Below are 69720 nucleotides of genomic sequence, written 5' to 3'. Positions count from 1 at the left end.
AGATAGGATGATCTAAAACCTTTATGCATGTTTACAATATACATTAGAAATAAAATGTTTAAATAAGAAAGAATTGATAGAAAGCCCAAATGGCCTATTTGATCTTGAATTTCCACTCTGCAAGCGTTGGTTGTTTGATTGTTTCTGTTCAAATGTTCAATCAAGCGTTTTGTTATCTTATCCTTTTTTGACGTGGCTTGGCTAGAGGTGCCTCTTATTCTATATTGGCTACTTTTAATTTGTTCTGGATTGCCCACATGTGACATGCCTGTTACGTGGTACATTTAGCAGATCAATCTTGTAATTTTATCCGTCCATGTTCTGAAACCATGCCCAATTCTGTTTCTGATATCGCAAAATAATTGTTGTTGAAACGTGGAGGAAGAGAAGATTTCCAAATTTACCTTAATCTTGTCGCCGGGGTCGTCTTGGTCTTGGATTTCATGTGTAGTTGTGTACCGAGTCTACTGACTATTGAAGCGCCTTGTTTTCATTGGTAGTACGCGGTAGCAAGTTAAAGCTTAGTTTGGATTGAACCAGACATCCATTTTGTGACCATAAATGTGGATGTATGCCTTTTAGGCGTGATAATAGACTAATAGTATAATACTAGTAAATATTCCATATCAATCAGGAGAGAAACAACAAATATTTTCCCGTCTCTGTTAATGGCTATGGCTTGTTTTGCTTGTGTTAAATTTCAATGGGAACAGCATAAATAGGTCTAGAAATGCCATATACAAGGGCCCTGAACATATTTGTATTTGTAATGAATATATTTTTACTATTTTTAAAGTTTGGAAAGAGTATAAATACAAATATATAGATTACAAAGCCTTATATTTTGTATTACTTTTTATGTACAGTGCAAATACATTAAAAATAATACAAAATACATGGTTTTGTACTATTTGTCTTTTCTTCCAAACTTAGCCTTAAGTTAAATCGGTTTTGTGTTGTATAGCTTTTGCTTTAAACATGGTAGTTGTTGGAGACCAAAACACTGAATTGATTTGTCATTGCCGGCATTACTTTCACGTTGGCCACGGTGGAAATGGATGAGAGTGAGCAACGATCAAACTTCATTTTAACGAATTCTTTTAGACAACAAGAGAAATCATGATTATGGACACAGGAACGAAATGTCATTCAGTTGATTGATTCCTTGTACCAACCTTTACTTGTGTACCGATTGGTTTGGTCTTACTTCTTCTCCCCCTGTACAATCATCTAATTACTACTAGTAGAAAAGGTACTGAAGCTTCATCCTTCCTCGTCGTGCCTCTGAGCTAATGTTTTAAAATGTGTTTGAGCAATCCATCTGGAGTATTTGTCCAGAAATATGAAATATGCAGTATCTCTATCGTTCCAGTGTACACACTGAAGTGTGAACTACTACAAATCTACAATGCCGCTGAGAACAATTTTGCGTCGCTAACAAGAGTGGGTCGTGCCGTCCGTATCTTGCTGTTTGCGACAACCTTCCTGTCGTAATTCTTCAAATGCATGCCTGGTCTCCACATCGAAACCCCCAGCAAACTGGAAACACTTATTGTTAGTAAAGAAACGGTGAGAGGGGAGGAGTAAAACTGTAATAGATGGAGAAAGAAAGGAGATGGGCATTATCACGAACCTGGTGCACTCGGAAAGCAAATCGAGCAGCCTGGAGCATGAGGTCCTCTCGTGAGGCTTCACTGATTTTCATTTCATTAGTAACCCGTTTCATGTATTCCTTGGCTAGCCGCAGCGAGCAAAGTTTGAGCTTTGAAGTTTGATCAAAGACAATAAAATAAGCATCATATAATCCTTATATAATTTTCCTCACTCTAAAATTTTGATATTTGAAGCACATGTACATCCATTGGGAGGATGGGAGGAAGCTAAATAAGGGGGGGGGGGTGTATTTTCAGGGTCTGGATGGACAAATTTAAAGCATCAATATAAAATATGACTAAATTGAACAAACGTCGATTTAAAGATTGAATTGGGGCTCTCGTTAGATCCTCGACATGAGCTGCATTACATACATCAGATGCTGCGACGATGGCTTCTCCCCATCCAGCCGCATCATTCTCTTCAGTGTTTAACATATAGCTTATTGGCCAGCACCACCAGCAGGTTGAGATATGTGATTGTATCATGACAAACTTGTAGATGGCAAATTTCCAATCTTGATAAATTATATAGCTACTCTACCTAAGCTAATATAAATCGACCATGAAGCCTACCTGACGAATCATGCCATCGTCTAGCATCCAGTCCCAGGGGATCTGGAACTCCCGATATTTCTTGCTTGTGCTTTCTCTTATCCTCCCAATGTTGTGAACACTTCCTTCCAGTCTGCAATTATAAAACTCATCATGTGAGGTGCATGTCTAATTCATTTTTCATGCTTCTGTTCTGTGTGCCATGGTGGTGATGCAGCTGGTTAATTTTGGGGGATGGTGCGTGGGTGGGGATCGATGTTCAATCAGGATATATCGAGTTATATACTTCAGTTTGATCTATATCATATCCCTACCTGTCTTGCAACGCTTGTATCCTTTTAAGGGTGAGAGTAATGGCCTGTTTATGGCTATTCAGGAAGGATAATACCTCCGATTCGAGGTTCTTCAGGTCTCTGTAGCTGAATGCAGCTTCCCGCATTGCGTCTGCTTTTCGCTCTGGCCACTGGGGGAAATGCTTGAGCACGGCCCTCTCATCAACCAGGTAGGATAGTTCCTCGTCTAGCCATTTAACAAACTCTTCCAAATCAGATATCTTTGTATATACTGCATTCTCCACCTCCCTTGTCAAGAACATGATGAACTCCATTTGTGTTTCCACATCAGATTTTATCTGCCGCCCACATGTATATGTGCTTTACGGTTAGGAGATAATCGACTATTAGAAGTGGATCAATAAACCTAATATTTGGTAATGGAGGAAGATTGATACCCTAGAGAATTATCACTTTATAGCTACAGCACTTACAGCTAAGAGATATGCCGACCGATTCTCTATTTCTCCGATCATTTTCTTAGCATTTACAGCTTCTTGGATCCCTGCTACGTTGCCTCTGTTGTCGGTCCTTGCATCGCTCCTTGTAAGGGAGCGGTAGAATTCCATGACTTCCGGTACTCTCCGCAGTGCGGTGGTTGACCTAGATAACAACTTCGAATTCGATGATGGTGGCGGCGGTGGTGGTGGTGGAGGGGGTGGCGCTTTGTTTCCATGTACTCCGTCTGGTAGAAGTGTAGTAGTACAAGTGGGCCTTGGAGGTGGCTTCGGAACTCTCGGCTGTCTCTCCTTCCTACCAATAGATTCTAGAGAAACTCGCCCTGAACACAGATTTTCCGTTGTTGGGTTCTCACCCAAGTCGATAAGAACTTTTGACTTATGTTGCATTGCATCTGTATTATTGCTGCCGCCATTGACAACAGAGATCTGTAGCTTACTCCAGAGTGCAGATCTAGTACTATCTGAATTTCGTGCTTTAATGGAATTGAGTTGGGTTTTGAGGTGGACCAACTCCTGTTTCAGTTGCTCGTTCTCCTTTTCTAGCGAACGGTTCTTCTCCAGGGAGGATCTGAGTTCTTCCTCAAGGATGGCCAGCCGTGGATCGTCGGCTACTTCTTTTTGCATTCTTCCTTTCCGGTTCTACCTATAATAAAAAATGGATGATAACTGGGATGGGAGGAGCTACAGTTATAATTTGCAACCTCTCTCTGATCAGAGCTTCTCTCTCTCTCTCTCTCTCTCTCTCTCTCTTTCTCCTTTTGGAAAAAAAATTCCAGTTCTAATATACGCGCGGCCTAACTTCTGAAGCAAGGCAGTAGTTGCACGTAAGAGCCATGGTTTGATGTTAAGTTCGTGCCATTGGATGTCTATGATGCTGGTATGGGGTACGTAGGTAGGACTTAGGAGTGTATGATATCTTCTGGGTCTGGGGAAGGCGAGGCGAGAAAGCTTTAATTTTGCTCATCAGACTCAGGCCCATCTTTATCTTTATGTGGCTTTGCAATTGTAGGTGAGACTGATGAGACTTTGAGAGCTTGCCTAGCTAGCATAAAAGCTGCTGCTAGCGTGAGGGAGGCAGCTGTCCCAGTAAAAGCCCAAGTTAGGTACCTCTCTCCTCCATAGGCCGGTCAAAAATTTCTTTAGACGCTTGCTAATTCTGATTCCTTCCCCTTTCTTTTCTTTTCTGCTCTGCTCTCATGTGCACTTTCAAAGTTGGAACTACGTGAATGATAAGGAGAGGACATTTGTACAAGCAATAGCTTGGCTACCTTCTGCCTGCCTGGGGCCCCATCCTCATTTCCATGTGTGTTAACAGTAGCCTAATCAGATTTATGATCATCTACTACTACTACTAGTAGTACCTACCTACCTATATATATATATATATATCCTCGCCCCAAAACCCAAATTTCGGTTTCGGTTTCATTAGAGCCGAAACCAAAATTTAGGACCATCTGAGTTCTGACCATGATGATCATTACAGGTGGCAACTGGCAAGATTATTGTCATTCTGTCGGGATGTTTTATTAGTTTCTATCATTACAGTTCTAAGTTCTAACACGAGCGAGTCGATCGCTTGCTTTGTTGTTACTTGTTACGTATCTAATAAACTCCTTTATCGATCGGGATTCGGGACTCGGTAGAACAAGGCCGAGTTGTTTTATGTTGTTCATTTTCTGTAAATATGGAGGAGCTATGGAGTTTGATTTGGTGGCCTGTTTGCGTCGTATAAACATGGTATCCGTGAGACTGGAGTGCAAGTTAAGCGTACCTGGTGTTCCCGTGTCGGTGCATCCACATCCAGTGCTTTAGTATTTTAAACATGTACACAAATCTAATCTGTGATGTAATTAACTGGGGCTTTAATTCAAAATTCAAATTTAAACATAGCCTCTCTCAAAAAGTGAAAACAGCTAGTCGCGTTATATTGATGATGAGCTCCAAAAGCAAATGACATTTGATTGATTGCAAACTTCCAACTTCCCAGAGGAGCAGATTAAAAGCTTTTTATATTAATTTGGGACTTTGTTTTTTTGTAATTAATCTTATTTTTGCTGGTTTTGAACTTTTGGGTGGACGAGTTAATTGGTAGGTAGAACTGTCAATGGGTCTGGTCTGGGACCTGTTACATTATAATTGGGACACAAAATTTAGAACCAGAACCGAACTAATTATTAATCGAAATAATTGGATTGTCTATAATTATATGATAACTTAGAATTTCATTTTTGATAATATAAAAATTGTAAACTGTTATATGTTTATATGCTGATAAAAATAAGTATTTTTAACCGAAATTATCTTATATACTTATATGAAATATACCCTTTTAGACATAAAACATAATATATTTACAAGAAAAAAATCATGACACCTTCATATGGCAATATATCTATTAACCGGAAATACATGATATTAGAAGAGTTTTAACCGATCAAACCCCATCCATGAATTTTGATAAATACAACTCGATTGGCTATCCGGTATCATAGCCAAACCCCCTTTATATATTATATTAATAATATAATCAGTTTGGGTCTTAATTGGTTTAACAAAGCAAAAACTAGTCCCAACCTAATTATAAACAAGACACAAAATTCAGCCTATCAGACCTGATATAATCAGTTCAGTTTGGTTCGGTTCTATCAGGTAGATCCGGGCATTTGACAACACTATTGGTAGGTCAAATGTAAAAGTTCTAATTGGATGGAACTTGAAAGCATGTGATGCAACTTATTCCTTGAGAAGCGACGCTAGAAGAAAAATAAAGAACTTGGAATATGAGGAACAGTGAAGGATGCTTGGTTGTGATTAGCAAAAGAATGATGCTTGGTGATGGTGGTTATGAATTAAAACCCATATCAATTTGAAAGAAAAAAAAAGGGAAGTTAAAGTGGAGATGTATAAACTGTACTCCTGCTTAATTAAAATGGGGAACCCATTCGAGAAGCAACCAATTAGGGTTAAGTATGAGGATTAAGGATGCTCGGTGTTTGGGTATATATTACTCCTTTACATATCTCTTGGGTACATTTGTCACAGAAGTAACCAATTAGGGTTAAGTATGAAGATTATTAGGGATGTGCTGAGTTCGATCCCACAACTTCCACATTTAGGTGGATATGGTGATATTCTGTGATGGATTTGGTTTATCTTCTGGATTTTCTTCACGCTGAAAATTAGTGTGAAGGGCCAAGGCTTTTCAATTGCCACAACAAATCTTGACAATGAATAAGAAGAGTTTCTCCTATTTTTGAGTCCTTATTTTATGATTCCTTTCAATGACAGGGACCATATATATGACTATGGTTAGGCGTGCAATTTGGACGGGTTAGAGTTGAAATTTTATCAAAATTTGAATGGGCCCAACTTAAAGCTTGAATCAAAAGCAATGTAAAATGTTAACTTGGGCGAATCCGAATTGCACCCCTAACTTTAGTGTTGAATGGGAGATGGATATCTCCTCCCAATAAAACATATTCAGACTTTCAGTCTCCTATCAAACTTTTATCACCTTCACCAAAGCAAAGGCATGTATCGGCTTTATAATAGTATAGGTATTACATAGTATGATGTAGTTTTAGGTAGATTTCACAAAAAAAAAAAAGGATTTGTAAATAGAAATGATCAGAGCGGGGTGGAGAAAATTCAGAGATGGGACTGGGATTGAGATTTCTAATCCCATTAGAGTATGGAGTAGGGCATTTGAATTCAGGATCAAGGACTTAATTGAAACATGCAAAACCTGACCCTTCTCTGCGCCATTGCCATACCTAAAATTGTAACAAACAAGCACAGAGCAATCGTCTAACAACCGGTGTTAATTGTCTGAATTGGGATCTCCTTCCAACAAAATTTGTTCCAATACAATTCCAACATAATCTGTATCCACACAAATAGAATGCACTATAAAATTGAGATCCCCCATGCATGAGATGTGTAGACACTTAACAAATGAAACATTTTTCTGATGGAGGAGATCTGGATCCGACTCTAATTGTTCAACGTTTCAACCACTACATAGGCTATTGGGAACGTTTTATTAACATTTCCACACCCAAAGGTTTCGCATTCACATGTTGGGTTATTTCGTAAATTGAGGCTCATTTGACCTTCGGTTAATAAACCAATTTGTTTTGGCTGTCAAAAACAACATTAATTAATTTTTTTTCGGGTCCCATTATGATCTGAAAAACTTCTGACCAATCAATTAGAATAATAAAAGTGATAGCAAATCAGATGTTATTTATTAAAATTCATGAATGAACTCTTCTTATATCATATTTTTTCTGCATTATAGATTTTCTCATTTTTTATTTATTTAAACAAATATTATTAAAAATATTAAAAGCGTTAAAAATTGAAATCGGTTGGCCAAGAGCTATGATGGCATTTTTAGGCATTAGATAGATCATAGATGTAAAGCTTGGACCAACCCGTGGATTGACCCAAAATCCTAGAAGTGGGCCATTACTTATTGAGAATTTGTTTTTACAAAAAATAAAAAAAAAGCTTGAGAGTTGTTCTTTACCAAAAAAAAAAATCCATAATAACTTGAAAACTTCTTCCAACTATCTGTGTTTTCTAAATTTTCTCTATTTACCTAGCTTTTATTTTCCTTTTAAAAAATGCAGTTTTTTATTATTTGATGAAAGGCTTGAAAATGATAAAATCTACATCTTTCTTGCTCAAAGAAGAATCTTAAAATTTTTAAATTAAAAATGGCAAAGAGCGATCTGAACTTGGGAATCTTAACTTTTTACCACCTTTAACCAAAGGTAATAAAAAAAGATAAAAAAACTAAATAAAACATTTTGAAACTTAGCATTTACTTTTGATCAAATTGTTACAAATTTAAAAGTCCATTATTCTAGTTGGTATTTGGTGTAAAGAGCATTTACTTTTCAATATTTAATATATTCTCTATTTCTTTTCTAAGAAGGGAAGAGATGTACCAAATAACAATACCAAATGACCAAATCAATGAATATTTCGGATTGATTACCATGACAATCGAAACCGACCAAAAGAGAGATTAAACCGACTTATAATAAAACTATCGGATGGTCAGTTTGTTCGGTTTCAATCGCGCCGAGACATCTTGTCTTTTATTGGATTTGCACCCAAAGCCCAAGAAACTTTCTCTCTTCTTGGTCATACCTAAATTTATATTGAAAAATTCACAGTATATCAGTCATTGCGAATACAATTCGAAGAAAAAATATACTTTTTAGGCAGGGTTAGAGGTAGGGAAGCCATGCCCCCCTCCCTATGGTTAAAAAATCTTCACTTATAATATATTATTTTATATAAATTTCGGAAGAATACAGACAGGTCTAATGTAGATTTCTGAATTTTACTGCAGACCTATAAGCATTCAAAATGTCAAATATTTCCACTTTATGCATCATTGTCCACCTATGAATCAGCATCAATTTTGAGCTGTCACCTACCCTAACTGTACTTTGGGCCTAAAAATTCTGATCCTGAGTTGAATCTGTCATTCTCTCTTCCCCCATTCCCCACCCCAATGACCATCCATATTTATCTCCCTCCCCTCTCCCTCTCCCAATCCACCTTAGGTTTTGGCCCTCCTTATGAAAACTTCTTAGCTCTGCCCCTGTTTTTAGGTACAACTGTACGAGAAAAATTACTTAAGTTATTGTTCAAACACATTAATGGAAGAAAAACTAATAAAAGAATATATATTAATTAATAGACTCAACTTATTGGGTTATTATCATCTTACATACTTGGACTTTGTACCATGCCTTAAGGCTAGGGCCTAAGTTTCACACACTCTCAAGAATAAGAAAGAAATCTTACTTAGTATATATTTGATTCTGTGGATGTTTATTGAAAAAATGCCACTACATTCGTGCCACATAGGCGTTAGTGTTTATTGCATATAAAACTATTGTTTGGTTTCATTGTTTATCAAATAAACACTAAAAAACTGAAACACTTAGATTTATGTGCATGAAACATTTGGGGAAGCGTCAAATTCATGTTTCCCCATCATTTCTTAAAATGAAATGCTGATGTGGTGCAATTTATCTAAGTTAGAAAGCAATTTTATGGGGTATTACTTGAAAAACCCATAAAAAGTTCAATCAAATAAAAGAACAAAAAATATTTAAAGTAACATTTTTCAAATAAACATTTATTTAAGTAAACGCCTTACACTAAATTCCCACGAAACCGAACATACGTTTATTGTATTATCACGAATAAGTAAGCTTCCTTTCTTTCACATTCTTCTATATTAGGTTATAAAAGATTAAAAAGACTTTTGGGGTTTTCCACTAGCATATTGCATTATTAATAACCAAGAAATTCCCACTAAAATGTAATATTAGCTTTCTTGGGATCAGAGGAAATTGGGACATTAATTGGAGAGAGAGAATTCATTTTAGTGGGTTTTCCACTAGCATATTACATTATGGTCTGAAGGGTTGTTTTTACTTACAACCTCATAACCCGCAACTGAATCGATTAGTCGGATTATATATTTTTAAATCAAAACAGACCAAATTAAGTTAAAAATTAATCACATCTGATTAAGCTGGTCGGTTTTTAACATTCTGTGAACAATCCTAATCACTTCTAACAATAATTAGTAGCTATGCGTACAACATTAATTAATATAGTAGGAAAAACATTTACATGCAATTTCCAAGCCTTATTGCAATTATATGGGGTCAGCGTTAGCTACATGAATCCTGTTTCTATGAAAAGACACTTCACAATCTATAACCATTAGAGTTCGCAAGGTTTTAATGTCGGTTGTCAGCCTGGTCCTGGTGAACCCACCGCCTTTATTCAGGCTAAAGACGGGTGGTGCTACACAAGTTTAGTTTATAATGGTTGAGTAAACTAAAAATGAAGAATATTACCAAAGAATTGGTCAGATAAACATTACACACACAAAAAAAAAAGGCCATGATAAGTTATAATTTGATATAGTGGTGAAAATTTTGGGATATTGTATATGAAAATATAAATAAATGTATGACATATTTAATATATCCATGGGATAATATAAATATGTCATGTTAAAAATTAAAATTTCCAAACTTTTGATTCCACATTAGTCATGAATTAGTACATTTTCCTGAATTATTAGCAACTTATTTTGTATTTCTAAAAGCATGTAATTTGGGTGTGTTTTCTTATAAAAACATGATGAGGGCGGATTTGGCTCTCTAGTGAAATTGTGACACTTGGCACCTCATGCCAATTAAGTGCAGCCTCTTGACAACTGGGCAGCCTAGTAGAGTTTGCCACAGACAACTTGCCACTTATGGACAGTTCGGCGCAGCTCGCCACAGGCAGCTCGACAGAGCTTGCCACACCTAGCTTGCCACTTACAGACAGCTCCGCGTAGCTCGCCACTTATAGACAGCTCGGCAGAGCTCGCCACAGCTCGCCACAGGCAGCTCGGCATAGCTCACCACAGGCAGCTTGGTATAGCTCTCCCCCAGACAGCTCGCCATAGGCAGCTCGCCACTTGCAGGGTAGCTCGGTACAAGGTAGCTCGCGGAAGAGCAGTTCGGCATATCGCAGGAAGATCTCCTACCTGACAACCGTACCTGATAGATCCAGAGACCTGCGCCCATGTCTCTCGCTAGGGGGCGTCGTGCCTGTCAGCCCTGAGAGCTGTCCCTTGCCTGGTAGAGCCGTACTCTGCAACAGCTGCCTGCACCTGCTACCTCAGCTTTGGCAGTAACGGCTGCGGCAGAGAGACAAAGGTGGTTATGCCTGACTTGACAGAGGCGGTTACGCCTGATTTGACTGGACACCGCTATATAAGGACTCCAACCCCCAAAGACAAAGAAGAAGAAGAAAAATGGAGGTAATCCCTGCTCTCTAGCTCTCTCATTTCTCTAATATCATCTTCAAGCTCTCTACAAATCAGGGTGCTAACTTAAGCATCGGAGAGTCCCCGTTGGGTAAATACCCCCGGGTCCCCTGATTTAGTTCTCGCAGGTCCCTTAGCTCCCACCGCCTACAAAGAGGAGGAAAAGGTGGAGTTCTCGTAGGTTCCTCAGCTCCCGCCGCCTACAAAGGAGGGAAGATCACCTCATGTAGAGGGCAGTTGGGTTGCGCTACACCAGGGAGCTCCACCATTCTTTGAGTCACAGGCCGCCTAGGAGCAGGTCAAATGACGAGTCCACCAAGGTAGCTCACCATCAGGGAGCTTGGCATAGCTCTCCCCCAGGCAGTTCGCCACCAGGGAGCTCGGCATAGCTCTCCCCCAGGCAATTCGTCACCAGGAAGCGCCACCATCCTCTAAGTCACAGGTCACCTAGGAGCAGGTCAAATAACGAAATACTTAGCCAAAAAATAAAAAAATTAGTACGTGACTATAAACGGTTACATCAAAACATATAATAGAGTCTATACTGATACAGACCTTATGGAGAAAATAAACTCCTATATCTATTTCTATTTCTTTGTGCAAATCAAAAAGATTAAATAACCAAATAGCAAATAACCAAATAGCAAATATACAATAGTAGAGACAAATTATCAAACAAAAATGAGCAATAAGAGAGCATTAAGATTTATGTGGAGAACGAAAAGCCCTCAATGTGTGGGTGGGTAAAAACTATAGGACTAAAGCCCACTATGTAGATATAATTCTTTCACCACTCAACCATATCAGAATTGCTGAGATGTGGGTTAAGAACTCTTGTACCAAAAATCACGCATAGTCGCATATTGGGTAGGCCTGAACCAAACCATTGACAGCTCTATCAAGATTTGCAGTATATGCCTTGAATTTGTGCCAAGTGTTTAGTACAAATATCCATACACATGAGTGTATATATGTGATGGGACACCTGTTATAGACTGAATTTGCAGCTCTATCAAAAATTCAAAAGCGGTTTTTCTCCGCCGCCCCACCTCTTCCTCCCCCTCTCTTGCTGCAAGCAAATTGGAATAATATAATAGTATTGAAGCTGAACTAATCAAGACGGCACATTGACTCTCTTCCGCTAGTTACATTTGTCTATGGGTTAACCATTAAAATTTATCCTACGTTCAATCTTCATCAGAAAATCTTTCACTAAGAAAAGCTTTTTGTTTCAATTTTTAGTGGCTACTCACTCACTTGAGATTTTGTAAGACGTCCATATTCAAAACTGCATCAAATCTGAGCTACCATCTTTTGACACGCTAGTTCGGTTTATGATGCCTGGTTTACCTATTCTTCTAATCGGGTATCCTTTCTTAATTTTTACCATCAAGATTCAACAAATAATAGTGGGGCCGTCTCCTTTCATCTTCCCACTTTACCAGTTTCTTTTCTCGGTTTCTCTCAATTTAGTTTTTCAATTAGATTTTTTTTTCTCTCTCCGTGATAAAGAGTTTGGGTTCTGTTTCATTTCCTTCGGAAAAAAAGATGTTAAACAATGTGTTTTATTTTTAAAGATAATTTTAGTATTTTCAAAAATCTGAAATCACAAATATAATCACGTAATATACATAATTGATAATCCTTAACGATAGATACTATATTTTTTTGTCTAAAAAATTTGGATATTAAATTATCCCATTTGATAATTTGGAGGCCAAACTATCACTGGAGCCGTGCTAATCGAAAATTTTCTCTTAAGAATATCAATACAGCACAACCAATGTATCGCTGAATTAATGTGGTTAGCAGATTCGGACTCCAGGTTTCTTTCAACGAATTCAAATCTGTGCCCCACAAACGCCTCACATGCCAAGCGTCTGCCATCTGTCCCTTTGCACGCAATTAGCTTGTCCCGCGTGCGGGGCTAACAGGACGGCCGTTAACTCATCCCGTTAGCCCCAAAACTAGCCCAAAACCGAGTCAAACATTCCCGTGTGCTTGGGCTGCGGTCCCCTGACCCCGTTCTTCTCCCCTCACCCAAGTTCTCCTTCTCCGGCACCGGCGACCGCTCCGGTCAGTTCACCTTGACCAGGTATTCTCCAACGTTATTCTTATGTGTATGATATTTGGCTACACTTCATTCAGTTACCCAACAGATCCTGGGTGATGCCTAGGCATTTGACCGATTGAAGTTTATGTTATTTGCCATTTTCTGGAGCCTTTGGATTGAGAGGAAAGCAATATTTGACAGAAAAATCAAATCCAGGGAGAAGATAATTGCTAAAACAAAGATTTCTGGGATCATCAGGCGCAGATTGTTTTTGATTCAGGCATTTGATTTCTATTGGCCTTTTGCATAAGCTTCCTTCATTATTCATTGTTTTCCTGGAAATTATATTTTTGTTATGGGCAGGGCAAAAAGATAACATGTGCACTGTGCTCTTCTGGTTTTGATTATTCAAAGAATTAAAAAAAAAAAAATCCACCAAAGCGTTGGATCTCTTTCTTCTTTTCTTTTTTATCCAATCGACGAGACCACGATCACTGAAACTTGGTTTTAGTGTACTATCAGGTGCAGCTGGTATTGGAGGTGTAAAGATGGCACCGAGACCACGACCACTGAAACGTCCATACCCAAGTTCAAAATGGCGAAGTTTCGACATTTTATCAGCTATCAAACGTTCAAACCCAAGTTCTTGTCCACAGATGACTGGGTGAATCCAATATAGGTAAGACTTAAGAGAAATAATGGCATAGAGGAATGTCTTGTGGAAGTGTGGTTTCTATGAGAGTTGGAGAGTACCTGTGACAGTGAAATGGCCGGATGGTCGCTAGTGCCGGAGGAAAAACCACTGTTGCCGATGGTTTTTCTGATTTCTGAAAAACCAAAATATCAGAAAAAAAAAGAAAATGTGTGAAAGAGTGATAATATGAGAGTTGGATAGTACCTGTGACAGTGAAATGGCCGGTGGTTTCTCTGATTTGAAATGAAAAAAAAATATCAGAGAACAGGGGTTTTTCTAATTTGAAATGAAAAAAGAAAATATCATTGTGTTTCAACAAAATAGTGTTGGAGAATACCTGGTAAAGGTGAACTGATCAAAACGGTCGCCGGTGCCGAAGAAGGAGAACTCGGGTGAGGGAAGAAGAACGGGGTCAGGGGACTGGCAGCTCAAGCACGCGGGAATGTTTGACTCGGTTTTAGGCTTAGTTTTGGGACTAACAGGACGAGTTAACGGCTGTCCCGTTAGCCCCGCACGCGGGACAAGTTAATTGCGTGCGAAGGGACAGATGGCGGACGCTCGACGTGTGAGGCGTTTGTGGGGGTGAGAGGTGGTGGGGCGCAGATTTGAACTATCCTTCAACGAGTCGTTTGATCCAATCGTAGAACCGATGGTAGGGAACCAGCCATCCATCTGGTTGAACCTCCGGCTTAGTTCTGATTACTACGCTTGCATTGAAGTATCAAGTAGCATTGGCAAAAGAAAGCACAGGAGATTCTGAAAGCAGAGCAATATGGAGGTCGACTGCCAGAACAAGTCGAGAGGTACATTTACGAGTGTTTCCTGTCTAAGGGTTTCTTCATGGCTTATCCGTGATCATATATCCCATTTATTGATTCATTTTTTTTTATTTTCCCATTTTTATAACCCTAATAAAGATGAGAACAGGAAGGATATTGTAGTGATATTGGTTGGTGCACCTGGTAGTGGCAAGTCTACCTTCTGCGAAGACGTCATGAGAACTGCACACCGTCCCTGGGTTCGAATCTGCCAGGTTTCTCTCTCTCTCTCTCTCTAATTTCCGTTTGTCTGTTGGATGAATCGTATTAAGTAACGATGTTCTTTCATGAATCATAAAGAGTGGCCGTGGATATCTGAAATATTAATCTCACGTCGTGGAAATGTTTTCCTCGGGAATAATTCATGTGCTTCGTTGTGCCCTTTTCATCTTTTCTTTTGACAAACACTAGCTGAATGCACTTTATCTTACTTAAATTTTTACTGATTCCAGAGTGCCCCTTCATGTTTAAACGGAGGTCAACCTGTATATGGTTAATGTTGCCGGGAAATGACGGCATTAAAAATGTTTTTTTTTTCATAATCTCCTTTGTAACACATAGACTGAAAACCTAAGTTAACTCGATATTAATCATCTTATGCTGAAATTTGGAATTATATCTGAAGGGGATAGAGACACTGGTATCATGGTGTTTGCAAATGTTTTAACCATGAAAAACGGCCAAGATTTGGCTAACACCCTTTTCAGCTTAGTTGGTAAAATTTTTCCTTATTTTTGTAGGACACCATTGCAAATGGCAAAGCTGGAACAAAATCCCAGTGCTTAAAGAGTGCAGCTGATGCATTGCGTAATGGAAAAAGTGTATTTATTGATAGATGCAATTTAGAAAGAGAACAGCGTTCTGACTTTGTGAAGCTTGGTGGGCCCCAAGTGGATGTACATGCTGTAGTGCTTGATCTTCCTGCTAAGCTTTGTATATCTCGGTCAGTAAAACGCTCTGGACATGAAGGAAACCTGCAAGGTGGAAAAGCTGCTGCAGTTGTAAATAGAATGTTACAGAAGAAAGAATTACCCAAGCTGGGTGAAGGTTTCTCTAGAATCACATTTTGTCAGAATGAAGGTGATGTACAAAATGTTGTTAATACATATAGTGCACTTGGTCCCTCAGATACCCTTCCTTCGGGCTGTTTTGGTCAGAAAAATCCTGATGCAAAAATCCAACTTGGCATAATGAAGTTTCTAAAGAAAGTAGATGCCCCCGATACTGTTGGACCTGATGTGCAGACTTGTGTTTCAAAACAAGATACAAGTGAAAAACTTCCCTCCCAAAAAGAAACTGAAAATGTTAAGTTATCATCATGTAAGGCCAGTGAAGTAACAGAAGGTGGAGATTTTCCCAGGAAGGCATCTGATGTTCCTACTTTAGCATTTCCATCTATTTCAACCTCAGATTTTCAATTCAATCATGAGAAGGCATCTGATATCATTGTTGAGAAAGTTAAGGGGTTCTTGGATGAGGTTGGTAATGTCAGGCTAGTACTTGTAGATCTGTCTCATGGTTCAAAGATTTTATCATTGGTTAGGAACAAAGCTGCACAGAAGAATATTGATTCCAACAAATTCTTCACGGTCGTAGGAGATATAACTCGACTTTATACAGGAGCAGGTTTACGCTGCAATGTGATTGCTAATGCTGCCAACTGGTAAGGTTACAGATTTGGATATGTTTCCTTAGCCTTGAACTGCTATTTTCCCTAGGCACTTGACTGTAATATGTACTTTCAGAAAAACATATTTTGGGCTCTAGGTATATCTAATATTCTTAATTAGAGTATGCCTCTATTTGCTTATCAAGGTCTAATATTAGGAGTTGGCTCAGTGCTAAGTGCTAACCTTTGAGGTTCTCATACTGGAAAGAATGATATATTATAATTTTAATACCTCTAGCAAGCTATATCATCCATGCTCTAGTTAATAGTTGAGTCTACGCTGCTACTAAGTTACTGCTAATGGATACTGCTAGTTAATGATGAGTTTGCAATGATGCTCAGAATAGAATAGATACAGTGCAACTGCAATATTGTGGAATTTTCTTCCCGAACCAATACTGTACACATATTTCTCCATGCCTCATTTATGTGAAATACATACTTTACTCCGACGTCTCTGACCAGAATTTTATCTTAAATATTTTTTCCTCATTTTCGTTTATTTTCTTGATAGGCTGTGTTTTGGTTGGGCAGAGAGGGAAAAGAAGGGTGAAAACAAAGATACAGATTCATTATAAAGGTGCAATTTGGGCAGGCTGGGCCAGGTTTAAGGCCCAACCCTAATATGTAGGCCCAGGCCTGAGCCTGGAGGCCCTGGACCTAGCTCAAGGTCAAGCCAATCTGCCCAATCCAGGCCTTGCACAAACTAAAATTTGATACATTCGGGCGGGCTGGGATCATGTTGGTCAGTCCGGCATAGGTGGGCCTATTGAATGGTTAGAAAATGAATGCATTTTCTTTTGATATTATCATAGTGAATATCATTAATATTCCATCAGAGAAAACACCATTTGTACTCTCCAAGTTCTTGGAGGAATAGGACAGAATGTGCACCACAATCAAAGACTAACTATCACACTAGTACATGCATATATCAGCTATGTTTACAAATTTACACATATTCCAGGCAATCCCCATTCTAATTCGTTATTGTTAACACCTAATTGTGCAAGAATATCTGCTTAACTGTTAAGCAGACTTGGGAATCCATCTAAATGAACAATTTGGATTGGAATCTAATACAAGTACTTCTCTAGTTATATATCTGAAGCCCTAAGTCCTTCAGACCTTGACAGCGGCAAACTTACAACCACCTGACAGTCACTTTCTACCATAAATCCACTCCATCCATTGCTGTATGCTAACTTCAACTTATATAGAAGTGCTAACAGTTCATCTCTTAAAGAGTTACCAAAACCAGGTAGCCCTGAGTAGCTCATTAAAATGCTCAAATCATGATCTCTAATCACGTTGCATGAATGCATATGCCTTTAAACCCTCCGAGTACAAGTAATATTTAGCGTCTGTTTGGCATCGATGCCATTGCTCCAGAAAACGGTGACACATCAGCGCCATGTCGGAAAAAATGGTGCTCCAGGAAACGCTAATATGTTTGGAACCATTTTTCCATAAAAAACAGTGCTCCAAGCCACACATTGGAAATCGAGAAGGCGTGTTTTGGAGCAATAAATAAACTTAGCATTACATCAGTAATACAATTACTTTGTTGAAACATTAAATAACATGCATAAATTCATAAACCTTTGGCATTTTCTTGAACAAAGCAGCTGCACTTAGATGCAAAACTGCAATATCATGCTTGTCAGCACAAGATTTACCACTGCACCAATCAATGGCCCCTAAATCCATGGCATATATGATATATTTAAGTAAATCACTTTGAGACCAGGGAGGCCTATCCAAACTAAAAGTTCAGGCCAATGCCACAAACTGCTGAAAGTGGATCCAAGACTGGCCTCAGACCTGTCCAAGTCAAGTTGCAACTTAACAGGTCTCTCTAGTACATGCATTGATTGGGATCTCAGCGGGCAATCAATAACAACCAGTCACCTGGTAGCATCTCATATAATGCTGACAGTACAGAAAACAGAGCATTCATCTGACTCCCATTTGTTCCAGGTCAAAACCACACCCTCACCCACCACAGCCTGATTAAAGTGGAGGCCAGACTGGCCTCAGACCTGTCCAAGTCAAGTTGCAATTTACCACGTTTCTGTAATGCATGCATTGGGATCTTAGTGGGCAATCAGTAACAAGCAGCCACCAAGTAGCATTGCATGTTATGCTGAAGGTACAGAAAGCAATGCAGTCTTCTAACTCCCATTTTTATAAAATAAGTATATGTTTGGCAACGATGCTGCAAATACAGCACCGTTTTTTTCAGAAAACGGTGCTGCTGATGTGTGGGTTGGAAGCACCGTTTTCTGAGAAAATGGTGTCTTTTTTTTGTTTGGAAATGTTGCTGCCAAGTAGGACGTTTCCTGGAGCAACAGCAACACTTTCTGTTTTGTACCAGTGCTCCATATCTGTTTTCGGCACTGGTACCCATTATAGGAAATCCATGTCACTGCCACATCACGTCCTCGTTGGCAGCAACGAGCTGCAATCTGAGAAAACGTCAATTATATATCCTATTATTTAAATAGGAGAGACAGTGGATTGGCCATGACCTGGAGTCCTAGACACAATCTGAATAGGCCAGGTTTGAGTCCTTTATAGTATATCCATTCATAATTGGTTTGGATTTAAGTCCTAGAGTAAATATGCAACCTGATTGAATTCAGATATGCCTGACCTTATCATATCCATATCCGATCCATGTATAGTCCTACACCCAAATATAACAAAGAAACTGTTGGAGATGGCATGTAACCAGAGTTTATTCCAAAATGGAAGCATCCAACATGGATTAGAATCTAATTTAAAGCATCTGTGCAGCATATAATACTTTACTGGATATAGTTGTGACATGTTTAATTAGAGGAAACAATCCTTAAAACAACCATAAAACACAATTACCATGAACATCTTTAAATGCCAAAATGCCTTGAACGTCTTTAAACACAAAATAGTAAAAACTTCACAAGATCCCATTTTGAGCACTTGGCCTCTGCATCACTGTGAATTTCCTTGCACATCCCTAGTGGTCTGTGGATACTGAAATCCATAATTTAGAACTGCAAATTGCCTAGAACCAACTCACCCTAAGTCTACTAGTGTTGGTTTATTACCATCTCCAGCCCTAAGTCTACTAGTGTTGGTTTATTACCATCTCCAGAAGGTCCTCCAATTCCTAATACTTGTAGGTTCACCTTCCATGCCAAGAAATTTCACTGAAAGATAGCCAAATACATCAATGCAGGAGATTGAAGCCTGGAGGTGGAGGAGTGAATGCAGCCATATTCAGTGCAGCAGGTCCAGACCTAGAAATTGCAACCAAGGATCGAGCTGGATCTATTAGCCCTGGGAGTGCTGTGGTTGTCCCTCTTCCTTCAACTTCTCCTTTGTATAAAAGAGAAGGGGTGACCCATGTCATACATGTTCTTGGACCTAACATGAATCCACAAAGACCAAATTGTTTAGGCAATGACTACATCAAGGGCTGCAAGATTCTCAGCGAGGCTTATTCATCACTTTTTGAAGGTTTTGCATCAATTGTGAGGAACCAAACAAAAACAGTGGTGAGTGACAAAAAATTTAGGTCAACTTCCTCAGAGTTGCATGAGAATCTCCTTGAGAGAAGCCTTACTGATCATTATAATATTGATCAAAAGGTTAAACGAGGGGGTAATTATGGATCTGAAAGCAACAAGAAGTGCAAAGGACTTCGAGAAGAACCTTTAGTACATATGATGTCAGAATTGGATGAAAAAGCAATCCTGTCTGTTTCAACAGATACTATGGAGAAGGAAGGGCTGGAGCATGACAAAGTTGGTGGGAACAAGGTTTGGGGTACATGGGCTCAAGCTCTTTACCATATTGCCATGCATCCTGAAAAGCACAAAAATGATTTGATTGAGATATCTGATGATGTTGTTGTGCTGAATGACCTTTATCCCAAGGTAGTGGAAGTTGCTATTTTGCTTCAGTTCATAGTTTATAGTTGAGATAACTAGATTACTTAACTTAGTTCCATTATGCAGGCACAAAAGCACCTTCTGGTGTTAGCGAGATTGGATGGTCTTGATCGTCTGGCAGATGTACAGAAAGAACACCTTTCTTTATTAAGAACAATGCATTCTGTGGGTATCAAGTGGGCCAAGAAATTTTTATCTGATGATGCTTCATTGATCTTCCGGCTTGGATACCATTCGGTATGCACACATTTATTCAGAATGTTCTCCAATTTATTTCCTTCTCATTTCTCTGATCTTAGGACAAATGTGATGTCTCATCTGGTTAGTGTCAGATGAAGAGACTTCTGCTGGACATGGGCCTTCATAATTGTCCAATCTGCTGACATGTTCGCATGGGTTTTATTATTGAAGAAACATGTGTCAAGATTTAGTTTTAAGAATTACAAAATAAATCTATTTCTAAACGAATTAAATAGGTTAGTGATGTTTTATTAGCCAAGTAATTATGTGTTGCTGTTCTAAATTTAGGTAATTTCCTAGTTTTTATTATTGCCTGTGTTTTTCATTGAGCAAATAATGGAAAAACCTTGGGCCAGAATTAGGTAAGTTCTGAGTTGATACCTGAACTGGTAATAGATACCTGTAGCATCAGGACCACCATTGAAGGGGTCCCACCTTAAAGATCATCTGGGGAAAAGTTCAACTTGATTAGATAATTGTAGCTGAGTAGTTTATTGTACTCATTGTCATTTGGAGTAGTAGCAAAATAATCTATTACAACTATATGCTCTCTCCACAAGTCAGTTACTTAAAATAATCTAACCATGCAGGTCTTTGATAGACATGTCAAATGGTTGATCTTGTTTATGTATCACATTCCACTGGCTCAATGCTTTTGGCAACATTCCTCTTGTAGCTTTGTCCAATAGGCTGTGTTTGGAAACGATGCAAATGGAGCGTAAATCCCGGTTCAGGGTAAATTTGCACTCTGGTTCACTTTTGCATGTGTTTGACAACATTACATTTTTGCATTGACAAATAACAGACCAGTGCATATTTATATTGATAATAAGATGTAAAAGTACATCAATAAAAAATAAACAAATTTGCATTCAAGTGGGCTTTTGATAAAAAAAAAAGCATATGCTTTACTGGAATTAGTGTTTGCATTCATTACAGCTAAAAGTCTGTTTGGTAAGAAGGTAAATTTGTCAATGCAAAACTAAACCAATTTTGCAATTTATATGTTTTACACTTTACATATTTGCATCGTTTCCAAACACAGCCATAATGTTAATTGATTTCTTCCCTTACCATTTTACTAAGATCGATAAGTTTATAATTATATCCATGTTTAAAAGCTCATTGGACTCTTTGCAGGCACCATCAATGCGACAGCTGCACCTTCATGTTATTAGCCAGGATTTTAATTCAATACACCTAAAGAACAAGAAGCATTGGAATTCATTTAACACTGCTTTCTTTCGTGATTCTGTTGATGTAATTGAGGAAATTGATGAACATGGGAAAGCAACATTAAATGATGAGAGAATGTTGTCAATGGAGTTACGTTGCCATAGATGCAGGAGTGCACATCCTAACATACCTCGCCTCAAATCACATATCAGTAATTGTCAAGCCAACTTTCCTATCACCCTGCTCCAAAATGATCGCCTTGTAATTGCACCTAATGGAGCTGTCAATGAAGCGTAAGTATGTACAGGTTATTCGCCAAACATTTTGCTGCATATATGTTGATTGAAACTGGTTTCAGTACTTGAACAAAGTTAATCCTCTATTTGGGCCTTTGCTTGCATTCTTTTGTTTATCGTATGAGTTTATTTTCGGATTTGCTTACAAGTAATTGGGAAACTAGCTCAAGACAAGGCTGTGATGCCCTTAGTTGCCATTGTCCTCCGTTGAACTACAGATGCATGGTGGAATTCACACAATGCGGTTGTGTTGGCAAAAAGATCGAATTCCAACTGGGGGATGTGATGGTTCATTAAAAAAGTATTCTCAAATGGTGTAGAGGTAGAGCAGGGCATCCGACCTGTAAGATCCAAATTTGATTCGTTTATGTTGGGATTTGGATTGAATCTCCATGGGTTTATGTTATTGGATTGAATTGCATTAATAACATAACTATAAATCAACAAAATACAACTATTATTAAATAAAATAAGATGAAAATGATGGTATTCTAGATCATGAACAAAATATATTGAAAATTACTTGTATAAAATTCGAACCAATGACTCTTTGGCTAAAAATTAAAACACAATATTTATATACACTAGTGTAAAGGGCACGTGATATCACATGTTCAAATAAAGGGTAAATAGCATTATAAAATCAAGGGAAATTGTCTAAAACTCAGTTTTCAACATTTCTCTTAAACTCACCATAACTTTTCAAAACGTTTAAAACTCACCATGTCAATAAGTTTTTATTTTCCAAAACTCACCTTCCGTTAGTGTACCGTTAATGTTTCTTAATAAAATGTTCATATCAGCATAAATAACACTTTTTATGACCAAATCACCCTTGAATGGCGAGTTAGAGGAAAAAAGAGTCTTTTTCATTTTCATTTTTTACATTTTCAGTGTTTTGGTATAACTTCTAATGTTTTTTTTTTTATAATTTCTGTTTTCTTTACATTTTCTATATTCTACCATCTATAAAATTTCCTGTATTTTTTGTTATTTATTTGCAATTTCTGTGTTTCTCTATAATTTTTGGTGTTTTTTCTACAATTTTTATTTTCTGATTTTGTTTTTCAATTTTTGTAGTTTCTATAATTTGAAAATAATTTTTTACTTTGTGTGCAATTTCTATAATTTTTTTATATTTTTTGTAATTTCTGTGCTTTTAATTATATTTGAAAATATTTTTGAACTTTTTCCTTTTTTTTTTTCATGTCTAAATATTAAAATATATGTATATATTTTGTATTTTTCTATGAAAGTTAAAATGGTAATATATTAATAGCCAATAGTCTCTTTAACATCAAGTTAGTGACATGATGAGTTTTAGACATTTTGAAAAGTTGTGAGTTTAAGAGAAATGTTGAAAACTCACAGTGAGTTTTTGACAATTTCCCTAAAATCAAATTTAAATTTTATCACTTTCTCCAAAATCAAGGCAAGTATAAACTGAATTCAATAGAGATAGAAGATCCTGAAACTATGGACTACTTATTTTTTTACTGTCCTATGGTTCAACCAATTTGGTTTGCCTCATCCATGGTGATGAGGGCGGATTTGGCCCTCCAATGACATTGTGACACTTGGCACTTCTAGACAGCCCGCCACTTCACAGGCAGCTCGCCACTTACAGGCAACTCGTCATAAGCAGCTCACTACTTATAGGCAGCTCGTCATAAGCAGTTCGACACTTACAGGCAGCTCGTCATAAGCAGGTCGGCACTTACAGGCAGCTCGCCACCAAGCAGCTCTGCACCTCACAGGCAGCCCGCCACTAGGCAGCTCGCCACCAAGTAGCCTGGCACTCATAGACAGCTCGCTTCCAAGTTAGACCGACCATCGCTTGACAACCCCGAGGAGCTCACCACCGTACCCCGCATTTTACGGGATTATGACTTGTAACGGCTATATTAGCTCACCCATTCCCTGATTTAGGCGGAAATGGGCAACCTTATCGGTTGGTGGCTTTATCCCCATCTAACACGAAAACAGGTCCCATCACAGCGGGAATCTAGGAATCGCTCCACCAAACCCATGAGGACTCCAGTATATAAAGGCCTCCCCTCCCCCCCCCCCCCCCCCCCCAAGGGGCGAGGAGAGGAGAAAATATGATGAAAGAGGAAAGTAGTCTTTGCCCTCTAGCTCTCCCATTCTCTAATATCATCTTCAGCCCACAACTAAGTGTTGACTTAGCCATCGGAGTGACCTCGCCCGGTAAATACCACCAGGTTCTCTGATTCAGTTCTTGTAGATCAACCAGGTCCGCCGTCTACAAAGATGAGCAAATCATCTCCTGCAGGGAGCAGCCGGGTTGCGCTACACCAGGGAGCTCCACTTCAACCTCTGAGTCATCGGCCACCTGGGAGCAGACCAAATGACGAGGTACTTAGCAAATAAAAATGATACGTGACTAGAATCCATTACATCATTTGGTGCTGTCTGTGGAAAATGCTACAAAAAGCTAAGTTCTCATCCTACAAAATGCTAAGTCCTCTTCTCCCAGAAAGCTAAGTCCTCACTTTTTAGAAACTGAAGCTCTCGCTTTATAGTTCCCATTTTTTATGAGCTCAAAGACTATGCAGGGAGTTAACAGACTAAGCAGCTCTACCAACTTTACTTTCAATTCAGATAAAACCTAAAGTTAGTAGTGCCGCCCCCGAAGGTCAAGCTCCTAATAGCTTCTTGTAGGAGTGGGTGACTGGCATTATGAGGCTGATGCAGCGCAATCATAGCTCTAAGGCGTGACCTACGCACGGCCTGGCGTGGCCTGACGACCTGCGCACAGCCTGACGCGTCCTGGTGGCTTGGTAGCCTGGCACATGCGCCGACCTGGCGGCCTGGCCCAGGCGCGAACTGACGAACTGATAAAAGACTTCCTCATCACTTAAGACCCAGTCGCCTCTTCGGCATGGGCGAGCTAAGTCCCAGTCGCCTCTTCGGCATGGGCGAGCTAAGTCCCAGTCGCCTCTTCGGCATGGGCACCTAGGACCCAGTCGCCTCTTCGGCATGGGTGAGCTAGTCCTAGTCGCCTCCTCGGCATGGGCACTTAAGATCAAGTCGCCTCTTTGGCATGGGTGAACTAGTCCCAGTCGCCTCCTCGGCATGGGCACTTAAGATCCAGTCGCCTCTTCAGCATGGGCGAGCTAAGTCCCAGTCGCCTCTTCGGCATGGGCACCTAAGACCCAATCGCCTCTTCGGCATGGGCAAGCTAAGTCCCAGTCGCCTCTTCGGCATGGGCACTTAAGACCCAGTCGCCTCTTCGGCATGGGCGAGCAAGTCCTAGTCGCCTGCTTGGCATGGACACTTAAGACCCAGCCGCCTCTTCGGCATGGGCGAGTAAGTCCCAATCGCCTCCTTGGCATGGACACTTAAGACCCAGTCGCCTCTTCGGCATGGGCGAGCTAGTCCTAGTCGCACCCTTGGCATGGACACTTAAGACACAACCACCTCTTCGGCATGGACAAAATCAACAAAAGTAGACTATAAGTTGCCCCCAGAGCCTAAGGGCTACGGTACCGAACTGGCAGAGAACTCGGCACCTTACGGGCAGCTCGCTTCCAAGCAGCTCCCAGAGCCTAAGAAACTGAATCAGTGCTTACGAGCACGTCGAATTACGGGCCAAAAGGAGAAATTTACTCCCTTTGCCAAGTTACTTTCAGCTCGGGAGTGGGGGGCAAATGATGAGAGCGGATTTGGCCCTCCAATGACATTGTGACACCTGACACTTCCAGACAGCCCGCCACTTCACAGGCAGCTTGCCACAGGTAGCTCGCCACTTATAGGTAGCTCGTCATAGGCAGCTCGCAACAGGCAGCTCGACACTTACATGCAGCTCGCCACCCAAACAACTCAGCACTTACAGACAACTCGCCACTAAGCAGCTCGCCACCATGTAGCACTTACAGGTAGCTCGCCACTAGGCAGCTCGCCACCAAGCAGCTCGGCTCCTCACAAGCAGCTCGCCACCAGGCAGCTCTCTACCAAGCAGCTCGGCACCTCACATGCAGCCCGCCACTAGGCAGCTCGCCACCAAGCAGCTTGGCACTCACAGACAGCTCGCTTCCAAGTCAGACCGACCACCGCTTGACAACCCCGAGGAGCTCACCACCGTACCCCGCATTTTACGGGATTATGACTTGTAACGGCTATATTAGCTCACCCATTCCCTGATTTAGGCGGAAATGGGCAACTTTATCGGTTGGTGGCTTTATCCCCACCTAACACGAAAACATGTCCCATAACAGCGGGAATCTAGGAATTGCTCCACCAAACCCACGAGGACTCCAGTAAATAAAGGCCTCACCCCCCAGGGGTGAGGAGAGGAGAAAAAAATGATGAAAGAGGAAAGTAGTCTCTGCCCTCTAGCTCTCCTATTCTCTAATATCATCTTCAACCCACAACTAAGTGCTGACTTAGCCATCGGAGTGACCTCGCCGGGTAAACACCCCCGGGTTCTCTGGTTCAGTTCTTGTAGATCAACCAACCGTCTACAAAGATGAGCAGATCATCTCCTGCAGGGAGCAGCTGGGTTGTGCTACACCAGGGAGCTCCACTTCAGCCTCTGAGTCATCGGTCACCTGGGAGCAGACCAAATGACAAGGTACTTAGCCAAAAAAAAATGATACGTGACCAGAAACGGGTACATCACATGGGATTGCAAATTAACAATTGTAACGATGAAGGTATTTATTTCTGGTTAGAGGAATGTAAGAGAATTGATAACATTGTTGAAGAGGGGTCTGATCTCTCCTTATTAGCTAGAGGCACTATTCTAATGTGATATATTTGGAAGGCTAGATGTCAAACCTATTTTAATGGGAAGTCATTCACTCTTTTTGTTGTTCTTATTCCCTATAATGCCCATCATGGAGACATTACAAATTTGTGTGGAAGAAGTTGGATAACCCAGTCAGGAAACTTGGGCTTTGCATCTCATTCATCTCTTCAAACTACCTCAACAGTTTGGATCAAGCCTCCTCATCTACACATCAAAATCAATACAGATGGTACATGGACTCCCTCAAAAGCTGCAGTTGATGTTATTGCTGGAGATGAATTTGGATCTTTACTAGTAGCTAGAGCCTTGATGGTGACATGTTCTTCTCCTGATGAATATGAATTCAGAGCAATTCTAGAGGGTCTCCATGAACCAGATTATCATAGAGAGTGATGCAGAGATTGCTATCCATGTTCTCTCTTCAGATCTGGAATCCCTCTGGAGATTTTGTTAATTGCCCTGGATTACAAATCTCTTTGAAGAAATGATGATGAATATTGCATTTGGAATACTAAAATGCCCTCAAAGGTCTTGGGAATTCGGGGAGTAGATCAGTCATTGGATCAGCATTCAACTCAATTAATGATTTCAAGGAAAAACATAGCAACAGGGTAGGGCAAACCAAGTGTAAACATTATTGCAAGGAACAGAACTAGCTAGAATAATAGAAAAAGGGGATCTTGTATATGGTGATGGGGTTGTTGGAGACGACCAGTAGACAGTAGTTGTCACATCCCATCCATGAGGCAAATTTCAGCTCGAGAGATCCTGCCACATGGCAAAAGAAAGTTTTTTATTTCTTAAGTTTACCTGGAGAAGTCCAACACCTATGTGTAGAGATGATGTGGACTGGCCACTGGGCACTCAAGACATGGCCAATCTAGAGGCTTCATGTTTGGTACTACCATCGATGCTTTATTGTATTTCCTCTCTCCCAAATGCTTTATTGTATATTTGTTGGTTTGATGCTTGGGGTAGAGTTACCCCGTCCTGTGTAGCAGCAGCTCCTCTTATCTTTACCACAAAATGGACAAATTTAAGAAAAACGAATCATAGACTAATGATGGCTTTTATCAAATTAACGTTAAACTCAGTAATATTTGGGCCAATAGGTCATCTGAAAACCGAAGTGGATATAATAACTGAATTGGCGTCTCTTAGGGCCCATTTGGTATATGGGAACGTTTTTTTTGGTGAAAAGAGATATTCATTAGTCGCAATAAAACAGAAGCAGAAACAGAATACAACCAAAGAACTAAGTCCGATAAGTCCCAGAGCAACAATTCAGAAAGAGCTAAAGGAACAGCACAACTAGAAGTAAAAGTAAACGAAAAACCACACTTAGCCGCTTCATGGGCTACCCTATTCATTTCTCTTGAGCAAAACTGAAAGGAAAAGTTTCTTCTTGCAGTCGCTTCCAAATCGGAATGGCCAATCGTTTGATTGGGTGGAACCAGAATCCCATTTCCGATGGAATGACATTTTCCATTCGAAGGAATGACCACCTCTATTGGGAATCAGAGAATAAGATCCCATTTTAGCTGATTCCAATTTTGAGATTCTCATTTGAGCCAAATGACCATTCAGATTTCGACTTAAAAGGGATTTCCATTTCGATTCCGATTCCAATTTCAGCTGCAAAGCAAATGGACCCTTGGCGTCGAACATGTGGTGATAGCAAAACTGGAGAGTATGGAGGCCCTCTCACTCGGTAATATCTTTCATTCGCATGCAAAGTTTTGCCGGAAAGCCCTCTCCGGATTCCCTTCGCCTAGTTATATTGTTCATGTTTTTTTTCGGGTAAAATACAAAAGCCTCCCCTCAATTTTCTGACAATCATAAAAACCTCTCCTATAATTTCATTATAACAACTCTCCCCTCTATTTTTGAAAAATTTGATAAATACCTCCCTTCTGTCAATAATCAACACAAAAAACGTCAAAGCGATGATTACCGATTCTCTATTTGTACTAAAATACCCCTATCTTAGCAATTTCATAATCTGCTCGAACTGTTCATCTTCTTCCTCAATGGCGTGCACTCCCCCTCCAACCTTCCCTCTTCTTTAATTTCCTCTCTCTCTTAATTAATCTTTTCCCTTCCTCCTCATCTCCCATCGTTTGACTTTCTTCTGTCACTGCAAACACCCCCCTTGATTACCGATTTCATCTATTCGAACGACAGTAGTGGCTGAGCTACTGTGACCACCCCATACCACTACTGCAACTATGGTCCCCATTTTTCTCAATCATTCTCTCTCTTCTTCTTCTTCTTCTTCCCTCAATTCCTTTCATTTGTAACATGAAGCGACCGCCTCTTTGCTTCTACCAATCAATCCTCTGTTTTTATCCATCGACTAGGTCTAAATCTCTAGACTCCCTCTTACCTTTTCCTTCCATTACATTTCCTTTTTTTCATCTTCTCCTCTCTAGCATTTTTTTTCTTTTAGTTTATTCCCATACCTCTCCACCATGCTTCCTCTTGTAATGAATGAGAAATTAGAGTACAGTTCCCATTGCTGAAGGAAATTCCTAGTATCATCGTTGGACGGGTACTGGGAATCGGTAAGCATCGACATCGGATGTTTTAGTGGACTAGACAATTAAGCTGTATATAAGCACCATTTTCCCATCTATGTAGTGAAACTTTGGATCGATGACCATTGATGGGTCTGTCTCGGTTGGCCATCCATACAACTGTCTTGTCCATTAAGTTGGTATACCAGATTGAGAAGTTGTATGGTTTGTGCTCATCGGGTATAATCCACAGATGAACCATTTGTTAGGGGAGATATGAACGTTTGAAGCAAAATCTTCGATTGATAGAGAGGAACATCTGTTCAAATAACTCCTTGGGGTTGAAAATGCAAAAGAAGAGTAAAAGAAGAAGACACTGAACATAAGAGAAAAAAGGAATTGGGTGTCCCATGTTGGAGAAAAGATAAATTGATCTTAGAATTCGTTTGAAATATTTTTGGAAAATTTGGGGTTCCGCCCTGATTTCTGGTTTCTGTGGACAAGCATCGAGTTAATGCTTTTACCAAGGAGGACACTCAAATTTTCAACGATAATAACGTAAAGGCCATGAATGAAAGAGAACATAAAGAATAGTCATCGGCTAATCGTCGCTAGAGGCTCATCTCTTTTTCTCTTCAAGGTTCGCTGAATTCATTTTCATTGGAAGCAATCAGTGTTCGACGGAACCTGTAGTTTGGTAGGAAAGTTAATCAAACTTCACCGAAATTGGCTATTACCGTCAATTTTTTAAAGCCACATGTGTAAAAGTTCTGGAGGTAGTTCCGACAGTTCGTGACAGAAAACTCTTACAATTGCACATCTTCGCAAGTTTTGGAGGCAGTTCCGATAATTCGTGGCAGAAAACTCTTACAGTTGCACATCTTCACAAGTTCCAGCTAACAGAAATTGTTTAGAGTCGGTGAAGGCCAAGCTGGAGGATGGCGTCCTTACAATCTCCTTGGCCAAGCTGTCCCTGGACCAGATCAAGGGCCTAGAGTGGTCAGAATCGAAGGTAGTGAGGAGGAGCAAGCAAAGCTGAGTGAGGCTGGCACAAGTCGTACCAAAATACAAGAAATATATAAACTAATTTAAAAAAAAGGATAAAATGGGTATTTAAAAACATTTAATGGATGGATTTAACGTTTTCCATTTGGATCAGTGATGGAAGGGAGATTTTTGTTGAATTTTTTAAAAATTTAAGGGAGGTTTTTGTTATAGTAAAATTATATAGAAGGTTTTTATGATTATCAAAAACTTGAGGGGAGGTTTTTGTATTTTACCCTTTTTCTTTTTCTTTTAAAAACAAAATTTTCATAATGCTCCACTGTAATTTGTATAATTTGTAGGAGAGGAACTTAAGCGTAAGAGGAAATAGTTTCATCGTTTATGGAAACTTTAGGGTTTTCCATGCTTGGTTGATAGCTGTAGTCTGTAGATGTAAAGGGAGTAGAATGATTTCAAAACATAGTAATGACTAGGATGGTGTTTGGAATGGCTTCAGTTTCTTTGATAAAGGGTGTCAATTCATTGTTTATCTTGGTATACATGCAAGCCAACAGTTGGGGGAGACTTCATTTTAACTTTTGGGTAAATTATAAAGGCTTTCCTGTACTATGGGGTCTGTGACAAAGACCCCCCTGTACTATGACCATGAGACAAAGGCCCCCCTTGACCATTAAATCAGATGACAAAATGCGTTAAATTACTAAAATATTCCATTAAACTTTTTTTATTTTCTTTTTTTGCCCTTTTTCTCTTAAAACCTATTTAATCTATGGTTTTCCTTTCTCTTCTTTTCCCCTTCCTCACCGTCCTCTCTCATTCTTTCTCTCTCCCAACTCTCCAAAATGAACCGCTGTGGCCTCCTGTTGTCTCACCTTGGCTTGCCACACCTGCACCTCCACTCTAAGTTGCGCTAGATGTAGGTTGGAATCTGAGACTGGGTTTTTTTTTGGACAGATTGTCCTAACTTGCAATGTTGTAACTATAAAAACTAGTGGGCTGGATTTGTTCACATATGAACCTAAAGTTAAAATTCTCCGCCTGGTGGAGACAAAGAAATTGAATGTCTGCTGGTATGTTTATACACATGAAAGCCGGATGGTTCTTCTTGCTTCTGGAATGCAGTGCAAGACATTTACTGGATTTCAGTTTTCATCTGGGGGAATTATTGGGTTGCCAAGATTTGATATGGCAATGGCTAAAGCAGAGGTGAACATAAAAGCCTGTTCTTGCTGCAGAAGATGTGCATATTGTTACAATATATGGTAGGATATACTGCTTGCAAGTTGATAGAGTTGCTATGCTGCTGCACTTGTACAGATCGGAGGGATTTAACGCAAAATGGGGAAGAGCCAGAGGAGCGCCGGATGTCTCTGATTTATCATATTGGGCTTCGAGTGTTACTTCGGTAGATACTCTGCTAAGGAAACATTTGGGGACAATTTGTGATTTTGGGGTTTCTGTTTGTAATAGGAAGTTATTTCAATTGAATTTTGCATTGTTGTGGTTAGAAATAAGGACCTCTGCAGTGCTGGTCCATGAAAATGTATAAGCATAGTTACCACTGCCCAAGTCGAGTCTGAGAGATGGAGTTCTGTTTTACTTCTGAATGGCTGAAATTCTTTCACTATTTCCTTTATGACCGAATTCCCTGTGTTCTCATGATTTGACTTTTGCAATGGTCCCTATTGGTGTTTTGGTAGCACACCTAAAAGAAAGAAAGATTGATTGTTTTATTGCTTTCTTTTTATAAAGAAATTGCAAGTGGCAATCTCCGATTATAAGGGTACTGTGGGGATTAGAAAATATTGTAATGGTATTTTTGGACGGAAAGCTAATGAAAGGGAATCTTTGTCTCACGGTCATATCATAGTATAGGGGGTTTTATTGCAAAACAAAGCAGAGGGGGTCTTTGTAATTTACCCTTAATTTTTCCGTCAATGCCAAGTGTTTATTTACTTGTGTGGTACCATTTGGTGCCGAATGAAGCCTAGTGGCGCTTTTAACTGTCAACAAACAGTAGAAAAACGTTTACCAACTAATTTTACTCGGTTTTGAAAATAAATCAAGTATAAATGTTTTTTAAATAAAACATCCCCTAAATTAGCTAAAAATCCGAAAATAGTACAAGGATAAAAATGTACAAAGGATAACGTAAAAGAAAACACATCTGTTCACAGGAATAAGCGGAAAACAATCACAACAGAAGGCATTATTTCGGAATTCGGAGGCTCGGAGCACTGGCTGGGAGCAGACAAGGGTTTACTGAGGAATTGGAGAGCGACTATTGGCAGCAGAGACTCTGGATCCCCACTGAAGTAGCTCTTTGCTCGTGTCATCCTTGTGAAGGATAACCTCTATGAAGCACAAACAATCTTTCTTATCTCCTGTTGCCAGTTTGATCGCTTCTACCAGCTCCTCTTCACATTGGACCTGCAACACCAAAATCATCAAATATTACTTCATTAACCATTTCAGTAAGCCTGAAAAAAAAAATAAGAAACATTTTAATTTACTCAACTCCTGAAAGTTCTCACACGCACCTTAGTTGTCCAGCACTTCCCCTCGTCATTGCAGATTGCATTTATCAAACCAGTGTAGTTCCAGTTCTTAATCACATTGTAGGGTCCATCATGGATCTCAACCTCTATGGTGTATCCACCGTTATTTATCAGGAATATGGTGCTCCTTTGCCCACAGCGCAACATCGTCGATACATCTTGTGCCGTCATCTGCAGATCAAACAATTTATTAGCAGTTGTAAATTTATATTTCAGTGATTACAACAATGGATAACATGGTTAGAATTCAGTGCGCATGCTAGAGATTGTACAACAGGAACAATAATGATAGATAGTTAGTTACCTGGAATCTTCCATCACCAATGCAAGCAATCACTCGCTTATTTGGCGCTGCCTAAGCATACCCAAGTGTTGCGCCCACTGACCACCCAATTGATCCATACTGCATCTGGAACTCGTAACTGCAATAATAAACAACAATAGGACTTATGTTGAGAAGTTCCTGATTAAATTTCTATGTATGGATCAGCAGCTATATACTTCTCATCGATCATTAGCTTACCCGCAACCTTGTGGTAGTTTCAGTTTCTGACAGTTAAACCAGGAATCTCCTGTCTCAGCAACCACCACGGTATCACTTGACAGCATCTCTTGTATGTGCTTGAACAGGACGTTGGTCCTTAAAGCCTCCTTGGGTTCACACCTGGGCGGAAGGCCCTCTGGCACCAAAATTCGGAAGTAGTTGTCATAGGCAGTCGTATTACGTTTAAGCCTCTTTGAAAGAGCCTGAAGGAAGTCCTTCATTAGAATGCAGCCGAACGTAGGTCCATCCGCAATCACCACTCGATCAGGTTGTACAATGATCGTCTTTTCTTTCTTGAGAAGCAGAGAGTACCCAACCGAGCTGTAGTCATTGAAAATTGGCCCGGCGAATAGGTAAGCATCAGCTGATTCCACAATCTCCGCACAGAATGGAGTGCTCACGGCGCCCCAGTAGGTCCCGATGAAATGAGGGTGGTATTCTGGCACCAGACCTTTTGCTGAAGGCATCACGGCCATGGCATAACCACAAGCATTTGCAAGCTCAACCAAGGCATCACTGGCTTTCGCAACCCGGAGTTTTGGACCACCCACCATGACTGGCTTCACCGCCTTGTTCAAGAACTCCGCAGTGGCTTCCACTGCTGCTTCGAGACCCATTTGATTGCTTAATCTGTAGTATTCAAGAAACTCCAAGAATTACGACCAAACCCCTTTCGATCTCTATGCAATTTGGAGATGAAAAGAAGAAGTAATTAATTACCTAGGAGACAGGAAGAACGGGACGGGCTCTCGATTAAAAGTAGGATAAGGGATGCCTGCCAAATTACAACTAACGCTGAGATAAACTGGTTTGCTTTCTTTCAAAGCTGTTGAGATGGCAGTATCAATCAGTTCATGTGCATCTTCCAAGTTATTGACGACCGCCTACAATTCGAAAACACCCATCCACCATAAAACATGTTACAGATGCTACATGTGAGAGCTAGATTAATGGTTGTGGAGAATATAAGCCTCCTTGTTTTTTCTGAAACTTTATATGGTGGTTTTAAGTTTTTAACGTCCATTCTAGTCGATCATCAGTTCATCACCATGTATACGACTGTTGTTTCCACTTTTATAAAATCTGGAGCGGATGTCAACTCGATCGGTTTCAAACGAGATTTGTCAAATGAACTCAAAAAACAAAAACAAATACAGTGTTTTCCACACTCTGCGCGAAGGCCAAATTTTGTGTCCGAGGACCCACGAGTTGACTTTCGCTGCATTTGAAAAGGATAGACTGGTATGCTTTTTCTAACACGTGGCAAGCCAGTTGTAAAATTGAATTTTACCTGATAGCAAGTGACAGTCCGGAAGCATCGAAGTTCTTGGCTGAAATCCGGTAATCCGGTTGTGTGGTGAAGAATTCTATTAGTGCCGTAGTCGTTAGAGTTCGGACCACCGACGATACAGATGAGAGGGAGGTTCTCACTGTAAGCACCCGCGATTGCATTGAGGATGCTGAGGCCACCCACTGTGAAGGTGACAACACAGGCACCGACACCGCGACACCGGGCGTAGCCATCAGCAGCATACCCGGCATTGAGCTCGTTACAGCAGCCAATAAGGTTAAGCCCTGGCTCGGCTATGAGATGGTCGAGTAGGGTTAGGTTGAAGTCACCGGGGACGGAGAAGACATCGGTGACACCGATCTGGACTAGTCGACGAGCGATGTGGCGGCCGAGTGTCGACTCAGACGATCCAATCACGGCAGGTGAGATCGGTTTCTGGACGGGCACGATCGCGCCGTGGTGTGGGAGTGGGGGGCAGCCCACGTCGTTACTAGTAGGTTTGAATCCATTGATAGCTCCGATATCATTGGAACGAACAATGGCATCGAAGATTTGTATTATGGGAGGGTTTTGAGAAGGATTTTCAAACTCGGTATTGCCATTTTGAGAGATTTTTCGTTTGGGCGTGTAGCCCACGTAGGATGCCAAATGACCGTTCTCCATCTACGACAAGTGGCAAGATTAGGATTGAGAGCTTGAGTTGTTTTGATTGTGAGTTGTGACATAAACGCAGGAAACCGTGTGGATATTTATATGGGTTTTGGCGGTCAAAACCAGGGGCGGTTTCCGAAGGTCAGAGCGGCAGAAAAAACCACGGAGCTTAAATTATTTATAAAATAACTGGTGAATGAAATTGAGGTCTGATGTTCAAGTATCTGCATTAATTGGGGTGAGGGAAGTTATACTTAACCCTCAATCCCACTACTATTTTTTATACACTTAACCATCATTTAATGTGAAATCCTGAAGTGCTGTATAAAAAAAATAGACCCGGACTAGCAATCGTTGTAGTAGGGTTTAGCAGTGACGGCAATCACCTCCCATGTACGATCGATGCATCCGTGAAGCTTGTTTACTCTATCTTCGAAGAAAATAAATGTTTGTATCGACAAAATCAATATGGAAATGTCTCGATTTCTCAAAACGAAACTGTCAAAAAATACAATTTCCACCGTTATACAATGCAAAAATGTATTACAAATACAAACGGCTACAAACCTAAACCGGAATACATTAATATACCGGTTTTACATTTGTATCGCAAATAAACATAGCGTTATTATTTTGTTTTTCTAAAAGCACCTTAATGGAACTTCATCGAATATCAAAAGTGGGGTGCGCCAGGATTTTCCTTTTTCTGCAACTCACAAAACACTATAGCTTCCAACCAAATTGGAAGGGCTACACTGTAGATGATAATTTTTTCTTTTTAAAAGGGCTACACAATGGAAGGTAATCCATCCCTTAAAACCAAAAATCCCCTACCCAGGTGCAGGAAGATGTATTAATAGTGTTTTGTGGGTAGCAGATCCACACTCCCTACGACGAGGGTGTATTTCTTTTTGTTTTTTTCCTTCTTTACTCTTTTTCTTATTCCGTAAAGGTCCTATCAACATCTATATTCTTGGATTGTGCAGTATCGACTTTGTTTAAGGTAGAGTTATGTCTTGTTATTGTATTAGTTAAGACTTCACGTATCCAAGTGACATTTCAGGTGGAGCAAAACGCTTTATATATATAGAAGGGATCGGTCATTTACTTTGAACCAAAATTTTGGCGATACAACAAATAAAAGGAATGCATTGAGGTGGTAATATTCTATATACTGAAAATGCACTTGTGCATGTCAGCTTATACTCTCCTCCTAAGAGTTCATTAATAAACTGCTCAGGTCACAATTCAGGGAATACAAGTGGCAAAAAAATGTAAAAAAAGAAAAACAGTAGACATGTCAGGAAACCCACCAAGTGTTACAAAGTGGAAGTTTTGCAGGTTTTCAGAAAGAGGTGGACTCAAGAGATTTAACAATTCGATAATATCATTTGGAGTTTATGCAACTCAGCAAGGTGGCGAGGAATATCAGCGCTGCTACTTGAGATATGCTCCTGGGAGCATCAAACCTCTGTTAAAATATATGGATGTAAACAAGGAGAAAGAATATTCGATCGATAAACATCTCTGGGTGGGTTGGGGGTTGATTTTGAATCAAATTATTTATAAGAGACACAGGTCTTGATGTGGGTTTTAGTTTTCTTTAAACCGCTGCTTCCAATACCACAAGCGTTTGCCGGTTAATTTCCTTAGTTAATTCAATGAGTGTCTCTGCAGTTGGAATTGGAATTGAAATTAATGGCCTATTCTCTTAGTCTGTTTGGTTCAAACAAGAAAAGGAATAAAAATTGGAATCAGTAGGAATAGCATTTCATTTCAAGGAAAGGAAGGAAAATCCAATAGGAATGAAAGTAGAATTACAATTCTACCCAACTAAATAGTTGAAATCAAAATAGTTCATTCAAATGACATAGGGGCTCGTTTGAACTATTACAGATACAGATATATGTGACTCGACTCGGCAGAATTTCAGGGTTGACTTGTCAAGTTATAAACAATTCTAATCCTGCATTCATACCTCATGTAAAGACCTTTGGTGAATAAGACCTCTCTGATATGATATCTGAAAAACTTATCATCAGCCAACTAGAATCAATAAACATGGTAGCCAATCAGAGATTATTTATCAAAATTCATGGGTGGGTTTTGATTGGTGAAAACTCTTTCCATACCATGTCTTTCCAGCATCATAGGTTTTCCCTTTATTTTGATATGTTCTTAACAACAAGCAATGGGACATTGTCAACTAGGTGTTCTGGAATTTGTGAGGCTGGGCTCAGCATAAATAAGCATTGAGTACGAGGCAGTGTATGACATTGCTCTCGATAAAATCGATTAATTGGCTTCTTGTATTTGAAGATGTTTTGCTTGCATCTTTCTGTATGAAAATGGAATGGATTTTAAAGTGGGTAATAACTAATAGACTCTGGATCTCCTGCCCACGTCTACCCATAATACACTATCCTCATGATACTATGTAAGAGGATGAAATGTTCTCCATGTATGACTGTGATATTATGTGAGTAAACATGAATAAAATTTGTGTGGGCAAGAGTTTGGAACTCTAACTAATAAGCTCTGAATAGAATCAGATTCTTAAAAGGTCAGGTACTTCAATTCAAAGATCAAAACCCAAAAGCTAATTACCTAATTATCTCGCTCCGGCCCGGCCCAGTCTGCCCGTTTGATGGGCCACGGCTGGGACTCAGAACCTGCTAGCCCTTTAGAATCCGATAGTCCCACCCCAGCTAGTAGACTGACCTGAGCTTTACTGGACCTTCATTTCTCCGGCCCATCTCAGCTAGTTAGTGGAACTAATGATAGATTGGGCCTAAGTATTAAAGCAATAGAGGAAGGGCATGTTGGGTCTTGTTTGTTTCTTATACGTTTTAGTGGTTTGTTGCCTTTTGCAACATTCTTCTTATTGCTTTGTCCAACAATGTTACTTTCTTTATCTCCTTGCTATTTAACTAAAGACCGATAAGCTTATATCTTTCTTTAGGCTCAGTTTGGAAGGAGCACAAGTGCAAATATGTAGAGTGTAAAACCTTATATTTTATAGGGAAAATTCCCGATAGGTAACTTGTACTTTAGGCCAAGTGCCAATTTAGTATCTGGACTTTAAAATATCACAAATTAGTACCCGAATTTTCATTTTGCGACAATCTAGTACCTATTGTTAATGGACTGTCAGTTTTGTATATCACGTGACCTCATGTATGATTTAAGACTTTTAAAAATATCAAAATTACCCTTGGACACTGTTCATTACCTTCTTTCTCAAGAAAATGAAGATCAGGTTTTGGGAACCCAAATGTCTTGATGGAGGTGAAAACTCCATCCACCACCAACTAGACATTCTTTGCCGCACCGAAGAATGCTTGCAGCAATGGCTGAGTGCGCAGGTGGCTCCCTATTGCCTTAGCAACTTACACCATAAACCATAAGTCTTTGACATCGATCTCAACCACACTGACATTGCTGGGTATCTGATACCCAAGCTTGGCCTCTTAATGGATCTGGCTAATTGGCTCTTTTCCACCTCAACTCCAACCGTTTTTGCGGCATCTTCCCAAATACCATTTTTACGAATCTGGCTCTTTGATAAGGACTTGAACAACCACTTCCGGTTCGGCATTTTGAACAACCTCGGAAACTCCCCCATTTCCATCATCATGTTATCCAACAACCTCGGCGGTTGCATCCCCAAGGCCTGCTTCCACCCGCCATTGGGTAGATGAAGAGCTTGGAGCAGTTCAACATGGCTTACAATATGTTTACTGGGGTTGTATTGGCGGTAGTGTTTTAGCTGCCGAGATTGGGATTAAGATGTTAGTGATGGAAAAGGGTGGTGGTGGTGGAGGAACAGTGGACGACATGGGGGAGGGGATGCAATGCATTGACCATCTGTACATAAACAATCCGGGTGGCATCTGCAGCTTCTACTTACAAGAGAAGCTGGGTAAGCTACTCTCCGGTAACAAAAGAATTCAACAGATCGATCCCAACTGATCTTGGCGATTTGAAATCACTTCCAGAATCCTACTTACTCCCATGTTCATCTGTTACATAAGGCAACTCGGGCTAGACTTCTGGTGGTGGTGATGGTGGTTGGGAAGTATGACTTTGTGGCAAAGGAGGTGATTCTATGATGCACCCAAATGGAGGTGAGAGAGAGATAGAAGCTTGTGGTGGCGGAGCACCACTGGTTTGAGGTGGGTAGAATTCTTCTGGGGGTGGAGGCGTTGTATAAATGATGGGTTGGTGGCGGCACCCGAATATGTGGTGGAGGTGGCGATGGTAGTGTATAAAGGTGATGGGTTGGAGGAGAAGGAAGATGGGGAGGAGGTGAGGCGTAACCGAAATGATGAGTTAGTGGCGGTGGTGGTGGTGGTGATGTGTAAGGATAATGATGGGTTGGTGGTGATGGTAGGTAATGTCTAATAGGAGGCTTCTGCTTAGTCTGGTTAGTTGGATGTGGAGATGGAGGTTGTCATATAATAGGCTGCTTTGTCTTCGGTGGTTCTCCTTTGGACATGGTTAACTATAGCGGAGGAGGCTTGAAGAATCTGGGCGAGTGGGCCGAACTTGGCGGTGGGGGTTGCGGCTTGGGTGTCATTGCTCCCGATGCAAGGAAAGGAGTAGCACCACCCTTGCTGCCACTAGTACCACATTTCAACTTGTTGCAGTCAACGTGTAGTGCAGCCTTGGAAGAGCACTCCCTTGAAGATTATTGATTTGATTTACCAAGAATGCAGTTCTTCTGGTCATCAAACAAAACCCCTCCCACACCGCCGGCGATCATCGTAGTGCACTTCGGTGCTTCATCCGTGAAGTAGTTAAACAAGTATTTAATTGTGGAAGGTTGGGAGTTTACACAGAGGAGTAAGATTGGGAGTATACACTTGAAGGGCATTTTTGTCTTTTTGCATGTTATTTAACGGCCGATTAACGCCAGGTACTAGATTGTCACAAAATGAAAGTTCGGGTACTAAATTGTCACATTTTAAAGTTCGAGTACTAAATTGGCACTCAGCCTAAAGTACAGGGTACTACATATTTGAGAGGAAAACCAGTATTTTCGTTATTTCCCCCACCCCCTAAGTTCAAAATGAGATTGGTTTCAATGAGTGTAAGGCATGTTCGAACACCATTTACAGCCTTGCATTGGGAATATCTCCTTATGTATGGGGAGATATTCCCAATGCAAGGCCATAAAGGCTGTTCGAACGGGCCTCACACTGACCGAAGCGGAGGTCCAATAAAATGCCATCAAAACATCCATACATAAATGTATACATCATTCAAGGAAAAGAATTTATAGCTTGAATAACATCCAAACTTGATGGAACGGGCCTCACAATGATTGAAGCCGAGATCCTTTGTTTTGCAACAAACACCCCTGTGCTATGACCATGAGACAAAAACCCCCTTGACCGTTAAGTCAGATGACGGAATGCATTAGATTACCAAAATACCCCACTAAACTTTTTCTATTTTCTTTTTTTCCCTTTTTCTCTTAAAACCTATTTAACCTATTATTTTCTCTTTTTCTCTTCTTTTACCCTCTCTCACCATCCTCTCTTATTCTTTCTCTCCCAACTCTCCGAAAAGAAAGGGCAGAGGAAACCCATTTCTCATATTCCCTTTCTTCTCTTCTCCGTCTTCAATCAATCTTGTCTCTATAGCCATTGTCAACGATGCTGCAATCATAGAAAACTAGAATGCTTGATAGACCAATAACAGATGTCTGCCCATATCACCGAGAAGATCACCCAACTTGAAGCTCTTCCGTTCAAATTCAATCTCAAAAGTTCCATTACTTTCGCCCATCTCCGCCGTCATTGGATTAAAAGGAGTGGAATGAAGCAAACAAGGGGGTCTTGCGGAGCCGCCTTATAACAGACCCCATAGGAGTGGAATTTCTCCAGTTCGCTTGCTCGTAGTGTTGCAAGCGAAGGACTTCTATTTGCGGACTCACTTCCACCGCCTAAGACTGGTTCCATCTCTATTTCAGCCACGAGTTGGGGTCCGTCGTCTCTGTCACAGGAGTATATCGTTGCATTGTATTCCACCGTTTTCTTCCTCTTTGTTTCCCTGTTTTGTTCTAATAAGCTACTCTTTAGTATTAAAGTGAAATGCTGTCGATTCCGTTTATACTCTATCACATTGAAAGACTTTTTGTTTTGCATTTCATTTTTTGTTTTATTCTGTCTTATGTTGGTACTCGATTTTCCATCTGCAAACTTCTTTCATCTTTAACTCGTGTTATTTTTTCGTGGAAGAAACAAGAGTATCATGGAATTAGAAACCAAGTAAAAAGGAATGGAAAAACATCATTTCACACATATAATTTCATTTTTTGGGGTAGAAACGACAACATCATTCACTTAGAAACATACAGAGGGAGTGGCGAGACGCCATCGGCTTTCTCGTTTTTTTCCCTTTTTTTTCTCTAAGGTGGATATGAGAATATCATTGATCATTAATTCGTATATAATTTAGAAACAAACTTTTGAAGGAAGGGAAGGATAGTATGGGAAGGTCGGGAAAGATGAATAGTAATTTTCTCGTTTAGTAAATATAAGGGTAGTATGGGAATTAAAAAATATTGTAACGGTTTTTTTAGACAAAAAAAAATTAACGGAAGGGGTCTTTGTTTCACGGTCATAATACAGGGGATCTTTGTTACAGACCCCATAGTGCGGGGGGGTTTTTGTAATTTACCCAATATCAAAACATAAATGTAAACATTATTCAAGGAAAAGAATTTATGTACAAGCATGGCGAAACAAGAGAATACTACAAAGATAGAAACTTAGAAGAAAATACATCTTCTGTTCAAGGGAATCAGCCAAAAAAAAAAAACAACAGTCAGAGAGAAGGCTTCATTTCAGGGCAGGCCGGAAGCAGCCAGCAGGGATCTACTGAGGGTTTGGCGGGCGACTATTGGCAGCAGAAACCCTGGATCCCCATTGAAGTAGCTCTTTGCTCGTGTCATCCTTGTGAAGGATAACCTCTATGAAGCACAAACAATCTTTCTTATCTCCTGTTGCCAATTTGATCGCTTCTACTAGCTCCTCTTCACATCGCACCTGCAACACCGAATTCAACAAATAAGTAACTCTCATTAACCATTTCGCTCCCCAGGCCATTCAGAGTCATCTCAGAAAACATTTATACTCCAACACCTGAACGCTTTCAGATCGATAAGACCTACCTTAGTGGTCCAGCACTTTCCGTCGCCATTGCAGATTGCATTCATCAAACCAGTGCAGTTCCAGTTCTTAATCACATTGTAGGGTCCATCATGGATCTCAACTTCAATGGTGTATCCACCGTTATTTATCAGGAATATGATGCTCCTTTGCCCACAACGCAGCATTGTCGACACATCTTGTGCTGTCATCTGCACGTCAAATCATTTATTAGCAGCTGTAGATTCATATATATGTAGTCACAAGTCACAACAATGGTTAGAAATATATATGGTAGAGATTGTGCAGGAACAACCTGAAAGCTTCCATCACCAATGCAAGCAATCACTCGCTTATTTGGCGCTGCCTGCGCATACCCAAGCGTTGCACCCACTGACCACCCAATTGATCCATATTGCATCTGGAACTCGTAACTGCAATAATAAACAACAATAGGTCTTGTGTTGAGAAGTTTCTGACTAGATTTCTACGTATGGATCGGCAGCTATAAGTATGAAATCAGGAAGCTTAAGCTTTCTCTCATTAGCTTACCCGCAACCTTGTGGTAGTTTCAGTTTCTGACAGTTAAACCAGGAATCTCCTGTCTCAGCAATCACGGCGGTATCACTTGACAACATCTCCTGTATGTGCTTGAAAAGGATGTTGGCCCTCAATGCCTCCTTGGGCTCACACCTGAGCGGAAGCCCCTCCGGGACCAAAATTCGATGGTAGTTGTCGAAGGCAGTCGTGTTGCATTTAAGCCTCTTTGCAAGGGCCTGGAGGAAGTCCTTCATTAGAATGCAGCCGAATGTAGGCCCATCTGCAATCACCACTCGATGTGGTTCTACTATTATTGCTTTCTCTTTCTTGAGAAGTAGCGAGTACCCAACCGAGCTGTAGTCATTGAAAATTGGCCCAGCGAAGATGTAAGCATCAGCCGATTCCACAATTTCCGCACAGAATGGGGTGCTCACGGCGCCCCAGTAGGTCCCGATGAAATGAGGGTGGTGTTCTGGCACCAGACCTTTCGCTGAAGGCATCACGGCAATCGGATAACCACAAGCATCTGCAAGCTCAACGAAGGCATCACAGGCTTTCGCAACTCGGAGTTTTGGACCACCCACCATGATTGGCTTCACCGCCTTGTTCAAGAACTCCGACGTGGCTTCCACTGCTGCTTCAAGACCCATTTGATTGCTTAATCTGTAGTATTCAAGAAACTCCAAGAATTACGAACAAACCCCTTTCGATCTCTATGTAATTTGGAGATGAAAAGAAGAAGTAATTAATTACCTAGGAGACAGGAAGAACGGGACGGGCTCTCGACTGAAAGTAGGATGAGGGATGCCTGCTAAATTACAGCTAATGCTGAGATAAACTGGTTTGCTTTCTTTCAAAGCTGTTGAGATGGCAGTATCAATCAGTTCATGTGCATCTTCTAAGTTATTCACGACTGCCTACAATTCAAAAAGGCCCACGCACCATAAGCTAAGCCACCAATGATCAAACCAAACTTGCTAACTGTTTCAAACGAACCTCATACAAATCAAATAGAACCAAGAAGAGGAGGGTTCCCAAAATTTTGAGTCGGGGACCCACAGGACCGTTTGGGTCTACATGATTTGCCAGGATCCTATTATGTTGGATAGGACCCAAAATCTATCCTTGACAAGGGGACACGTGGCAAGTTAAGTCCCCGGTCCTCCTACGGCCATGGTACCCCACCACAGCCAAAACGGTACCGCTGCCATAGAAGAGCAGAATGAAAGACAAAAAAGAGGGGGAACTTTGGGTTCTACCTGAAAGCAGGTAACGGTCTGGAAGCATCGAAGCTCTTGACACCAATCCGGCAATCCGATCGTGTGGTGAAGAACTCTATTAGTGCCATAGTCGTTAGAATTTGGGCCACCGACGATGCAGATGAGGGGGAGATTCTCACTGTAAGCACCGGCGATGGCATTGAGGATGCTGAGGCCACCCACTGTGAAGGTGACGACACAGGCACCAACGCCGCGACACCGGGCATAGCCGTCAGCAGCATATCCAGCATTGAGCTCGTTGCAGCAGCCAATGAGGTTGAGCCCAGGCTCGGCTATGAGGTGGTCGAGTAGGGTTAAGTTGAAGTCACCGGGAACGGAGAAGACATCGGTGACACCAATCTGGACGAGTCGACGAGCGAGGTGCCGGCCGAGTGTCGACTCAGACGATCCAATGGCGGCAGATGAGACCGAGTTCTGGACGGGCACGACCGCGCCGTGGTGTGGGAGGCAGCCCACGTCGTTGCTAGCAGGTTTGAATCCGTTGATAGCTCCGATGTCATTGGAATAGACAATGGCATCAAAGATTGGTCTTTTGGGAGAGTCTTGGGAGGGTTTATCGGATCCATTATTTTGAGAGAGTTTTCGTTTGGGCGGGTACACTGCGAATGCTGCCGTGTGACCGTTCTCCATCTTTCACAAGGTTGAGGCTTGAGAGTTGGGAGTTGGAGGGTTTGAGTGAGTTGTCGTGACACTTGAAACCGCAGGAAGCCCTGTATACAATTTATATGGGCTTTGGCAGTTAAAAAACCAGGGGCAGTGGCAGTTTTAGAAGGACAGAGCGACAGAAAAAAACCGGGGAGCTTAATTAAACTCAAAACTTAAGGTAAACGTAGACATAGGCACCATGAATCTGGAATTTCTGTTTTTGATACTTTGACCAATTGTAGTATCTGTATATCCCTTCACATTTTAAAAACTTGGTTTGATTAATAATAAGTGGACTTGTATGTATGATGTTTGTTAGATATATATCCTTCATGCGCTGTATTCATCTCTCTCTCGACTCTCGAGAGTCGAATCCCTCTCGGATCTACTAATCTTGGATTATCAAAAATTAATAATATTATTAGGGTGATGGATGTTATACTCTATCCCAAATCCAATACTTAAGTGGGTGGAATCTTCTAATGCTAGCCTATCAATAGTCAGAAAAGTTATACAGACCGTATTTTCTTTTTCTTTTTTACTTTGAAGCAAAAGTGGAGAGTGGGGGAGGATTGATAATATTAGTAAGATGAAGGTAGATAAATTTGTATTTTGTAGTGTATTTTCCTACACCATGATGAGGTTCTATGTTAATTGTCAAGTGTCACGATGAGGGTGGGTTTTTCTTTTGTTCTTTTTTAATATTTTCCTGATGGGTGGGTGGGTGGGTCATGGCCTGAAAGCCTGGGTCAACAACTACGTTCTTTGGTTGTCAAGATGGTTTTATTTAATGTAGTTTCATTTTCTTATTGTATTTAGTCAAGAATTAATATAAATAGGGTCAAATTGACATCATTACACCCAATTCAAACACCAAAAACAATACATTAAAAGATATATGTATGCAAGTTACATTTTAGGTGGTAATACAAAAGATCGACTATATACGTTGAACCAAAATATTAGTGATTGGGCCTGAAAGCCTACTGGCCCACCAGCCACCATGTCCTAATCAAGATGATAATTATTGATTACCAGTTTTAAAATAAGGGATTACGGCTTAATTAAAGTCGAAAAAAGAAATAGAAGAAGAGAAGCTGCCATTTGCCAACACAAAGCTGAGGTTTCGGGGGTCTTAAAAATTTGGGTTTTGATTGGCCATTGGTATGAATCCAAGTGGCGGGCCCAGAGGCTTTTTAAGAGTTCAATTTTGTATGAACTATGAAGTATATAAGCAACTCGGGAAGGTGTCGACCGTCGAGGAACATCGATAAAACATTTCTGGGCCGGAGCCTCGAGGTGGAATCTGAATCTAAACGGCTTTAGATTATTAAAGGTTAAGAGACAGAAGAGTAAAGTAAAAAATGGCGTGCAAGGCGGCTTTTCTGAAGCGGATTTTTTAAGTAAAAAATGTAAACCGCTGCTGCATCCAATACCATAAGCCCCTTTGCCTGTTTCAGTGAAATGGGGAGATGAGACACGACTCGTAAATGGGTGGCGGGTTGGGTGAGAAATTGCCACCCTTAGACACGAGGTCTGCCCAATTATTTTTGTCTTCATTACAGTGGGCTGAAATAAAGGGACGAGATGGTTCCTTGTATTTGATTCTCTTCACATTTTAAACCTTTGATTTCTTGGCTATGCGTGGGTATATTGGATCACAAGCCCTTAATGCAATGCTGGTTGTATGGATAATGGAGCTATGGGCCTTCTTCATATGGGTGTGCTGTCCGAGAGAATCCCGTGTTAATATAAAATAGCAATAGCAAAATCTGAGTCTGCATTTCAGGCGGTTTCTTGAATACCTGAAACTCCCCCCGCCCGACCAACGGGTTTCTTCAGTCACTTGTTTGAGCCATTGCAGATCTATGTGAGTGGACTCAGCACAATTTTATGAGGTTGACTCGTCAAGTTCGAAAACACAATTACACAAACAATTCTAGTCCTGCATTTAGGTTAAGTTTGTAAATGCTTAAAATAAGTGCTTAATCTCATTTATTTTAGGTCAGGATTACATCAATAAATAATTATTATTGATGTTTGGAAAATAAGCTCAAAATGAGTGTTTCTTTTTTTAAAGTGTTTATCCAATAATGGTAGCATTATTTCTTTTCTGGCCTGGCTTATACTTCAATACCCATGTTCCTCTATTTGAAATAAGTGCTTTTTCACCAAAAGCCCATAAGCGCTTATTAGGATGAACGATTATTTTTTAACAATCACTCTCAAACTTGGCCTACTTCATATAAAAAGCCTTTCCTTGAATAAAAACTCATCTTTTCCCTCTAATTTTTTAAATCATTATTATTTTCGCACAGTAATCAATGCGAATTTGTGAAGCAAGTGTTTTGCAATTTGCCAGGCTGGGCTTATTATAGAGTATAAGGAAGTGTGTGGCATTGCTTACCAAGATCAATATGATTCTCGTTGAAGATATTTTGCAGCTTTTACGTAGAAACGTGAATTTTAAAGTGGGTGATAAGCAATAAATAGAATCAGATTCTTGAAACTTGAAAGGTCGGGGGGATGCTGGAGACTGCATTGATCTACCCTCGCTCAGGAGTCAGGAGTCAGGCCTCGCCCAACCAGAAATACAGACAGACCCATTCTGGCCCTTAAAGGTGGTGGGCCAAAGTCCGGGCCTCAGACGCTGCAAACCCATTAGACCATTATTTATGGAAAACATCGTTGATTGTTATCAAGTAATGTAAGTGAATGGAAAACATCATACGAAAGCCGATTGAAAGAATAAAAACATCAGTGATAGTCGTCATTCCAGTGAAAATGGAAAACTTGACTGATAGTCCCACGGAGCCCAGAGAGGCAGCGACCACTAGCAGCAGCACTAGGTTGAATTGAAAGGATGTTCTCCAAATTCAATCCTAACATTAGAAGAGAACGGAGACTCCTACTCCGAATTCGATCCTAACTCAGCAGAGTCTCCTAATCCCGGAGACTCCTAATTCAATCCAAACACCCCCCTCAAGTTGGAGCATGCAGGTTGTGAATGCCCAACTTGCGGAGAAAATGCTCAAATTCTCTTCGACCCAGTGCCTTTGTAAAGATGTCAGCCAGTTGGACGGTAGTCGACATATAAGCAGGACGAATGTAACCATTTTGAATTTCATCACGAACAAAATGGCAATCAACTTCAATATGTTTTGTATGCTCATGAAACACTGGGTTTGCTGCAATATGCAAGGCTGCCTGACTATCACAATATAATCGCATTGGGTTCGGATGCGTCACTCCAAGAGCCAATAACAATCCCTTCACCCATTTTAATTCACACGTGGCCGTGGCCATAGACCGATACTCTGCTTCCGCTGAAAAACGAGCCACTGTGTGTTGTTTCTTAGTTTTCCAAGAAATCGGCGATTTCCCAAGTAGAATAAACCACCTAGACAGGGAACGCTGGGACAAAGGACAACTCGCCCAGTCTGAGTCACACCATAAATATAACTGCAAGTCACAATCTGAACGCAAGAGAATTACTTGACCAGGATTTCCTTTCAAGTAGCGCACCACTCGGAATGTAGCCTCCCAATGTCTTTCTTGCGGTTGCTGAATGAATTGAGAGATAAATAAGCCTGCCCACCAAGCGCCTGTATCGCTCAGGATCAGAAAAGAGAGGCCCATCTGTCAAAGCCAGATTGTGATTCTGCTCCATAGGAAAAGGAGCAGGTTTTGCACCAAGTAATCCAACTTTAGCGATAATATCCAGAGCATACTTTCGTTGAGACAGAAAAATTCCTGTTGAGTTTCGGACAACTTCAATGCCCAAAAAATATTTCAATGGTCCTAAGTCTTTCATATGGAAGCAATCACTCAAATATTTCTTGAAGACTTGAATTGCCATATGATCATTACCTGACACGATAATGTCGTCCACATACATGAGGACAGGCACATGTACCCTGTCTCGACGAAAGGTGAATAGGGAGTAATCTGAACCTAATTGCTGAAACCCATATGTCTTCAAGGCTGCGGTTAATTTAGCAAACCAACATCTCGGCGCTTGTTTCAAGCCATACAGAGATTTTCGCAACCGACACACCATACATGGTTTATTTGACTGAAACCCATGAGGCATTCGCATGTAGACTTCCTCATGAAGGTCACCGTGCAAGAATGCATTATGTACGTCCATTTGATGAAGCTCTCAATTTCTAGCTGCTGCAACTGCAAGAAAGGTACAAACAGTAACCATTTTTGCAACTGGGGCAAAAGTTTCATTATAATCAATTCCCTCAACCTGCTTGTTCCCAAAGATCACGAGACGGGCTTTGTATCTTTCCACTGTCCCATCAGCGTTGTACTTGATTCGATATACCCATTTGCATCATATGGCTCGTTTTTCGGATGGCAAAGGCTCTACGGTCCATGTCTGATTATTCTCAAGTGCCTGTATTTCTTTCTGCATTGCATCCCTCAATTTTTCATTTTTTACGGCCTCAACAAAAGAAGTAGGTTCAACTCCTGTAGTAATAGCTGCCAAGAAAGCACGATGTCAACAAGAAAAATTGTTACAATTCACATAGTTATCTATGGGATAAGGACTACCTGCAAGATGTGATTGACCGAGTGATCTTGCAAAGGGACGCGGAGAGGGACTCAAGCGTTGTGTGGTGTGAAGCACATAGTCTCTTAACCTTGTGGACTACTGTTTCTGTCGATGCCCACGCCCCAAATGAGAATCAGAGTGCTGTTGTTGCTCAACATAGCCACCCCTCCTGACGTCAGGACTGTCTTCGCTTGCATTTTCTGTGGTAACGTCAGAAGAATGCATGTGTTCACTAGTATTGGCATTTTGGTCTACGTGGGTTCCTTCTTCTACACTGACTCCTTCTGCGAGTTCACCTCGCTGGTTAGTCTCCATCTCGCCATTTGCTTGTCCTGGTAAATAAGTGGACGACACCAACACCTCATCTGTCCCACCTATTCCACAATGAAATTGGCCTTGTGTTTTGTTTGGTTGTTCATCCTCCTTGTGTGCATAAGGGAATTCATCATCTAAAAAGGTAACATCTCTTGATGCAAAGAACGTGTCGGACTCTAAATCATACAACCTCCATCCTTTCTTTCCAAAAGGATACCCAACAAAAACACTCCATTTGCTTCGACTGAAAAATTTATCCCCTCCATGTCCATGATTGTGCGCATATGCCAAGCAACCAAAAACTCGCACATTATCATAAGAAGGAGGCCGCCCAAACAAAACTTCATAGGGAGTCTTTCCCTTCAATAGAATGGATGGTGTTCGATTGATCAAATAACATGCGGTCAATACACATTCCCCCAAAAAATCAATAGGCATAGCTTGAAAACGCAATGCTCAGGCAACATTGAGTATGTGGCGGTGTTTGCGTTCAACCCTCCCGTTTTGTTGAGAGGTCCCGACACAAGTGGTTTGATGAATAATACCATGCTGAGAAAAATAACTAGCCAAGCAGACAAACTCAGTCCCATTATCAGTACGAACCACTTTGACAGGTTTGTTAAATTGCCTTTGAACCATAGCAAAAAAATTTCAAAGAACTTGTCCCACTTCTGTCTTATCAATCAGAAGATAAATCCAAACACCTTTAGAAAAATCATGTACTATTGTCAAGAAATAATGAGCACTACAAGAAGCTGCAGTTCTATAAGGACCCCATAAATCACAATGAATTAACTCAAAAATATTGAATGCTTTATTATTACTAGAAACAAACCCTTCTCGACATTGTTTAGCTCGGAAGCATATATCACAACCCTTAATACTGTCATCCTTATTATTTTTAGTACTAACAAAAGGCAGCAACTTAACAATTTTATGAGAAAGATGCCCTAACCTTTGATGCCAAATATCACACGTCTTGCTCTCTGTAGTCTTCATTACTCTTGCTGATGTAATGCTCCGGAAATAATAGAGTCCCTCTCGCTGCTCACCCGCTCCAATCAGCATCCTCGTAGTTCGGTCCTGTACCACACAAAATTTATTAGTGAACTGAACAACACAATTTGACTCCTCAATCAATTGCGGCATAGAAATTAGATTGCAATGCAAATTAGGCACATATAAAACATTAGTCAATTTCAGATGATCGTCCAGTGCAACTGTGCCTTCTTTCTCTGCTATTGTCGCTTTCCCATCTGGCAGCCCGACAGAGCATGGAATGATGTTTTTTATGTCTCTCATCGACTCGAGTCTTCCTGTCATATGATGAGAAGCCCCTGTGTCTATTATCCACTCTGACAATTTTCGCTTACCACTTAGTTGTTGACTCCCCTCTTTCTGTGTGTTCAAAAGATTGAGTAACATGTTCCACTGCTCACTACTTAGTCCATTTAACCCAGTCTTGACTGCATCGATTGATTATCCTTGAGACGCATTGTCTTGCGCAGAGACTTTGGCTGTATTGGCCTTGACTTGGCCGCCACGACTTTTCCTCCTGCCCCTGCTCCTTGTTTCCGTCCACCACGCCCACCGTGTTCTTTTTCTTTGTTTTCAACCATATCGACCACCGTGTCTACTGCAGAACTTCGACTCGCCGAAAAAACCCGTTAAAGATCCAGACGTTCGTGAGTCTTATCCGGAACAAGAGGCAAAACCTGCTGCAGAACTTCAACCTCCGCTCCTGAAATAAAAAAAAAAATTCAATAAGCCTTTAATTTTCGTCTGCGCTTCGATTTCGTCTGGTAATTGATCCGTGATCGAGGAAGAAAAAGAGTGGATCGATGAGGATTACGATTTGCTAAAGAAACAGATGTCAAAGCACCCCGTTGGAGCGCCGGGACGGTGGGAGTTGATTGCCAAGGCTTTTCACCACTGTCCAAACCAATTTACAGAAATCAAACTTAAGACTTCAAAATTGTCCACCTCATCAAGCGCACATCCCAAGTATATCTTGGAAAGAATGAAGATGTCTTCTCAAGAATTTACCAAATAAAACTGTCGTACTATGGCTTTTATATCAGTTCGAGGATCCTGCACTTCAAATAAGGTTACGGTGGCAGTAATATCAGCAACTCCACTTCTATAATAGTAAGACTTCCATTAAAAGTATAAGCATATGCTTTGGCCCCGCAACTGATAAACAGTCATAATCTTACTGTCCAACTGTTGCTGCAAATCTTGATGAATCCATTGGTCGTCGTCAGGTCGGGCAAACAAGATGCAAGGCTCCTTCGTGTAAAAGGATTCCAGAGAAAACAGTCCGAGCCAGAGGTGGAGAAATTGTCATCCCATAAAACTAACCAGCTGTTGGAAAATGCCAAACATTCCATCCCTCGCGTCTCCGCCTCTCCGTATGCTATTGATGTGGTAACGTCCTTCTGGCTGGCTGGAAAACGTCTGATTACACATTTTCCTCCCATGCATGAAAACTAAAAAAGGGCGCTGCTGATTTAGGTGGAGCTCGGAAACGCCAGCCTTTCTCTATCGATTCTTCTTCTTCTTCTTCTTCTTCTGCTGCCTTCAATCCTTGGCTCTGTTGTCGAGGCTTTTCGAGGGCGGCATGGATTGGATAGTGTGACGATTCTGCCGTTGGACAAGCAGAACTTTTCGAGGGCGGCGAAATCGTTGTCCGAGAAGAAACCAGGTGGTGGGGATTCCTTCTCGCAGTTTCTGAAGCAGTGGAAACCTTTGGACAAGCGGATCCAAGCCGTTGATGGAGAAATTCGGAGTGGCTCAACGGATAGTTGGGTTGGATTTTGGTTTTACCGATTGCGTTCGCCACTTCGCGTCTCGCACTTGCACTCGCCGGGCAGCATCTCGACCCCTCAGCTCCCTGCGTCTCTTCTTCCAAGATGGAATTCTTGGACGAAGAAAGTAGGCCAAGGTTTCTTTTCCAATCTCGCGCTTCCTCGTCTTCAACCTCGCTCTGATACCATGTAAAAGTAGAACTTTTCTAGATTTTCCTTTTTTATTGTTTTCATTCATTGAGGATTCAGATACATATATACAAACTCAAACCTATCTTTCCTATCTCAACTATACAAGATAAGGATTAGAAGAGAATGGAAACTCCTACTCCAAATTCGATCCTAACTCAGCAGAGTCTCCTATTCCCGGAGACTCCTAATTCAATCCTGACAAAGGAGCTTCACCGTGTCTTCGTTATGTTCACCAGCACAGCGCGAGAAGTGATGTTGGGCTGGGCCTTAGGCAGAGATTTCTATTAAGTTGTAATTGGCTCAGAGAGATCTAGCTCTCTCCTTATTAGTAGTATTGCGCATAGCATGTTGTAGTGTTTTTCAGCTTGTTGCATAGGCTTGAGAGAATGAGAGCCAGCAAACAAACAAACGTGCAGTGAAGCGAGCAACGGTGGGATGAAAAGCCGTTGCGTGCTAGTGTGAGACTGTCAGCGCTCAAGTCATTGTGTTAATGTTTTAGCCTATCAACAAAGAATTAGATGAAAACATGCCCATAGCTTTGTGCACTAGCTAACACGCTGTAGTTCTTTTTCTCAACTTTGTTTTCAGAATGGATCGAGTAGTGCTGCAAAAATATTTAAGCTAACTCGCAGCCAGCTTTCTTTGCAGCCAAGCTTGCTTGAGCCCCTCGAGGCCTCGATCTAGGTCCTCATTTTCTACGCTTGGGAGACAAAGCAACGGTGAAAACATGCCATAGCCTTTTTTGGGAGGGCATATTAAAAGTGTGGCATTAATCAATTGCGGTTAATTTTGACATTGTTGAACCCCTTTTCTAAATACTAATAAATGTGCCCAAATGATATTTTTAATATTTTATGTTTTTATCTTTATGTAATTTTTTGTATTTAATTATGATATCAAAGATTAACGCATTTGACTTGTAAGGTTGAACTATCAGTAAAAACGAAAATAATTTCATTTTTGGTTTGGTTTTTAATGTTGTATTTCATTTGCCTTATCATTAAAAACATATATTCTTTAGCATACTTATTTTTTTTATATTTTTTTATATTTTTTGTTTTTATCTTTTTTATATTTAATTTTGACATTAGGGTTTGACACATTTGACCCAAAAGGTTGAACTATTGACTAGCACCAAATAGGAAAACAATTCAACTTTTAACTCCGTTTTAAATTTTGTATTTTATTTTCAATATCAATACAAACTACTATTGTATTAATATTATTTATCACACTTATTTTGCTTCAGATGTAACTAAATCAAAACTTACTCATGTAACTCAACTCTCCTTGCTCTGAACCCTAGGTTTCGCTGCCCTACCCCTACCAATACAAATATACATAAATTAACTTAAAAGAACTCCACGCCTATCAAGCCAGCCATCAATTTTAACTTCCAACAACAGAAAATTCTGTTCTGATGACATATATAGTTCCTAGGTTTCTAAGAAGATAATAAAGTTCAGTTGAACACTTGGATTATCCATAATATGGCATATGACATTGGAGAAAGTTTCTGCCAACACAAAGACTTCCAAACTCTCCCTTTACATGTTTGTCCCTCCTCTCTTCCTTCTTGCACAAGCATACACACACCCAAGACCAAGAGTTTTTCAAGTTTCAGTGGAGTGGTACAACTTCAATTCCATGGAAACAAATATAAAAACTTAAAGAGAGGAGCTACAATCGAGGAACAAACGACATCGAATTATATAACGAATTAAACCAAAAAACGAGGGACGCCATAAGATCATCATCACTTGAGGAAATCACGCTTCCTCAGTCCAACACTCCCAACTCTACTGAGGGTTGGGCGGGCGGCTGTTGGCAGCTGAGACTCTTGATCCCCATTCAAGCAACTCTTTGCTTGTGTCATCTTTGTGAGCAATTACCTCTATGAAGCACAAACAATCCTTCTTATCTCCCGTCGCCGTCTTGATCGCTTCCACAAGCTCCTCTTCATATCGAACCTGCATTCATTTCAAACACATGGAGAGAGACAGAGAGAGAGAGTTAGTACTGGTTTAGTTTCCCCTGGGTTTGTCTATTTATTGTCATTAAAAGAGAAAAACCTTGAACCAGGCCAGTACTTCCCACCTTAGATGTCCAACAATTTCCTTCACCGTTATGGATTGCATCAATAAGTCCGGTGTAGTCCCAGTTCTTGATAACATTGTAGGGACCGTCGTGGATCTCAACTTCTATGGTGTACCCTCCGTTGTTTATGAGGAATATGATACTCTTCTGCCCACAACGCAACATTGTCGACACATCTTGTGCTGTCACCTGCTCATCAAAATTTTCCATAGTTGATAACTTCGACAGAAATAACAGTGACATTGAATTGTTTAGATGCCAGAGACACTAACTAACACTATGGGTAGTTTTACCTGGAAGCTTCCGTCACCTATGCATGCAATTACTCGCTTGTTGGGCACAGCCTGTGCATAACCAAGCGTTGCTCCCACAGACCATCCAATTGATCCATATTGCATCTGGAACTCATACCTGCATCATACATCCATGATCCATTACTTACTGACTGTTAGACATGAACATGATTAATAAATAGTCGAATACAGACAAGCAGAACAACAGAATCTCAAAGCTAGAAGGTTGGTGTCCGTCTCCTTGCCTACCCGCAGTCCTCCGGCAACTTCAGTTTCTGGCAGTTAAACCAGGAGTCCCCTGTCTCGGCAATGACAGCCGTATCGCTTGAGAGCATTGCCTGTATGTGCTTGAAAAGAACGTTAACCCTCAAAGGCTCCTTTGGCTGACTTTCGAGGGGCATCCCCTGCGGCACAAAGATCCTGTGGTAGTTCTCGTATGCCGTTGTGTTGCATTTTATCTTCTTTGCGAGTTCCACGAGGAAGTCTTTCATCAGAATGCACCCAAAAGAAGGGCCATTACCAATAACAACCCGATCGGGTTGAACAAGGATCGCCTTCTCCTTCTTCAGGAGCAGCGAATACCCAACTGAACTATAGTCATTGAAAATGGGACCTGCAAATAGATAAGCATCTGCCGATTCCACAATCTCGGCGCAGAAAGCAGTACTAACAGCACCCCAGTAAGTACCAAGGAACCGAGGTAGGTGCTCTGGCACCAGCCCTTTCGCAGAAGGCATCACCGCAACCGCATAACCAGAGACATTCGCAAGTTCAACAAACGCATCAGTAGCCTTAGCCACCCGGAGCTTCGGTCCGCCCACCAAGACGGGCTTCACTGCCTTGTTCAGGAACTCCGCTGCGGCTTCAACTGCCGTTTGTAGACCCATTTGATTACTCACCCTGAAACCGGAACAATCCAACAAATAGATAGAAATCAGTTTTTCCTATCAAGACTCGGAGTAATAATAAATTAATACTTGAAAGACCCATGAGGAAACGAGAAAATTACCTTGGTGCGAGCGAGAACGGGACGGGCTCACGACTGAAAGTAGGATGGGGAATTGCCGACAAGTTACAACTAACGCTAATGTAAACAGGCTTGCTTTCTTTCAAAGCCGTCGAGATCGCCGTATCGATCAGTTCGTGAGCGTCTTCCAAGTTATTCACTATTGCCTAATCACATAACATATATAATCACTAAATATACAAAAACCCAGAATAAAGATTTGACCTGGTTAAAAATAGATATGATCAGACGACACGGTTCCATGCTGTCCAAGTTCTAAACCAGTAGCGAGATCAGGGTTACCTGGTAGCAGGTGACAGTCTGGAAACATCGAAGTTCTTGGCTGAAATCCGGCAATCCGATGGTGTGATGGAGAATCCTGTTGGTGCCATAGTCGTTGGAGTTGGGGCCCCCGACGATACAAATGATGGGAAGATTCTCGCTGTAAGCCCCGGCGATGGCGTTGAGAACGCTGAGGCCACCAACGGTGAAGGTGACAACGCAAGCCCCAACGCCACGGGAGCGGGCGTAGCCATCAGCAGCGTACCCAGCATTGAGCTCGTTACAGCAGCCGATGAGGTTGAGGCCAGGCTCGGCAATGAGGTGGTCGAGAAGGGTTAGGTTGAAATCACCGGGGACAGAGAAGACATCGGTGACACCAATCTGGACGAGCCTACGAGCGATGTGGCGGCCAAGTGTTGCCTCGGACGATCCCATCACGGCCGGGGACACCGAGTTCTGGACAATCGAAACCCCGCCGTTAGGTAGGGATCCGACATCATTGCAGGTGGGCTTGGAAGCGTCGATGCTACCGATTTTGGTGTCCATGGAACAAGAAACGATTCTCTCTCTCTCTCAAGAAAACAAGCAGAGATCAGATAATGTGGGAAATTTTCCTGGGTATTTGGGGAAAGGGTTTTTGTTGGATTTCTTTCGCCTAAGCGACAAGTTATTTATTTATTTTTTTGGTTTTGTTTTTTCGTATTTGTGGTGTTAGCTTAGCTAGTCTGGGAGAAAGGACTGAAACTGAATGAAGCTAGTAAAGTGGGGAAGGAGTTATTTAATGGCTTGCTTTTATGAGGTAGTTCGTGAAACCAGGGGCGATTTTAGAGGCGGTTGTCTGTCTCTGTTTTGTTTTGTTTTGCCGTTCCTAGTTTCCTGAATCGGTCGTCCTGCTGAACCGTGAGATCGACTCGACCTCGACGACCGCGGTTTCTTGCCTTTACGACGTATCATGCGCAGAGACTGTGCTGCTTCTTGATCCTCTACCAACTCAACTCAGGTAACAGTCAAAATATCCACCGTTCATCATCAAAGTCTAAAACTTTTGATTTACGATTTTTAAGGGATTGGCTTGCCTCCACTTATTCAACCGTCCATGATGAGTTTGGTCAGGATGGACAGCACATTGCACAATAGGTCGATGAAGTAGGGAGATATTTATAGAGGTCATGACAAAGTGCTTGCTTTCGACCAGTTCCTTCGAGGTTCTAGCCCAATCCCCTATTATTCTGTGGGTCCTGCTTCCGATTTATTCTATGATTGTGATTTTTTTTTCTTTTTTCTTTTTTGGGTGCAAGTTCACGAAAGTTAGCGTGGACTGATGGTCGTCATCCTGGGCTCTGAAGCTATGTGGAAAAAGGGCATAAGATATTTTGTTCGGCTACACGTGGAAAGTTTCCAAGTTTCCAACTACAGAGACAAGTACTTGGACACTACTGGATTTATTCCAATCAGGTGGCCATCAGAAACATCTTGACAGATGTATGGGTAGCCCACACTGCACAGCAGCCCTTCCCCATAATCAGCAAAACAAATGAAATCAAAAGCCTCTTATTTGTTATCATTAATTACACACGCAGGAGAATCTAGCATGCTCAGTTGAATTCAAAAACTTCTAGAGAACAAATCTCATGACAGCTGTTAATAAATGGGGCCCTTCAACTTCAATCAAGCACTTCACGACGACCAATTTGACAGCCACAGGTTTCATCAAACCCATAAGCTGGTATCCCGACTTCAGTACGAACTCCCGAAACATACCCACCGACATTTGTGATGGCTGCACGTGATCGTCACGCAGAAATGTTGCCATAAGCCGGTCGGATACACACGACCCTAAAAAGTAGAGTCGCACCAAGTTCGTTCAATTTTTGCATCATTAGTTCACCTTCAACTTTTCTTCTTCTTTCATGAATGATGGCGATGCCATTTTCTTAAACCCCACCACTTGTCCTAAACAAAAAAATGACTGCGCATTAGTAAAAATAATATAAAATTATTTTATTAACATAAGAATAGGATAAAAAATTCATCTATCCCTTTCTTATTTTGATAAACAGACACGCAGATCAGACCACATGAGTTTTTTTTTTTTCCCCTTTTTTTATATGGACAGATATAAGATTAGACGTGTCGGTGTATATCGTATCAAATAAGGCTGTGTTTGGTTTGAAGGAAAATGTAGGGAAAGGAAGGGTTTGTATAATAGGTTTCGTTGCCCTTCTCTCTTTCTTTCCCTACTTTTTCTTTCAAACCAAACATAACCTACAAAATTTTGTCTAAAACAAAGTCTAGCAATTCTCATCATAACTTTTTAAAACATTCAGGGAATCCCCCATATCACTAAGTTGACGGTTAAATAAGTTAAGGATTATGGCTATATTATTATTTTACCCTTTGTTCTGTTGTAAATAGAAAATAAAAATTTTAATAAAAACAATAAAAATATATTTCAAATATTTCAGTATTTTTTCCCATTTCACATATTTAAATAAAAAGAGAGCTTCAAATAAAAAAAAGGAAAAAATGCTTTTGATTCATCAAACTAAACTGACACTCCATGTCTACTTGCAAATCACAATTATCACTTTATCCCTTTTAATTTCAAATCAAATAAGAACCGGCATCCAATTCTATCATATGTTAGTTAGAACAAAGGTATATTAAATAAAAATTAAATTTACACAAAAATATGTTTAATAAGGCTGATATGCCATTCAACGGAAATTGATTATACAAATTGCACTAAGGTGATTTAAGGGATGGTGAGTTTCAGAAAATAAAAAAGGTCATTGAAAAGTTATAATAAATTTACGAGAATGCTAAAAAGTCATGATGAATTTTAGACAATTTACATAAAATAAAAGAAAAAAAAAATCAAATCCTCCTTGATGGACGTCCCTGACCCTCCTTGATGAATGTCAATAATGTGTATAGCAAAAGAGATATTCCCAACGGCAACTTCACTGGCCTGTTGGAAGAGTGTTGAAAGCTTTTATACTCCCATTAGGGATGGATCATGCCCATAACAAAAACGAGTTTGGCTTCAGTCAGTGCAAGTCCATCCTCACACCGTTCAAACAGCCTCTTGTGGCCTTACATTAGGAATATCTTCCCATAAAATAAAGCACAAAAGTATAAAGATATTTCTAATGCAAGCCCGTAAAGACCGTTAGAAATAGCAATGACCGAAGCCGGTCTCAACATAGTTTCACATAATCTGTTTCACGCATCTTATCATAAAAGTTGGGCCCATTAATGTGTTGGCACTTGGTATAGCTTTTTATTTATTTTTTTTGGGGGAAATTCCTGATTACTACCATGTATTTTGGGTCTAGTGCCATTTTGGTCCCCGAACTTTAAAATATAACAATTTAATACCCAAACTTTTAAAATGTGACAATCCAGTACCTATCATTAACTAGCTATTAACCAGCTGTTAAGTGACATTTGAAAAAGACATAAATGCCCTTCAAGTGTTATTTAATTTTTTTATCAACCATAGGTTGACAAAAAATTAACAATCCCAAATCCTTGCCTTTTCTATTCAAAAAAGTTGGAATCACCGATGAAATCACATTTGAGTGGACATTCTAGTGACCCCAACTTTATAAAATAGGCAAAAATTTGAGATTGTTAATTTTTTGTCAATATTTAGATATTTGATAAAAAAAATTAGATGACACTCAAAAATTATTTGTATCTTTCTTAAATGCCACACAATGGTCGGTTAGCCGTTGATTAACAGCAGGATTGTCATGTTTTTAAAATTCAAATACTAATCGAGAATTTTATTTAGTTGGGAGAGGATCCTTGCCCGTCAGTAACCTTCAAATGGATGCCAACAAAGCACACCCACCATACCAGGCTACAGCTAATCACCTCTGATTTGTTCCGGCCTTGCTGCGGAATCAAATCCCGCAACCAGTACTTTGGGAAAAAGAGTTCAGTGAAGTAACACCCACTTGTACTACTACTAAAATATACACTAAATAGGAATCCGGATACGCTACCATGAGATGTTTGATAAGTCATAAGCGTCGGGGGGCTGAATCGGCTGAATTCAATTCCACTGCACGCCGTTAGTATGGGTTATTAAGGGGCTGTTTGGGAACGAACAGCCTCGACTGATCGGAAGTTCGAAACTCGGAAGCTTCATGACACGCTACGCCCACTCAGTCGTCAGTTCTTTATCCGTCTTTTTGTTTAAAAGAAAAATTTTCCCTGTCGGGTCGGCCTAGATTAAAAAGAATATTATTAATTGCAGATATTCTTTTTCCCACATGGGACATGTGTCATGTGCAAGAATCTCCTAAGTAGACCGGATTATCCCATCTAAAAATTCCAAGTTTAAAATCGTATATATTGACAAATACCCCTTTTTGTATGTTTTATTAGTGTTTATTAATAAAAAAATTATTATTATATATAAGTTTTGTAAATATTTTATATGTTTTACTTTACCCGATTATTTTTACCAACAATGTTTCTAAAATTAGTATCAAATGGGTTTAGATTTTCCAATAAAGTAGATACAAATAATTAGGGGATGTATGGCAAGTCTTTTTAGGTATCTTTTAATAATCCACTGATAATTTTGAAATTTTGTAATTAAAGATAAAGACTGTTTGATTTGTGTTATAGTCTATCAAGTTTTGTAATTAAAACAGTCTGAAATATGAAAAGAGGCATTGATGCTTTTCTACTTTTCAGAGGCTTTGGATATTTCGGCTTGTTTGTTTTGGACCAAACTCTTAACATCTGAAATACCCTGTTTTTACTATTTTACCCCTAAAATAGACTATTCGGTATATTTGAACTCAATTTGTACTATTTTATATAAAATAATTTATCAAATTCAAAATAATATTAAAGCCGTACAAAAAAATAATAAAATATATAATAATTATGAAAAATAATTAATAATTAATAAATAATGTAATTAAATTATTAAAAAATAATTACATTATTAAAAAATAATAAAATAATTATAATTTAATAGTGCAATTAATAGTTATAGTAATTATGAACTAACCCAATAAAAATAATTAAATACATAATAATTACGAAAATAATTAATAATTAATAAATAGTGTGATTAAAATAATAAAAATAATTACTCACTATTAAAATAATAATAAAATGATTAAAATTTAATAGTGTAATTAATAGTTATAATAATATTTAACCAACAGGAATAAAAAATAATTAAATACAGAATAACTATGAAAAATAATTAGTAATTAATAAATAACGTAATTAAATTAATAAAAAATAATTACTCACTATTAAAATAATAATAAAATGATTAAAATTTAATAGTGTAATTAATAGTTATAATAATATTGAACCAACAGGAATAAAAAATAATTAAATACAGAATAACTATGAAAAATAATTAGTAATTAATAAATAACGTAATTAAATTAATAAAAAATAATTACTCACTATTAAAATTTAATTGTCTGCCTGTTAGAGCCAAACAACGAGTTTAGCTGAAACAGTAACTATCATGGGCCCAAAGGTTGCATGAAGACCTCCAGGAATGCCATGGAGATGAAGAAGGCAGAACCTGGAGCTAAGGTCCAAAATTTTACAGAATGGGCTCTAAAATGTATAGACTTCTACTCCCGTTGTCAGGGAAATAGGGATAGAGTAAAATCAAAGTTCAGTTGTTGAGATCCAACTCCAGTTGTAAGCATTCAAAACATTTCTAGATCTTGTTGGTAACCAACCAGCTTAGAGGAAAGGATTTCACAGAAGCTTTTGATGTGAAATGCTTTCCCCTCAATCTCTTCTCTTTGCTCATCTGACCCTGGTTGGGCATCTGGTATTTCTACTACTGCAATTCAGGGGTTGCTGGGAATGGTGGTAGAAGGTGGTGCGGACAATATCAACCAGTGTTTTCTTGAAGCATCACGTTTTGGGAGCACCAAGCTTGTCCGTATCTTATTGCAGATAGCTCAAAGGAACAGCTTAGATGTGGATGACCCATAGAGTAGGAATAGCACCTACTCTATGCAACTCATTGACAGACACAGTGAACCTGATCTGTGAACCTGAACTTGATGACCAGTGATCCACTTGGATTTCTATGAAAGTGCACATAGACACACTACTAATCATCTCAAAATATCCTATAAAATAACAATTTTGTGTAATATGGAATGACTACTAAAGCAACAACATGCGTTTGGTTAATGATACAGTGATATCATTGACCAATATCCCATGGACTGATTCAGCCATATCCCATGCATTTTTCTGTTATTACTGGTAAAAACTATACAGTGACATTTCATTAGTTGATAGGTTCATTCAATTCTGCTGGTAAAACTTATGTTTACCCCAAAATTTACCAAAAACCGTATCATTAATAACCTTATCTCTGATTCTGATATGCCAACAACTAGTTCCCCAAACTAACACCATTCATTTACTCATCCCTGGAGACACAGTTAACAAGTTCTTTGAAAAAGTCCTATTCCCTCCCTATACAATGAGTAAAGTAACCCGGTAATACAAACTGCATGACCACAGAACACTGGAACAGGGAGTTCTTTCCCTAAAAAAATATGCAATTCTGGGATTAAACTAGTTTCAACGAGATGATTTTGAAGATGCCCAATTGTCTTCTGCCAACATACTTCAAGGAATCTAAAGATGGGTTGTTCCCCATATTCGATAAATTGAAGAAAACTACAAAATTAAAAAAAAAAACTCCAAATAAAACAAATCTGGGTCAATTCTTCTCCCCAACATACATTTGGTTAATGATAAATCTTACAAAGAATCTGGGTAAAGCAAATCAAACGAAAATCATTCCTGTTTATCCATATACCACAAAGAAAACGAATCCGAATGGTTGAGTAGCATAGAACATTCCTGTTTATCCAACATGCATGGCAATAAAAAAGAAAAAAAACTGAAGATTGCGAGGGTTTTTGAGGGAGCTTCATCAGATTCAGTTCGAAGAGAAGGTTCTTCAGTTCGAAGCAAGAAGAGAGCAGATTCGGTTCAAAGTGAAGGTTCATAGAGAAATGGTGGTGGAGCTTGCTTGCAGAGAGGGTGGCGGTGAACTTCTTTTCAGTTCGAAAAGAGGGTGAATGACATAATTTTTTGGGTTTTATTTAAAGGACAAATTGTTGTCATTTTTAATTTTTATGAGGATAATATCATCATTTACCGAGGTCTGAATGGCCTCTGAGCGCATTAAGCACTTGCCTAACCACTTTCATTTTAAGATCTGAAAATGCATTTCAGAACTAATATTAAGAGGCACATCCAAACGGCTGTGCCGTCTGAAAATCAACTATTTCAGTAGTCCTTAGATGTCTGAATAGTACAATCAAACGCCACCTAAATGAAGATTATAAATCCATTTGGACCATAAATCATGTTCTGGACATAGATAAATTATTAATTAGGAGTGTATGTATTTCATGAGAACAAAAATTAGAAAAAGATGGAAGTTCCATTGCAAACAAAAAGCTTGTTACTTTGACATTCCAACAAGCTCGAGAATGTACTTATTTTGTTGGTTAATTCTTTTCTTTATCCGATTTTGTTTGCACACATCCGTACCAATTTTTATAGATATAAAATAATTAAGTTATAAATATTTAAGAAATAAGTATTTGGCGATTGGTTTTGTTTTTTAAAATAAAATCAACTACCATGTCAATAAAATATATTTCTTCTAAAATCATACGGTAGCATAGTAATTAATCCTTTTAGTTTCAATCATTAAGAGTAACTAACATCCTTAATAACTTACTCTCTAAATAATAAAAAGCAATGGATCATTTTATTTTGCCATTTTTAATAAATAATAATAATTATTATTATTATTATCATCATCATCATTATTATTATTATTATTATTATTATTATTATTATTATTATTATTAAATGACCACTAAATCTTGGTTTAAGTGAATTTTTTTTTGTGAAGATTTTAATTCATTAAAATGAAAGCAAATGTGAACACGGAAGGTAAAGGCCAAAAACCATCTTCAAAAATACCTTTTGAACCCAGATCGTGAGCTGCTGTGTTGATAAGGGCAACATTTGAGTCCTAATATCAATACAAATAATCTTTTTAATATAATTTTTAAAATATGTTAACTTTTTAAAAATGTATCAAAAAAAGGGCAAAAACACTATTCATCTTCTTCCTTCTCCAAACCGCCCTAGCCCCACGAACCTTAATGACCACCACCCACCAGCGCCGCCGCTGCTACCTCCTTATGAGAATTGCCGACAAGAAGGGCCATCACACTATCAACGACGATGGCAACGTAGAACCCAGATTGAGGTTCGAGGTTGGAGGCGATGAACTTGGCTCTGGTGATATCTCACTAGATTTCAACCTTCTTCTTCGTCGGACTGTTGACGTGGAGTCTCTTTGAACCATATTTCCTCTAGAAGAAAAATGGCTTCATGTGAAGGTGGTAGGAGGGGAAGAGATCTTCACCTTCATGGTCATCGAAGCGGAGGTCGATCTGGAGATCTTGACCATTGATATTGCGACACCAGGTGAGGGCGAAGACCCCAAGGTTGGTGTAGTAGAGACATGTTGTCAAATTGGTGTTGCCGGAGGTGGGCGACACTAATGGATGGTGGTCATTAAAGTTCAAAGGGCTGAGGCGGTTTGGAGGAGGAAGAAGATGAACATTGTTTTTACCCTTTTTTGATATATTTGTAAAAAAGTTAAACTATTTTAGAAATTATATTAAAAATATTATTTTTATTGATGTTAGGGCTCAAAAGTTGCCCTTACATGGGTGGAAAAGTTACTTATTCACATAAAAAATGAATATCACTTACCTGGGTATTTTGGTCAATAGAAACCCAAATCCTATTGACCAATTTTCTCCCTTTTTAGAATTAAAAAAAAAAAGAAAAAAACGGGCCCTAAATAAGAATAAATTTTGTTTTCTTCAAATTCAATGATAAACCTTAAGGCATCAAAAAGTAAACCTTTCCTCATGACCTGCTTCAATGGGGCGCACTCATCTCATTAACCAGAATCAGCAAATGGAATAATATAAATACAGCTCCCTTAAAATTTTATTAATAAAACAGGGGACGATGTACTCTGCCTTGCCCCAAAACCAAATATAGGAGCAATCTACCTCGCCAATTCATCCCATTTTATGAGACATACACCCTATTCATTATTTAGGAAAAAAAGTATTATCTTTGAATGACAAAACCACACATCTATTGTGTCTTGATTTTTATCATATTTGTTTTTTTTTTTGGGTTCCACTATGATATGGGAAAGATTTGATATCTAAAAAACTTCTGACGAATCAACTGGAATCATAAACGTGGTAGCCAATCAGGTGTTATTTATCAAAATTCATGGATGGATTTTAATTGGTCAAAACTCTTTCCATACCATATCTTTCCCGCATCATAGATTTTCCCTTTTTATTTATAGTAGCAATCCGAAGTAGGAAGTAAAATGAAGTTTAAATTTTGAAAGCTTTTGCAAGGATTAAAATATTGATACGGTACGCCCGATACGGGGTATTGGTATCGGGTCATACCGGCACGGGATACGCTTTCTTCCAAGTTCCTATCGTGCGTATCGGTCCAATATGCCAATACACACCGATACGCATCGATACGGCAGCGTATCAAACCTCCATTTGACAACTTCACTATAGAAAAACACAACTTGCGTGACTTGAACCCAAGACTACAACCCACCCAACACTGAATAACAATGCATCTTAAACCACTAAGCTAAAATTAATTTCATGTTAATAAATGGAATACACTAACTTTTATTACTTAATATCTATATAAAATCCCAACAACCAACATACACTTATCTTCAACAACTCCAATTACAAATTAAAAAGAATAATATTTAAAATTAATATTTTATAAACCAATAGAATAAATAATCTACCAAATCCACATTTATATCAAAAAAATTGATTTTTAATTTAAAGAAAGTTTAAAATATTAATCATATAATAGTATAATAATTATTTTAATACATAGAATTTACTAATTTGCACATGATATATATCTCAAAATTTTTATAAATTATTAACTAATATTTTAATTTTCATTAAATAACCATGTATTTATTATTTATAAAAATAAAAATATTATTTATAAAATGTTTAAAAATGTAATATAAATTGAATCTATCAAATCCACTAATCTATATTTATATTAAAAAATACATTTTTATTTTAGAAATTTATAAAAATAAAAATATTAATAATGAAATAATTATTATAGTAATTAAAATTTGTGAATTTTCATATAATATATCTTTGAAATTTAAATAGATTTGATATAATTAAGTTAGGATTATATATTTTTATAATTTATCAATTAATTTTGATTTGCATTTTATAATAACATATTTATTGTTTACAAAATGAAAATATTACCAAAATTTTGAGAATTAATTTTTAGTTAACATTTTTGTTAATGTTAAAAATTATAAGTAGTAAAATAGAAAAAATGATGTAATAATCGAAATATAATAGTTGTGTATGTTTTGTGCCTTGGACTTTAATATAAAATAAGATAATAATGGCTTTGTGCATGTATTAATTTGTAAAAGTCTATATAATATGTATTTTGAAATCTTGATTGATGCATATCAGTATAATTGTATGATATATATGCATTCTGTTATATTAATTGTAATATATTTCTTCATATATATTGTCAAAATATACAATTCTTATGTATTTATATATTATTTGTAGATGTTTTGACATTAAACCTATTGTTAGTATTATATTTATGGAATTAATATTTATTTTTTTCTAGCGTATCCAAGTGTTTTCATTCTTATCGTTTGTATCCATGCATTTTAAGAATGTATCTGTATCAAAGTTATTTGATACAATACCCGATACCAATACTTTAATCCTTGAATTTTTGAGTTAATCATCCATATTCATGGCTACGGTGAAAATTTCAAATGTCAATTTCTTTCAAAAAGAAAAGAAAAGAAGTCAACCGCCAACATGAAACTATACTTCTTTATCCGGACGGTCAGATTTGGGACCTACAAATTTTTTATAAGTTCGGATGGGCTGGAGATGAAAGCACGGTCCAGCCCACTGTCTACGATTTTGAATTCAGCCCATCCAGTCTCATTTTTTATGGGCTCAGATTCCATTCCCCCAAAATTCTATTGGCACCCATTCACACATTGGGAATAACTCTCTTATATTTGTATTAAATTTACGGGGAAATGTTCCAAATGTAGAGAGGAGGATTCTACGTCATTTTGACATGGACGGAAAAAATACACTGGGTATGTATGGTGGAGTCCACCGTTCCAACACCCTCCCAATATGATTTGACATACACACCGCAAATCTCATTTATAATGGGTTTCATTTGTATGATGGGTCCAAGTCTCATGGTGAGAGATGTACGATATCAGATTATTGATAGGTTATTCTAATTCTGTATAGTGAACTTTAAGCGTATTCATTTGTAATTGATCACAGAGCAAATGATATACTGATGAAGTAATATTCTCGAACCCTTTTAAGGAATTTTCCTGGATTATAAAAAAAAAAAAATCAACTCCGCTTATTTCTTTCTCGCGAAAAGCCTTGCTAAAGGAGATGGTCAGGCTGCACTAGAATTTCACAAAAAGCTTCATTTGTGAAATCCACTTAGTTGGACCAATCCGAGTGTGTGGGCCGAGCCGGACTGAAAATGATCGCCCCTTGCTGCGACCACGGTTGCAGACTTCTTTGCGACGTGCCAATGAAACCTGGACTCAGCAACAACTGAAATGAAAAAAAAAAAAAAGGATCAATGCATGTTTTACAAGTTCATTTCAATTGCTGGTGTGCTTGTAGTTCATGGTGAATTTTAGGGAGTCCCGTGAGATATGTAATTTCCTAAGGCTGAATTTGGAAGAAGAACAAATACAAATATATAGAATACAAAACTATATATTTTATATTATTTTGTATGTATTTATGCTGTACTTGTACTACTTCCAAACTTAGCTGGGGCTGTTCAGTTGATATGATTGAGATGAGGTTGTAAGGGCTACTACATATGAGAAATTGAGAACCCAAGTGTAAAGCAAACTAAAAAATCAGGAGTGCGAATAAAACTTTTTTGCCTGGTGTTGTGGTTAATTCAGTCCTTTATTTTTTTTTTTTTTGTGTAAAATAGAAAAATCTCCCTTGAAGTTTCTGAGAATCATAAAAATCTTTTCTGTAGTTTTTATTTTAATAAAAACTTTCCATAAATTTAAAAAAAATTCAACAAAAACCTTCCTTCGGTCACTGATTCAGACGAAAGACTGATAAAGTTATGAATTGCCCCTGAACGTCATTAAAATGTTTTAAAATACTGGAATTGCCCCTGCTTGTCCAATAGGATCCTCTGTGTTTATGTCTCTATATGCAACACCATTAATTCAATCCTTGGAACAAGTTAACCTTTTTCCTTCTAGAAGTGATGCTATGCCCAGGGTAGCTGAGAAATCTGTCAAGTTCACAATCAATTCAATGTTAAAGCTTCTTTCAGTTGTCAAGGGTCAACCCCCTCCTTGGGGCTGGATTTGAAAGCTAAAAATTCATCAATAGTGGTATTTTTCTTTGTTTGGGTTGCAATTAAAGGGAGGATCCTCACTGTTGCTTATGCAGAAAGCCGAGGAGAACATTCAGCACATCCTAATCCATCGTGACTTTTCGTCAAGTTTCTCTGCTCGTTCTCTTAAGTTGTTTGGTATGAACTAGATAACCCCTCAGGATATAGTTCTTTGCTCTCTTGGCGTCTGAAGGCTTTTAGTAAAAGGGGCAAGTTAGCAATGGGCGCCTGTTTGAAGACCTTGCTTTACCTGCTGAAAAATAATGTCCAAAATGTGAAACAACTTTGTTCAGTTGGGCTTCTGTTATAATCTATTTCAGGGTGATGGAGATCAGATGAAAGAGGATGCAGTTGCGAAGTACAAGACTATCAGATTCAGTGGAAATACAGATGCGGTTTCAGGCTCCAGTCCAGAGAGGAAGCTACGACTGGGAAATTCTGAGCTATGTGGAGGCAGCACTTGTTATGGAAATCTCGCAGCTACACATAGATGGTGTTGGAGACAGCACTAAGTCTAGGCTGAACCAAAACGAGCTTTTCACAAGCCAAGCTCAGATAGCTTGTGAAAAACTCAATTCGTGTCCATCCATAGCTCTTATGTGACTCTATGCACTGCCCTGAAACCTTGGCCTATGTGGAATTTAGGAATGGCAACGTGGTGATTTCTGGGCGGTATCATATTTCCAGTCATTGACCCTGATTCTGAAATTAACCCTATTTCCGTTTCCAATTTCCGTTGGGAATAAAATTTGTCCTCCATTCCTGATTTCCGATGAGGATGGATTTCCTATGGGGACCCGAATTCCCGAATTTTTTTAGATATCAATATTTTTTAAAAAAATAAATTTACTTAAA

At 39.5% G+C, this 69720-nt stretch overlaps 4 protein-coding genes and 1 pseudogene across 7 annotated transcripts; 1 reads left to right on the top strand and 4 right to left on the bottom strand.

The window, feature by feature from the left end:
* Nucleotides 1–1065: 1065 nt before the first annotated feature.
* Nucleotides 1066–3870, bottom strand: LOC104594952 (CHUP1-like protein). Its single transcript, XM_010255511.3, has 5 exons — nt 2974–3870; nt 2522–2838; nt 2229–2340; nt 1634–1762; nt 1066–1539 (listed from the first exon to the last, which is right to left on the bottom strand). Exons 1-5 carry the CDS (start codon nt 3622–3624, stop codon nt 1435–1437), a joined length of 1314 nt encoding a protein of 437 aa, XP_010253813.1. The 5' UTR covers nt 3625–3870; the 3' UTR covers nt 1066–1434.
* Nucleotides 3871–14253: 10383 nt separating this feature from the next.
* On the top strand, nt 14254–21849 carry APTX (APRATAXIN-like protein). 3 transcript variants are annotated; one of them, XM_010255508.2, is made up of 7 exons: nt 14254–14411; nt 14526–14641; nt 15167–16089; nt 19319–19637; nt 19731–20018; nt 20100–20270; nt 21414–21849. In XM_010255508.2, exons 1-7 carry the CDS (start codon nt 14381–14383, stop codon nt 21744–21746), a joined length of 2181 nt encoding a protein of 726 aa, XP_010253810.1. In that variant the 5' UTR covers nt 14254–14380; the 3' UTR covers nt 21747–21849. The 3 variants fall into 3 exon arrangements, with proteins under 3 accessions (XP_010253810.1, XP_088755359.1, XP_010253809.1); XM_088899233.1 differs by adding an exon at nt 20864–21008 and having other exon boundaries at nt 19319–20018; XM_010255507.2 differs by having other exon boundaries at nt 19319–20018.
* Nucleotides 21850–32137: 10288 nt separating this feature from the next.
* Nucleotides 32138–35130, bottom strand: LOC104595010 (pyruvate decarboxylase 1-like; annotated as a pseudogene). Its single transcript, XR_016082754.1, has 6 exons — nt 34431–35130; nt 33860–34023; nt 33119–33769; nt 32900–33017; nt 32578–32766; nt 32138–32467 (listed from the first exon to the last, which is right to left on the bottom strand). The product of XR_016082754.1 is annotated as a pyruvate decarboxylase 1-like (transcript).
* A 6643-nt stretch (nt 35131–41773) lies between these two features.
* On the bottom strand, nt 41774–44770 carry LOC104594950 (pyruvate decarboxylase 1). The gene is made up of 6 exons (XM_010255506.3): nt 44038–44770; nt 43532–43695; nt 42791–43441; nt 42555–42672; nt 42262–42450; nt 41774–42136 (listed from the first exon to the last, which is right to left on the bottom strand). Exons 1-6 carry the CDS (start codon nt 44686–44688, stop codon nt 41966–41968), a joined length of 1944 nt encoding a protein of 647 aa, XP_010253808.1. The 5' UTR covers nt 44689–44770; the 3' UTR covers nt 41774–41965.
* Nucleotides 44771–54042: 9272 nt separating this feature from the next.
* LOC104594948 (pyruvate decarboxylase 2-like) lies at nt 54043–57391 on the bottom strand. Its single transcript, XM_010255505.3, has 6 exons — nt 56281–57391; nt 55981–56144; nt 55221–55871; nt 54972–55089; nt 54679–54867; nt 54043–54551 (listed from the first exon to the last, which is right to left on the bottom strand). Exons 1-6 carry the CDS (start codon nt 56803–56805, stop codon nt 54381–54383), a joined length of 1818 nt encoding a protein of 605 aa, XP_010253807.1. The 5' UTR covers nt 56806–57391; the 3' UTR covers nt 54043–54380.
* Nucleotides 57392–69720: the final 12329 nt, after the last annotated feature.

Source organism: Nelumbo nucifera, chromosome 2 (genome assembly GCF_055504915.1).
Source record: "Nelumbo nucifera cultivar China Antique chromosome 2, China Antique-T2T, whole genome shotgun sequence".
Lineage (NCBI taxonomy): Eukaryota > Viridiplantae > Streptophyta > Magnoliopsida > Proteales > Nelumbonaceae > Nelumbo > Nelumbo nucifera.
The sequence above is the reverse complement of the archived record's forward strand: the minus strand, read 5'-3'. Positions and strand labels throughout refer to the sequence as shown.

What these genes read in the sequence shown, in the direction of transcription:
- LOC104594952 (XM_010255511.3), bottom strand. Translation starts at nt 3,624, where the DNA reads ATGCAAAAAGAAGTAGCCGACGATCCACGGCTGGCCATCCTTGAGGAA. An exon ending in ATACAAGCGTTGCAAGACAG is followed by an intron (nt 2,341 to 2,521) that starts GTAGGGATATGA and finishes TTATAATTGCAG; the next exon opens with ACTGGAAGGAAGTGTTCACA. An exon ending in TTGCTTTCCGAGTGCACCAG is followed by an intron (nt 1,540 to 1,633) that starts GTTCGTGATAAT and finishes AAGTGTTTCCAG; the next exon opens with TTTGCTGGGGGTTTCGATGT.
- APTX (XM_010255507.2), top strand. Translation starts at nt 14,381, where the DNA reads ATGGAGGTCGACTGCCAGAACAAGTCGAGAG. An exon ending in CTGCCAGAACAAGTCGAGAG is followed by an intron (nt 14,412 to 14,525) that starts GTACATTTACGA and finishes ACCCTAATAAAG; the next exon opens with ATGAGAACAGGAAGGATATT. An exon ending in TGAATGACCTTTATCCCAAG is followed by an intron (nt 20,019 to 20,099) that starts GTAGTGGAAGTT and finishes TCCATTATGCAG; the next exon opens with GCACAAAAGCACCTTCTGGT.
- LOC104594950 (XM_010255506.3), bottom strand. Translation starts at nt 44,688, where the DNA reads ATGGAGAACGGTCACACGGCAGCATTCGCAGTGTACCCGCCCAAACGA. An exon ending in CCGTTCTTCCTGTCTCCTAG is followed by an intron (nt 43,442 to 43,531) that starts GTAATTAATTAC and finishes TGAATACTACAG; the next exon opens with ATTAAGCAATCAAATGGGTC. An exon ending in AAACTACCACAAGGTTGCGG is followed by an intron (nt 42,673 to 42,790) that starts GTAAGCTAATGA and finishes TTATTATTGCAG; the next exon opens with TTACGAGTTCCAGATGCAAT.
- LOC104594948 (XM_010255505.3), bottom strand. Translation starts at nt 56,805, where the DNA reads ATGGACACCAAAATCGGTAGCATCGACGCTTCCAAGCCCACCTGCAAT. An exon ending in AGACTGTCACCTGCTACCAG is followed by an intron (nt 56,145 to 56,280) that starts GTAACCCTGATC and finishes TTATGTGATTAG; the next exon opens with GCAATAGTGAATAACTTGGA. An exon ending in TAGGTGACGGAAGCTTCCAG is followed by an intron (nt 54,868 to 54,971) that starts GTAAAACTACCC and finishes TTTGATGAGCAG; the next exon opens with GTGACAGCACAAGATGTGTC.